Source organism: Oncorhynchus clarkii, chromosome 3 (genome assembly GCF_045791955.1).
Source record: "Oncorhynchus clarkii lewisi isolate Uvic-CL-2024 chromosome 3, UVic_Ocla_1.0, whole genome shotgun sequence".
NCBI classification, from domain to species: Eukaryota; Metazoa; Chordata; class Actinopteri; order Salmoniformes; family Salmonidae; genus Oncorhynchus; species Oncorhynchus clarkii.
The window spans coordinates 20,193,865-20,265,591 of record NC_092149.1 but is presented as its reverse complement, the minus strand read 5'-3'; the positions used below and the strand labels follow the sequence as shown (position 1 = coordinate 20,265,591).

Below are 71,727 nucleotides of genomic sequence, written 5' to 3'. Positions count from 1 at the left end.
GCATGTACCTATAACGTAAAATAAAATCTAGCTATGTTTGACTTACCACCAGCACCTCTGCCTCTGAATCCTCCTCGTCCGCCTCTATCTCCAAAACCCCCCCGTCCACCACCTCTGTCTCCAAAGCTTCCTCTTCCCCGGAAGCCTCCTCTGCCTCCTCGATCACCACCCCGGGGACTGAATCCTTAAAGAATATGATTTTTTTTTAGATTAACCTTCAAATGTATGGCACATGACATGGTGCAAACAAATGAATGAGATGCTTCAGATTGATGGTACATGTTATAGTATAGATTACTTATAGAATCATAGATGCCAACAACTAATGCATGGTGGAATTGATACCCTAATAGCGGTTCAAAGGGCTACAAAGAACTTGGAAATGGAATAGGATATTCAATATTTTTGAATGTCTAGGTGTTAAGTTTGCCAGCAAACTAGAAGACTGCATTTGAGCTTGAGTGGTAAACCAAAGATAATGGGTAACCAGCATGACACGGCCGGCAATGAATATAGATAATGCAATGGGCTAGTTAGTGACCTGGTTACCAATGCTAGCATGTTGCGGGCACGTGTGCCAATAACGTTTGACCGATATTTGGCTAGGCACTCAAATCAAAATCACGTTTTCAGGCAAAATAACAAGAATAGGTGTGTTGGGTGTGAACCATAACTACATAGATTGCTTGAAAGCTAATTAGCTAACGTTAGTGCGTATGAACACGTGTTTAGTTTGTGCCATGCGGGCTGTACCATTGCGAAAAATGTGCATTAAATCACAGAAGCAGCAAAGACAGTCCAAACACTTTAATATTAATGATCAATAATGAAATTGAACACAAACACGTCGTACGTGTAACTGTATAGTTAGCTACATGCACTATTTACTTGTCCCAAGTTGTGTGAGAGAAGTCATGGCTAACGTTACTGCTCGCAACACCAGGCCGGAAGATGAAACTTCACAATAAAATGTGGCCTTCATAATAGTAAGACTTACGGGCATTTACATTATGTATCCCCGTCTACTCAATTGGTCAAATAAACTTACCTGGTGTCATATTTGGTAAATTGCTGTGCTCTCAATCTAAAACTGCTCGAAATTGTTTTGCTCGGTCTTCTCTATCTTCCTCTTCTGAACACGCAGCACACACTACCTAGCAATGTGGCCATGCGTCATCAGACTCCTCCTTCCCATGATACACCACGGTCTGGGCGCTCATCTTTTTCAAGGGTGTCAGTAATTTCGGACTTTCTAGTCTTGAGCCCAAGACCACAGAGTTAAAAAAAATACTGCCTGCAGTCCTGACGGATCATAAAGTCAAATGGCTGACTAATAATGTGCAGTAATGATGATACGAAATACTCTATTGGGAACTGCTTAAATTAAAAATCTGCTCAGCCTGTACTACTACTAAACGGCTTGGTTTAAGAAAATGTGAGGTAGCTGAGCTCTCTAAGAAGCTTGATCTTAATTAGAAAGCTAAATTGAATGATTTACAGAATCAACTAGATTTTATGAGGAAAAAGCTAGAGGAGCCTCTATAAGATCCAGAAAATAATGGCTTGAAAAGAACAGCAGATACTTTCATTTGGAAAAGAGGAGAGGGAACTCAACACACTCCGGAAATGTAAGATTACTGGGGATAGAGTTATCAGACTTTACCACTAAATTAAGATAATCTTTACTCCTTCGATAACAGTTTGAGTGACTAAGGATCTCCTTGATTTTATAGAGAATGTTAACTCAGTGAAGAATCCAATCGGTCTTGATGTCAAGATTTATCCATTATGGACATCCAATATGGGGTTGCTCAATTAAAAAATCTCTGGGTTGAGATGGATTAACCTCTGAATTTTACAAAACTTTCTCTGACAAAATAGCACCATTTTTACTTGAACAATGAGGTTATAAACCTGCCTCTCTGAAGCAATGGGTTATTACTCTTATACCTAAACCACACAAGGATTTTTTTTATTATTGGTGTCCAATCACACTCCTAGATAACGAATACAAAATTATAGCCTCAATCTTTGCGAAAAGGTTAAAATCGTGTTTGAATGATCTGATTGCTGAATGTCAATCAGGGTTTCTGAAAGGGCACCATATATCTAATCATCTGAGGCTGGTGATAGATTTGGTTGAGGACTGTGATCTAGTGGATGACTTCCCTGTTGGATTGTCAGAAAGCATTTGATACCGTAAGTCACAATTTTATCTTTGATTATCTTAAGCATCAAGTTTGGTCATTTTTTTGTTGATGCTATTATAACTTTATAATGGTGGCAATAGCTGTATCAAACTGTCATGGAACATCATCAAGGTAAACCTTCAGGATTGGTGGGTCCCCTGCCGGACGGTTGAGCTAACGTAGGCTAATGCGATTAGCATGAGGTGTAAGTAACAAGAACATTTCCCAGGACAGACATATCTGATATTGGCAGAAAGCTTAATTTCTTGTTAATCTAACGGCACTATCCAATTTAAAGTAACTATTACAGTGAAAGTATACCATGCTATTGTTTGAGGAGAGTGCACAGTTTTGAACACAAAGTTATTAATAAACAAATTAGGCACATTTGGGCAGTCTTGATACAAAATTGTAAACAGAATGGCAATGGTTCATTGGATCAGTCTAAAACGTTGCACATACACTGCTGCCATATAGTGGCCAAAATCTACATTTAACCTGGGCTGGATTAATACATTATGGCCTTTCTCTTGTATTTCAAAGATGGTACAAAAAAAAGTTGGTTCTTTCTTTGTATTATCTTTTACCAGATCTAATGTGTTATATTCTCCTACATTCCTTTCACATTTCCACAAACTGCAAAGTGTTTCCTTTCAAATGGTACCAAGAATATGCATATCCTTGCTTCAGGGCCTGAGCTACAGGCAGCTAGATTTGTGCATGTCATTTTAGGTGAAAATTGTGTGGAATACAAAGTTGTGTGGAATACAAAGTTGTCCAATCTCACATTTTTTGTTAGTATCTCAAACATTATGCTCTTTAGTTTATCAAAGTCAATTTAAAGGCATGACATTCTAGGCCAGAGATCAATATATTCCCAACTGGCACATGACGCATGTCATGGATATTGTGAAGCAGTTCTCTAAAATGTAAATAGTCCGGGTGGCCATTTGATTAGTTGTTCAGCAGTTTTGTGGCATGGGGGAAGAAGCTGTTACGGAGCCTTTTGTCTTGGACTTGGCGCTCTGGTTCCACTTGCCGTGTGGTAGCAGAGAGAACAGTCTATGACTTGGGTGACTGGAGTCTGACAATTTTATTTGTCACATACACATGGTTAGCAGATGTTAATCCGAGTGTAGCGAAATGCTTGTGCTTCTAGTTCCGACAATTTTTTGTGCCTTTGTAACAGTATAACTTTAGACCGTCCCCTCGCCCATACCCGGGCGCGAACCAGGGACCCTCTGCACACATCAACAACAGTCACCCTTGAAGCATCGTTACCCATCGCTCCACAAAAGCCGCGGCCCTTGCAGAGCAAGGGGAACCACTACTTCAAGGTCTCAGAGCAAGTGACGTCACCGATTAAAACGCTATTTAGCACGCACCACCGCTGACTAACTAGCTGTTTCACATCCGTTACACCTTCCTCTGACACCACCTCGTATATAGGTATATAGGATATCAGGAAGCTTGGCCCCAGTGATGTGCTGGGCCGTACACACTACCCTCTGTAGCGCCTTATGGTCAGATGCCGAGCAGTTGCCATACCAGGCGGGGATGCAACCGGTCAGGATGCTCTCGATGGTGCATCTGTAAAACATTTTGTGGATCTGGGGACCCATGCCAAATCTTTTCAGTCTCCTGAGGTGGAAAAAGTGTTGCCGTGCCCTCTTCACAACTGTCTTGGTGTGTTTGGAGCATGATAGTTTGATGGTGATGTGGACGCCAAGGAACATTCGACCCGCTCCACTTCAGTCCCGTCGATATTAAAGGCGGCCTGTTTGGCCCTCCTTTTCCTATCGTCCACAATCAGCTCATTTGTCTTGCTCACAGAGAGAGAGGTTGTTTGGTATTATATCTTTCCAAATGTGAGATGTTTGTTCTGAAAGGAGCTGTCAATCCAGCAGATTAACATCTCTGAAAAATAAACTATAACCTACCTCAGTGTAATGATCACCAAAAGTCTTAAGGCTGTGAATGATCTTAATATCAGGCAAAATGACAGGTCAAGGGGAGGCAGAGGTCAGTAATCCAGATCAGAGTCCATGAGGTACAGAAAGGTAGGCAGTCTTGGGTCAGGGCAGGCAGAGGTCAATAATCCAGAGTGGTGTGACAAGGTACAGAACAGCAGGTAAAATAGGGGAAAACAGGAACTAGAAAAAGACAGGTGCAAGGGGAAAAAACTGGTAGACATAAAGAACAAAACAAACTAGCAACAGAGAACACAGGTATATATATACACTGGGGGAAATGGAGAAGATGGGCGACACCTGGAGGGGGGTGGAGAGGTGAAACAGATCAGAAACACTTAATTTGAATCCTGTAACTGAATCTATCAGAAATAAATTCTCCTCATGGTTAGGGAGGGATTTAAATCTTTGGGGGAGAGTGCTTCTACCCAAAGCTGAGGGGCTATCTTTTTTCCCAAATCCACCTTAGATAGGCTATTGTACAACTTCATATGGAAAAGTGGGATAAAATCTTTACTTCAGAATAATGCATATTTTGGAACATCTATTGTAAGTGATATCCAGGTAAATGGCATAGGTTTACTAGATAAGAAATTCAGCAATCATTTATTAAGGGATATTTTCTACAGGAATTCTATTCCTTCTGCTATATTTTGTTGGGCTTCATTGTTTGATGTAAACTGGCGCCGTGCTTGGCTCACTCCACACAAATTGGTTTCAAATGAAATGGGTCTTCCGCATTTAACCCAACCCCTCCGAATCGACATCCACAACGCCCGGGGAACAGTGGGTTAACTGCCTTGCTCAGGGGCAGAACAACAGATTTTTTATCTTGTCAGCTCGGGGATTCCATCCAGCAACCTTCCGATTACTGGCCAAGCGCTCTAACCACTAGGCTACCTGCGCCCCTCAAAAGGAAATCTTCTTTAAGATTGTCCGTAGATTCTGCCTGTGTAATAACTAAATACACTGCTCAAAAAAATAAAGGGAACACTAAAATAACACATCCTAGATCTGAATGAATGAAATATTCTTATTAAATACTTTTTTCTTTACATAATTGAATGTGCTGACAACAAAATCACACAAAAATTATCAATGGAAATCAAATTTATCAACCCATGGAGGTCTGGATTTGGAGTCACACTCAAAATTAAAGTGGAAAACCACACTACACTGGGCATGCTCCTATTGAGATGGTCTCCTGAGGGATCTCCTCCCAGACCTGGACTAAAGCATCCGCCAACTCCTGGACAGTCTGTGGTGCAACGTGGCGTTGGTGGATGGAGCGAGACATGATGTCCCAGATGTGCTCAATTGGATTCAGGTCTGGGGAATGGGCGGGCCAGTCCATAGCATCAATGCCTTCCTCTTGCAGGAACTGCTGCAGGAACTGCTGACACACTCCACATGAGGTCTAGCATTGTCTTGCATTAGGAGGAACCCAGGGCCAACCGCACCAGCATATGTTCTCACAAGGGGTCTGAGGATCTCATCTCGATACCTAATGACAGTCAGGCTACCTCTGGCGAGAAACATGGAGGGCTGTGCGGCCCCCCAAAGAAATGCCACCCCACACCATGACTGACCCACCGCCAAACCGGTCATGCTGGAGGATGTTGCAGGCAGCAGAACGTTCTCCACGGCGTCTCCAGACTCTGTCACGTCTGTCACGTGCTCAGTGTGAACCTGCTTTCATCTGTGAAGAGCACAGGGCGCCAGTGACGAATTTGCCAATCTTGGTGTTCTCTGGCAAATGCCAAACGTCCTGCACGGTGTTGGGCTGTAAGCACAACCCCCACCTGTGGACGTCGGGCCCTCATAACACCCTCATGGAGTCAGTTTCTGACCGTTTGAGCAGACACATGCACATTTGTGGCCTGCTGGAGGTCATTTTGCAGGGCTCTGGCAGTGCTCCTCCTGCTCCTCCTTGCACAAAGGAGGAGGTAGCGGTCCTGCTGCTGGGTTGTTGCCCTCCTACGGCCTCCTCCACGTCTCCTGATGTACTGGCCTGTCTCCTGGTAGCGCCTCCATGCTCTGGACACTACGCTGACAGACACAGCAAACCTTCTTGCCACATCTCGCATTGATGTGCCATCCTGGATGAGCTGCACTACCTGAGCCACTTGTGTGGGTTGTAGACTCCGTCTCATGCTACCACTAGAGTGAAAGCACCGCCAGCATTCAAAAGTGACCAAAACATCAGCCAGGAAGCATAGGAACTGAGAAGTGGTCTGTGGTTACCACCTGCAGAACCACTCCTTTATTGAGGGTGTCTTGCTAATTGCCTATAATTTCCACCTGTTGTCTATTCCATTTGCACAACAGCATGTGAAATGTATTGTCAATCAGTGTTGCTTCCTAAGTGGACAGTTTGATTTCACAGAAGTGGGATTGACTTGGAGTTACATTGTGTTGTTTAAGTGTTCCCTTTATTTTTTTGAGCAGTGTATATACATGATGTTACCAGTGAATGCAGTTTTTGTGAACTAGAAACTGAATCTATTGAACACTTATTTTGTAATTGTTTACATAGTGAGGTGTTCTGGACTGATGTGAAACTATATCTTGGCAACAAAATGCATACAACCATTGAAATATCTAAGTTTGACATTATTTTACAACACAGACCCCAGAATTGAACGTCAGTATTTCATAAATCTCTTTATTTTACTAGGAACATTTTTCATACACAAATCAAAATGTATTAAGAAAAATGGCCTTTTTCATTTAAAAAAATCTGATTTGCAAATCTATCCGGAATCATTAAAACGAATGCAAAACAAAATGTCTAAATAAATATATTCGCTACATGTCTATTTCATTTGGTATAATGTGGATTTGTATTATTATTATTTATATTTTTTCCTTTTCCTTATTTCTTTGTGTAATCCCTCTGGCTCTTCTGTTTTTTTGTGTTTTGCATGTTACTGTTTAATAATTTAAAAAAAATGAATATATACAAATTTGAACCCCACTCTATAGGTGTGTTCACCCATTCATTGGTACCAAGAGAAGCCAGGCTTCCCAAAAAATTTGACCAAGAAAAAAAACAAGAACACATAAAGTAATATATCTTTCGTCTCTCTGTGTTTCAGAATTTTCCTTCAATTCGCAAGAGGCTGGCTGAATGTATCTCATCGGAGAAAGCATCTGAGTGAGCGAAACAGTGCCCCTCTGTCTCTCTACGTGTAGCCCACCTATCTGATGCTGTCTGGTCCAAACGAGTATGACATTGTTGCTGAATTAAATGCAAGGGAAGCCAGCAAGCATTTGACCTCCCTTGATAAATAAAGTTGAACAAATTAGCTAATCAGTGTTGAGCTAAACTGTGAGCTCAACTGTGAATGGTCCTGGTGCACCTAAAAAAAAGTGTCAAGGGAAGCCAGCTTGGATTTTGCTGTCACCTATCAAATCACATTTATTCATTTTTTATTTAACCAGGTAGGCTAGTTGAAAACAAGTTCTCATTTACAACTGCAACCTGGCCAAGATAAAGCAAAGCAGTGCGATAAAAACAACACAGAGTTACACATGGGATCAACAAACGTACAGTCAATAACACAATAGAAAAATCTATTTATAGTGTGTGCAAATGTAGAAGATTAGGGAGGTAAGGCAATAAATAGGCCATAGAGGTGAAATAATTACAATTTAGCATTAACACTGGAGTGATAGATGTGCAGATGATGATGTGCAAGTAGAGATACTGGGGTGTAATAGAGCAAAAAAGATAAATAACAATATGGGGATGAGGTAGTTGGGTGTGCTATTTACACATTGGCTGTGTACAGGTGCAATTCTCAGTTTGCTGCTCTGACAGCTGATGCTGAAAGTCGGAGAGGGAGATATAAGACTCCAGCTTCAGTGATTTTTGCATTTCGTTCCAGTCATTGACAGCAGAGAACTGGAAGGAAAGGCCTCCAAAGGAGGTGTTGGCTTTGGGGATGACCAGTGAGATACACCTGCTGGAGCGCGTGCTATGGGTGGGTGTTGCTATGGTGACCAGTGATCTGAGATAAGGCAGAGTTTTACCTAGCAAAGACTTATAGATGACCTGGATCCAGTGGGTTTGGCATTGAATATGTAGCGAGGGCCAGCCAACGAGAGAATACAGGTCGCAGTGGTGGGTAGTATATGGGGCTTTGGTGACAAAACGGATGGCACTGTGAAAGACTACATCCAGTTTGCTGAGTAGAGTGTTGGAGGATATTTTGTAAATGACATCGCCAAAGTCAAGGATCGGTAGGATAGTCAGTTTTACGAGGGTATGTTTGGCAACATGAGTGAAGGAGGCTTTGTTGCGAAATAGGAAGTCAATTCTAGATTTAATTTTGGATTGGAGATGCTTACTGTGAGTCTGGAAGGAGAGTTTACAGTCTAACCAGACACCTACGTATTTGTAGTTGTCCACATATTCCAAGTCAGAACCATCCAGAGTAGTGATGCTAGTCGGGCGGATGCGGGTAGCAATCGGTTGAAGAGCATACATTTAGTATTACTTGCATTTAATAGCAATTGGAGGCCACAGAAGGAGTGTTGTATGGCATTGAAGCTCGTTTGGAGGTTTGTTAACAGTGTCCAAAGAAGGGACAGATGTATACAGAAATGCATACAGTGCATTCGGAAAGTATTCAGACCTTTTGACTTTTTCCACATTTGGTTACGTTACAGCCTTATTCTAAAATTGACAAAATATTTTTTTCCTCATCAATCTACACACAATACCCCATAATGACAAAGCAAAAACATGTTTTTAGGAATACAGTAGAGTACAGTAGAGCACAAACTCTACTGTGCTGTACTCTAGTGTGCTCTACTTTGCTGTACTGTAATGTCCAAACTTGCAAAGCATAGAAATCTATGATTGTTTCAGATTTGGTCTGGTCAGGACAAAACATATGTGGCCTTGTTTAGGGGCGGAACTCATTACAATAATATGCAAAAGTGGGATATTGCATATTTCTACCTTTGTGTACCTATTCAGGATACATCCCATGCAGGGGTCGCGTTAACGCTGAAAAAAATACAAAACGCATAAGAAATATTTTTCTGCGTTTTGTAAACACAAATCTAATATGCTTTTATTGTAATTTTTGCTCAGCATCAGACTAATTTGTTGCTTCAGTTGCACTTCTCCACTTGGATGAGAATTCATGAGGGCATTCTATCAGCTCTAACTGGTGTGTAGCAACTTTTTTCCAGTACTTTTCTCGGTGTAGCCTACTTTTCTACAGTAAAATGCTAGATTAACTTCAAACAAACATTCTAAGCTCATGTTAGCCAAATAGAGTTGCGCTTCTGTTGTCATCTGATGAAAATTAAGCTATTTTCTGCAGAATGTGTTGCACTGATGTATTTTCTGTAAAGGAAAATGATAGCTGCACGCCCCTGATCTTTCTATTGAAGCAAAAAAAACACTGACTTTCAATATAAAATGTAGGTGAAATGTTTTAAAATGCAGATTTTTTTTATGGTCTGCATTTTGAAAATACAGATTTCTGAACTCTAACTTGACCCCTGCCATGAATAAAATGATATTCATATTTATAATTTTCTGAATATTACATAATGCAAATCCACTCAAAAACCAATATATATATATATTTTAAACTCTGGTGTGATTTCATAGCTGACACCCCATTCTTAATGCAGACATCTTTGAATCTTAATTCTGCGTTTTTGGAAAACATGGTCGCATAAAAAACAAACAACATTTTTTTTATTCTGTTACCAAACTTTGCATCTGCACAGTTCTTCCATTAAATGTGTTTTTGTGAAATTGTATTTTATTTCTTCAAAGTAGTTCTTGTGCATAGTTGTATGGTTTTTGTTTGGCATACATTTAAAGTGAAAAATCTGAGTCAAAGCGTAATTCCGTTACCGTGGAAATTCCCATCTACAAAAAAAGCGAATGTGTCTACAAAAAGCTAATGTGTAGGCTAAATACACTATTGCAGATTTGTTTGAATTGAGCCACAACCTATTTACTTTGAAGGTTAACTTGGAATGCATTGCTGCTGTGGATGACTTGCCACTTGTGGAATACACTGTATTGTATTAGTTAATGATAGGTTGGTGTATGAAGGACAGAATTGTGGCCTCTTATCCCCGCAGGTTCACATATTGCTTTCGGAAAGTATTCAGACCCCTTCACCTTTCCCAAATGTTGTTACGTCACAACCTTGTTTTAAAATGGATTACATAAAAATGTTCCTCATCAATCTACATACCCCATAATGACAAAACAAAACAGGTGTTTATAAATTATTATTATTATTTTTTTTTTTAATTATAAAAAATATATAAAAATACGGATACCTTATTTACATAAGTTTTCAGGCCCTTTGCTATGAGACTCGAAATTGAGCTCAGGTGCATCCTTTTTCCATTGATCATCCTTGAGATGTTTCCACAACTTCATTGGAGACCACCTGTGGTAAATTTAATTGATTTGGAAAGGCACACACCTGTCTATATAAGGTCCCACAGTTGACAGTGCATATCAGAGCAAAAACCAAGCCATGAGGTTGATGGAATTGTCTGTAGAGGCTTGTGTCGAGGCACAGATCTGGGGAAGGGTATCAAAAACTTTCTGCAGCATTGAAGGTCCCCAAGAACACAGTGGTCTCCACCATTCTTAAATGGAAGAAGTATGGAACCACAAAGACTCTTCCTAGAGCTGGCCGCCCGGCCAAACTGAGCAATTGGGGGAGAAGGGCCTTGGTCAGGGAGGTGACCAAGAACCCGATGGTCACTCTGACAGAGCCCCAGAGTTCCTCTGTGGAGATGGGAGAACCTTCCAGAAGGACAACCATCTCTGCAGCACTCCACCAATCAGACCTTTATGGTAGAGTGGCCAGACGGAAGCCACTCCTAAGAAAAAGGCACATGACAGCCCGCTTGGAGTTTGCTAAAAGGCACCTAAAGGACTCTCAGACCATGATTATCTGATCTGATGAAACCAAGATTGAACTCTTTGTCCTGAATGCCAAGCATCACTTCTGGAGGAAACCTGGCACCATTGCTACAGTGAAGAATGGTGGTGGCAGCATTATGCTGTAGGAAGGTTCTTCAGGGATTGGGAGACTAGTCAGGATTGAGGGAAAGATGAACGGAGCAAAGTACAGATAGATCCTTGATGAAAACCTGCTCCAGAGCGCTCAGGACCTCAGACTGGGGAGAAGGTTCACCTTTCAACAGGACAACGAGCCTAAGGACACAGCCAAGACAATGCAGGTGTGGCTTCGGGACAAGTTTCTGAATGTCCTTGAGTGCCCAGCCAGAGCCCGGAATTGAACCCGATTTAACATCTGTGGAGAGACCTGAAAATAGCTGTGCAGCGACGCTCCCCATCCAACCTGACAGAGCTTGAGAGGAACTGCAGAGAATGGGATTAACTCCCCAAATACAGGTGTACTAAGCTTGTAGTGTCATACCCAAGAAGACTTGAGGTGTAGTCTCTGCAAAAAGGTACTCCACAAAGTACTGAGTAAAGGGTCTGAATACTTATGTAAATGTGATTTTTCTGTTATTTTGATACATTTGCAAAAATGTCTAAAAAGCTGTTTTTGCTTTGTCATTATAGGGTATTGTGTGTAGATTGATGAGGGGGAAAAAACAATTTAATCCATTTCAGAATAAGGCTGCAACATAATGTGGAAAAAGTCAAAGTGTCCGATGCACTGTACAGAAAGAACTTGAATTGTTGCAGCTGTTTGTATTGTTGTCCTTCGGTGGCTAGCTAGCTACCTAAAATTGTCCCTTTCCTAAATTAGCCATGGATAGAGATAGGGATTTGTATTTGTGGTTTTACTTAATTCTCCCTACTGGCCAATGATTATAACAGTGTTTCTGATTCAACCATTAATACATACATTGTTGTGCCCCTGGCCTGAGAGGATGGAAGTTCAATGTGTAGCTAGATGTAAAAGGCTAATGTTAACTAGCTAACGTTGCCCATGAATGAAAGTTAGGCTTGCGAGCAAACATTTTAGCTCGGTAGTTTAGGACAACAAAAAATGAAAGCTTGTACTGTATGACAGAAAGATAGACCGTTTGGTCAACATGAAAGCGAAGAGGATGGCATTGGTGTTTCTCTACAAGTAGGGTCAACATGATTTTTATACTTGCACACATACCTACACACGCACACAGAAATCAGAACCATTGACAGCCAATTCATATGTAGCTTGTGTTGATTTGGATTCAATTGTTTTTTGGTATCTTTTAGTTGTCACTTTATTAGACTAAGCAGAGTTGATTTTATGATTTTGAAATGTTTAAGTTTAAATGGTGCTGGTATAGTGGAGGCAGCTCCTGTTTTCTTTGCGACTTGCAGTAACCCTCTTTGGTTCTGAATCAATAGTTGTTTAGTGGTCCAAAAATGTTGTAAACATTAACTTGCATGACAATACTGACTGTTATGTGCTTTGTGGACTTCACCGGGCAGAGGTTGCTCTCCGGTTTTGTAATAAAACAAATGTGTGGTTTAATTTATTCTGCCACTGTGCCTTCTTATTGTCTCTGCCTTTAGGCCTATATATACTGGTCACAAGGCATATGAATTAGCTGGTTATGGAGCAAACAATGCAATTATCACAACACATGTAATATGCCTTTTTTTGTGGGGCTTCCCCAGGGATTTTACCTATACACCACTAATGATTTTATCCCAATGTAATGAAGGTTTGGAAATGGAATCACGGAGATGCCAGAGATAGCCAGACTAGTAATTTGGGCTAAGGAACAGAAGTTGGGCTTTGGAGAAATGCCACCAGTGTATGCTCTGCAAGCAATGAAAGCGTGGCAAGAGTGTGCGTGGTGAAAATATAGACAGGGTTATGTACAGCGAGGAAGAAGAAGAGCCGAGTGTAGTGGGAAGATGTGTGTTTATTAAGAATTGGGCCAAGTACAAACCCTATTTGACTGACTCTGATGGCTCAGAAATTGAACCTGAGGAGTGTGAGGATGAATTACCTGTGGTGGCAGGTGTGATGAAGACCTCAGAGTCTCGCCCCAATGGTCATCCAAATTATGATTCGGGCCCAGAAGGAGAGACATTTTTGGAGAAAGTGGATCCCTGCCTTTTGGCTGATAGTTGTCTCAGGCTGGGTAGAAAATAGGTTGGGTACTGTTAAATTGGTGAAGGTAGCTCGAAGTGGACTTGTGATTATTTTCTGTATTTCTTCTATCCAGAGGAAGCATCACGTGACTAGGGACAAGATCTGTGACTTGCTTTGCTCTCCGGAGCAGTGCGCCTTTGAAAAGAGTGATTACTGGGGTGATGTTAAGTGTTGTGGAGCAACTGAAATTGAAAATTCCCTGTGCCAGTGACGCCTGCCGTTTTGTGTGACGCAGACCCGGTGGCAAGTGTGGTGAAACTGAGAAGACACTGTCTGTCCTTTTGAGTTTTGAAGCAGAGTCTTCACCTGACAAAGTCATGTTAGGATATATCGGTTAACATTGAGGGCTTTTGTGCCAAATCCACTAAGGTGTTTCAGATGCCAAGCTTATGGTCATATTGTAGCAGTGTGTAGGAGGGAGATTCAGAGATGTGAGAAGTGTGAAGAGGGCATGGGACAAAGTAATGTGTAGTATTGGTGGAAAAAACTGTGTCAATTATGGGGGTGCCCATGTTGCTGGGGATCAGAAGTGACCGGTGTGAGAGAGACAGGTTGAGATTGCCAGGGTCAGAGTAGAACAGAAGGTGTCATATACTGAGGCGGTGAAGAGAGTAGAGGATGATTCGTCAAGGGTAGGCTACAGAGTGATACAAATTTGTGCTTCAGTAAAGTTAACTTCTTAGCATTCATTGCCATGGCTATCAATTGTACCTCAGAAATGGAACATAAATCACAGAAACATTATTTTGTGGTGGCAGTTGCGGAGAAGTACTTGGGTGTACAATGTTATACTTCAGAAGAGTTACAAGGTGTTTTGAATGAAAGAGTCCCGTCCGCCCAAGCCATCGGCCTGATGTAGGATCAGTTAGGGTCAAAGTAGTGGAATGGGGTGGTGATTTGTATGCATTTATGAAATAGTGGTATATGTAGGTGGAGGGTTAGTTGGTTGCAATTCTTTCCTTTTTCCCCTCCTTTTACATTTCTCTATCACAAAATGTAACGGGATTGAACACACACTACTGCACAGTAGGCGGCAGCATGCAAACAAAATGTGCAAACTCCATGATACCAAAGAATAAGTCATCAAGATTTTAAATTATGTTTTTGTCAAATACTATAATTGTTTGAACTTCTTGCGGTCAATTTGCAGCATACAAATGATTTATAATAATGTTCCAGCCCCCCGACCATCCACTCAAATCATCCCGCGGCTGAATGTAGTTGATGACCCCTGCCATAGGGACTATGGTGACGACATACAAGATATCGAAAAGTTGCTCTCCATGGATATTCAATTGCATTTAGTGTCAATTCTAACGATCCAACTGAATTTTTTCTTTAAGATTATATGCATTTTTAGACACTACACGTAGGCCATTGGCTTCCGATTTAGCTCTGTGTGAAGGAGCCTATCCTTGGCTTTACCCTTCTGACTACAATGCATTAGAGTTATTGAATCGTTCTTTTGATTTAGCTGAGGGGAACTGATCAAAGTGTGAAACGCTCTACCTTAAACAACTGATCCTTGATTCTGATACGGTTTTGGAAACCTTGAACACTCAACTTAATTATCACCCTAAAAAACTTTACAAATGGACTGGAAAAGATACACTGGCTACTGTTCGATGTTTTACCACAGATTTCCACCAAGGTTTTTTGTGTAGCACAGCTTCAAGCCAAGGTTTTTTGTTCCCTCCCAAGTTACCATTGTAGTTCAGGTCAATGTGCAACGCAAAATACCTCTGTGGGATTCTGTGTTAAAACAGCCGACGGTAAGTGTATCTGTCACTCCTGCTCCTGCTCCCTCCGGCTCTCAACGGCGCCTGTCTACTAACCACTGGTCCTGACAACCCACATTGTGCACACCTGGCAATCATTGCACACACCTGCTCCCCATCGTTAAGCACACCTGGACTTCATCACCACCCTGATTACGCTCATATAACCCTTACCAACCTCAGTCATCAGGCAGCATTGGTTCTGGTTTCATGTTTAGACCCTTCTCTTGATTTGTCACACACCATGACCACCATCATTATTAAACTCACCATCTGCTTCCTGACTCCCAGCAGTCACATTAGAGTTCAGAAATCTGCATTTTCAAAACGCAGACCATCAATAAATCTGCATTCCCCCCCCCCCCCCCTGATCATAGAGTGATCAGAGGTGTGCAACTATAGTTCTCCTTCACAGAAAATGCGTTAGTGCAACACATTCGGCAGAAAATAACTTCATTTTCATCAGATGACAACACAAATTAAATGCTATTTGGCTAGCAGCGACAAGTAAATGAACTTACAATTAAAAGGCAAGGTTTCTTTCGTTGCAAAAACAATGCATTATATTTATAATGTTAATCATAGAAAGAATGTAGCCAGCTACATTTCCTAATGTTTTGTTTGAAGTTAATCTTGCATTTCACCAGAGGAAAGTAGGCAACAACGAGGAAATATACCAGAGGTACACGTTGGTGAATTCTCATCCGACTGGAGAAATGCAAGTCAATCACAGTATTTGTTTGGTGCCAAGCAGAAATTACAATAAGCATTGTAGCAAGATATTTCTTGCTGAAAAAAGGCAGAATTCCGCACTAAATGTGACACCTGAAAACTATTTGTGTGCTATGAAAGTATAGTTTCGGAAGTTTCCAAATGCATATTTCATGCAAGGATTACGAGGGCGTGTGGTATATGGCAAAAATACCATGGCTAAGGGCTGTTCTTATGCATGACACAATGCGGAGTGCCTGGATACAGCCCTTTGGTAAAACACCACAAACCCCAGAGGTGCCTTATTGCTATTATAAACTGGCTACCAATGTAATTAGAGCAGTAAAAATAAATATTTGGTCATACCCGTGGTATACCACAGCTGTCTGTAATGGGTGCATGTCAGTGGAAGGGAAGTCAGGAAAACGAACTTGGTATAAACAGAGTCGTTTAATAGGTGCTCATAAAACTCCCAAAACCAAAATATACACAAAAATATATATATAAGTGGGTACAAAACCCGTCGCACACCGACACATGACCTGCATATAACCAAAATATACACAAAAATATATATATAAGTGGGTACAAAACCCGTCGCACACCGACACATGACCTGCATATAACCAAAATATACACAAAAATATATATATAAGTGGGTACAAAACCCGTCGCACACCGACACATGACCTGCATATAACATACAATTTAAACAATCTCCGACAAGGACATGAGGGGAAACAGAGGGTTAAATACACAACATGTAATTGATGGGATTGGAACCAGGTGTGAAGGAAGACAAGACAAAACCAATGGAAACTGAAAAATGGATCAGTTATGACTAGAAGGCCTGAGGACGTCGAGCACCGCCCGAACAAGGAGAGGGACCGACTTCGGCGGAAGTCGTGACACTGTCAGACCGTGGTATACCACAGGGATCGAATCACTTAGTTTATAATAAAGGTTATACAACAGGTGGGTCTAATACTGAATGCTGATTGGTTAAAACCTCATTCCAGCCGGTGTCTATTCCACAAATACCACCAGCTAAATCTATGACTTTAAAATGGCTATTTACTCCGTTCCTCTCTCTAACTACGCAATCCACTGTCTCATCAACCTAGCCAGGCAATTTATAAACTCTCCACTATAAAAAGCATCTAGACATTATCTCACATTTATTTTAGACTAACATTTAGTTTTCAACAGCAGAGATTTGTATTAACATTGCTGTCTGACATTTGCAACATTGTTTCAATATTCCCATTCAATGTAGCATGCACAGTAATGAACATGTTGGGATGAGACAGACAGGCAGGCAGCTTTTCTCAGCCAGTCGAAATCATGAATCAGCATAATGTTTTATGGATGTATACAAATAAATATCAATAGAAAACAGGTCAAACTAACTGAAGTGCAGCTCGGTTGCAGTCTGTCCAGCTTCAGTTTGAAGAGATTGTGTTAGCTGTGTTGTTGGCTAGCTCCTCTGAACAACAGTGTCCTGACGAGAGAGCACATTTTCTATGTCAGGTGAAATCGCACACCATTAGCTCATTGTTATGGATGTATCCAAATAAATAGCATTATCATGGCTGTGGTGGTCTACGCCACTCGGCTTCGCCTCGTACACATTGACCGCAATGTGGTCAATGGTTCAAATGAGAACCCAAGAGGGCTGGGTATGGTCCCTTGGGCTTTCTAGAGCTACCTCTGCCCTGGACTACATGACAACAATTTGTATAACATTTAGTATGCCTGTCACCTTAGCGATCACATGTAGGACTTTGATTGTGTATGATTTGATAATAATTTGATTTCTATGTGATTTGACGGTATTATGTCATTTTGCTTTCAGTGGCAGTGCAGTATTCCTTGTTTACAATTAGAATGGGTGCAGTTTTAACGGACCCCTGCTGCTTCATTATGATAAACACACCTTTCACCATACTTGACAATATCACAATTTGCTTGTGTTTGGGGGTTTTACGCCTTGTCTGATGATTAATGACTGACATATATGATTACATAACAATTTAGACTGATTATTCCTTCCCTTCATATTTTTCTTATCAGGCTTGGAAGAAGTTGGAGAGAGACCCGAGAGGACCAGGTTGTGCTTGTCATGACGTTCTACAGCCAGTAGAGGGAAATCTTCACCAAGGTAAGACTCAATATGGCAGAACTTCCTCTAAACACCTATCAACCTCTAAAAACCTATCTGTGTCGATGTAACATTAAAAAATTTACAAAAAAGGCTTCAATCATTTCAATTTCCATGATAAGCGCTCAATTATTTATTAGGTTGTTGGCAATGCCCACTAATAGCAAACATTTCCAAAATGCCTTGAACAGAACCATTTGTGAAGCCAACAAAATGGTGCAAGAAATCCAAACCATAACTTTAAACAATTCATTCAAAGGCAAAGGCCTTTCATACTTAGTGATTTAAGAATTGAATACAAGGTAAATATTAATTCACGAAAATGTACACATGTAAGAAAAATGTGTGTATCAAAATACTTGAAATGGATGGGCATTTGGCCAGGCCTCCTTTAATTCATCCTCTTTTAGTCATTCTTACACACATCTAGTCTAGTACAAAGTATTCAATCATTTACATCCCATTACTTGAAACGTTTAAAATCATATTCACCCAGTTATCCAAGTTGTTTTAGATCAGAATATTGGCACTAAATGCCGTATTAAAGAAATTATGAGTCAGAGTGAAGACTTACTTTTGGTCCCTCTAATAGCAGTCAAAAACTATAGGATATCATAGTTTATGTTCGACACTTCATCAGTTGATGAAGTTTGATATCAAAGCCATTTGAGACATTGAGTCACTTGCACAAGTACTTCTTGCCTATCTTCATGATGTTGAGGTTTTGAAATCTTGCCTCTTGTAGCCTCTGTTCCATGTATGAGCTTGTTTTAAACCAGTGAGCAGCATCATCCGATGACACGGTCTGTGTTTTCACCAATGCACACTCATTCATGCCCATCATCCATCCTGTTAGCATCCCCATTGCTAACGTTATCCCCCTCTCCATGCCCTATCGCCTCCACCTCTTCCTCCCCACTGTCTTCTTCCTTCTCTGGATGTGGTGGGGGCGGCTCCAGGACTGGAGGTGGGGACTGGGGAGGTAGGGGGATAGCCTCTCCCTTCTTGGCCAGCTCGACTAGCTCTCGGGCAGAGGAGGTGGGGGTCGGGGTAGGGTAGGTGTGGTGGAAGGATTCATAGTCCACCTCGTAGAAGCCCTCCTCTAGGGAGAGCACAGGGGTGAAGCGCTCCCCCCACATGACCTCTGAGTCTAGGTAGGAGCTGCGCGCCTGGCATGTCATTCCTGGCGGGAGAGAGAAGGGGGAGGGAGACAGACATTACTGACATGAAATAGAGGATAGGAACTATAAATGACTGTGTGATTGGGTATGATCTAAATGTTTATTTTAAAGCCCTTGTCATGGAACTATACTAAGACCTGGACTCAAGCTGCGTCGTTGTGATTTGTGGATCTAATTAAGATTCACTATGCTTTGTCTCCTCTACTTTAAATGAGCTGTACTCCTTTCATTGAACAAACATTTTTGGAAATAGGCTGAAGAGTGGTTCTAATACAGAGATGTGCATCTTCTCTTTCAATCACACACATGTACACACATCAAACACACAGATGCAGAAACACATACAGATAGATAGATAAACACACACAAACACACACACACACACACACACACACCTTTCTGAATATATATATGTGGATTGCCTATAAAAAGCTTATGAGCATTTTCATCTGATGCTCAAGTGAACCTTGAAGAGCCACATCAATTACAGTACATATTATCCACAGGAATGCTGAAACAAACCAACTGACTATGCACAGCCAGCACCAGGGGTATATCAAAGCAGACAGACCAATGTACAAACACACACACACACACACACACACACACACACACACTAAGAGAAGTAAGGGGTTCCGGGTTGGATGATTCATAACCTTGTGATGTATCAACAGTTCTTTTTTTCAGCAGCCATAATGTAAATACAGTGCCTTGCGAAAGTATTCAGCCCCTTTGAACTTTGCGACCTTTTGCCACATTTCAGGCTTCAAACATGAAGATATAAAACTGTATTTTTTTGTGAAGAATCAACAACAAGTGGGACACAATCATGAAGTGGAACGACATTTATTGGATATTTCAAACTTTTTTAACAAATCAAAAACAGAAAAATTGGGCGTGCAAAATTATTCAGCCCCTTTACTTTCAGTGCAGCAAACTCTCTCCAGAAGTTCAGTGAGGATCTCTGAATGATCCAATGTTGACTTAAATGACTAATGATGATAAATACAATCCACCTGTGTGTAACCAAGTCTCCGTATAAATGCACCTGCACTGTGATAGTCTCAGAGGTCCGTTAAAAGCGCAGAGAGCATCATGAAGAACAAGGAACACACCAGGCAGGTCCGAGATACTGTTGTGAAGAAGTTTAAAGCCGGATTTGGATGCAAAAGGATTTCCCAAGCTTTAAACATCCCAAGGAGCACTGTGCAAGCGATAATATTGAAATGGAAGGAGTATCAGACCACTGCAAATCTACCAAGACCTGGCCGTCCCTCTAAACTTTCAGCTCATACAAGGAGAAGACTGATCAGAGATGCAGCCAAGAGGCCCATGATCACTCTGGATGAACTGCAGAGATCTACAGCTGAGGTGGGAGACTCTGTCCATAGGACAACAATCAGTCGTATATTGCACAAATCTGGCCTTTATGGAAGAGTGGCAAGAAGAAAGCCATTTCTTAAAGATATCCATAAAAAGTGTCGTTTAAAGTTTGCCACAAGCCACCTGGGAGACACACCAAACATGTGGAAGAAGGTGCTCTGGTCAGATGAAACCAAAATTGAACTTTTTGGCAACAATGCAAAACGTTATGTTTGGCGTAAAAGCAACACAGCTCATCACCCTGAACACACCATCCCCACTGTCATACATGGTGGTGGCAGCATCATGGTTTGGGCCTGCTTTTCTTCAGCAGGGACAGGGAAGATGGTTAAAATTGATGGGAAGATGGATGGAGCCAAATACAGGACCATTCTGTAAGAAAACCTGATGGAGTCTGCAAAAGACCGGAGACTGGGACGGAGATTTGTCTTCCAACAAGACAATGATCCAAAACATAAAGCAAAATCTACAATCGAATGGTTCAAAAATAAACATATCCAGGTGTTAGAATGGCCAAGTCAAAGTCCAGACCTGAATCCAATCGAGAATCTGTGGAAAGAACTGAAAACTGCTGTTCACAAATGCTCTCCATCCAACCTCACTGAGCTCGAGCTGTTTTGCAAGGAGGAATGGGAAAAAATGTCATTCTCTCGATGTGCAAAACTGATAGACATACCCCAAGCGACTTACATACCTAATCGCAGCAAAAGGTGGCGCTACAAAGTATTAACTTAAGGGGGCTGAATAATTTTGCACGCCCAATTTTTCAGTTTTTGATTTGTTAAAAAAGTTTGAAATAACCAATAAATGTCGTTCCACTTCATGATTGTGTCCCACTTGTTGTTGATTCTTCACAAAAAAATACAGTTTTATATCTTTATGTTTGAAGCCTGAAATGTGGCAAAAGGTCGCAAAGTTCAAGGGGGCCGAATACTTTCGCAAGGCACTGTATATTTCCTTATCCTCTTGAGATGGGAAAACAAGTTTTTATTCAATTGAAAATGTGCTCTTTATGACAGAATTAGGTAAAATCAAACATTTCTTTTGACCAAGTTACACTTCACAAAGGGCACCAAATTGGTAGAACGACCCAATTCAATCCCCATTCCAACCTGAATTCCCTCAACGTCTTCTACTCGTTTAATTTCCCAGAGGCTGTACTATTGACAGGTCTGGGATTCTCTCACAAACACACAGACGGGCTTTCCTGGAGTCCCTCCTGCTTCTCACAGCAGCCAGAAGACCCTAATAGAGGATATTAGCATACAGGACAATGCTGTGGCCATTTAGGACAGTGTAATTGCAGTCCTTGTCAAGTGCATTCACAGCCAACATTAATTGGTGATACCCTGCAAGTCTCAAGTGATTCCTGTCGACTGCATCCTCTTTATCCAACCAAGTGAATGAATGCTTATAAACAGGGTCACACAAACCTGCATTAGATTCTCATATTATATGTTAAAGTACCTGTAATTATAGTGTTATTAATGTTATTTTAATAATCATTTTCTACATCATTATGATTACAATAAAAATCTCTCCAGGTAGAAGTTTGTCAGCACAGATCTAGGATCAGCTTACCCTCCACCAGAATGAATCTTCATCATTAGGCAGGAAATGCAAATCTGACCTTAAATTAGAAGAACCCACCTGTGGCTTCCACCATGCCCTCCAGGATGACCACTACCTCAAACTCCTCTCTCTCCAGCTGTTCCTGTGAGATTTCCCAGAAGGGACTGCCCTCGTTGAACTCGTGACAGATGATGAGTGGAGACACCAGGAAGAGCCTGTCGTCCCCCGTATCGAAGCCCACATTGATATCCGTCTGATTGAGAGGGATAAACTCCCCTTCCTTGGTCTGCTTGGAGTGGATCAGCTTGGCCCGGATGGAGGCCTCCACAATGTGTGAGTTCCTCAGGTCTCCTACCCTGAACATCAAACACAGCTTGCTGTCCCTCACAGAGATCACCGCCTTGTGGGAGAACATGAGAGTCTCGGCTCGCTGCTTGGGCTGGGAGATCTTGACGAACATGCATCCCACCATGAAGGCATTGACGATGGAGCCCAGGATGGCCTGGACTAAAAGCAGGAGAATCCCCTCTGGGCATTTATCAGTGATGACCCGGTAGCCGTAGCCGATGGTGGTCTCCGTCTCGATGGAGAAGAGAAAGGCGGAGACGAAGCCATTGAGGTTGTTGACGCAGGGGATCCAGTCTCCATCGTCGGTGTGGTCCAGGTCTCCGCGGATGTAGGCGATGAGCCACCAGATGAGACCGAAGAACACCCAGGTGGTTGTGTAGACCAGGGTGAACACCAGCAGGTTAAAGCGCCACTTCAGGTCCACCAGGGTAGTGAAGATGTCTGTCATGTAGCGGTATTTCTCGCGCACGTTGCCGTGATGCACGTTGCACTTGCCGTCCTTCTCCACGTAGCGCTGGCGCCGTTTTCTCAGGGTACCTCCTGAACGGTTGGAACCTTTACCGCCCACACCTTGCCTGCCGCCCACCACCATGGTCCGGTCTGTGGGCACCTGTGTGTTGTTCGTGTGAGAGAAAGAAAGAAAAAGAAAGAAAGAAAGAAAGAAAGAAAGAAAGAAAGAAAGAAGAGGGTTAATGTGTGAAAGTAAGTTATTGCTAAATTGATCACTTCCATCAACTTCCGTCACCTTGTTTTTGGGTGTATCCCATCTTGGTTTTGACAGCTTTTGGTCCTGTTTCTCCACATCCTGTCCAAAACGCCCTTTGAAGCAATTCATGGCCTCGAAGCGTTGGGCCACAGTCGCTGTTTCTGGCCCCAAACAGTACGCCTTCTAGCTGGAAAACATAAAAGCATATTTACATGAAAGATTATTCAAAGTCCACTGTGTAGCGGACTAGCGACAAACCTGTGACATTTCACGTCAAACTGAAATGAGGAGTGGTGGTTTTTTAGTAACATCAGAAATCCATCATAAAATATAAAAGAGCCAACGCAAGCTTTTATGAACAGCTCTCCATATCAACTCATTATTGCTGTTCACCTCTGTCAGCCTGGACAGGCAAGGTTCAGAGACATGGTTCATTTCTGCCATTGATCGGCAAAAGCAGACACCCTCAAGCCAAACAGAGAACACGCCAGTAATTCATTATGCTCAGAACCACTTCACAGTTTTAAATCCCATCTTCCCACATACACACTGGGGCACAAACACTGGCACGCACACAAGCACACACACACACACCACATGACCCTCTCTTTTTCACAGCTAACTACGTGACTCCTGGCTCACTGTAGAAAGGATCAAGTGAAACCCTTTTAAGTGAATCTGCCTCATTATGCCTTTTGTCATCCTCCCAAATCGCTCCAGTCATTCCAGATCTATCCACCACCGCGGTGTGTGACTTGCAAGATTCTAAAGATGAGATCGACTGAACTTCAGATGGGTTGTAGCCTACTGGAGATGTAGATTGCATGATCAGCAACCTAAGACTTATCTCAGTTAGTTGCACTGCGACTTGCAATGTCTGCCACCAGCAAAACAAAACAACTCAGCTTCCTCATTTGTCATTATGTAGATTTGAGGGAGTATAACAGATGTAATGTGAGAGGGAGTGAGCTTCAGGGTTACTCAGATAGTCCAAGGATACTGCTCCATGGCCATGTGCTCCTTTGTATTGACAGGAGTTCAAAGCTCCTAGTTCTAGTCTCCTGTGGTCAGTGTGGGGGGCAGGGGAGGGGACAGGGCAGAAAGCCACACTCTCTTTCCCTCAGCAACACTCTCACAATCTCACTGACCTCATGTCAGCTCGTTGCACTGCTGTTGTTATAAAGGTCTACAAGCAGCGTTTAAGATAAACTAATGACAAGAGTGAGTATGCGTGTCCGTGTGTGTACGTATGTGTGTGCCAGTGTAGGCTCCTCAGAGGAGGAAGGGGAGGACCATCTTACTCAGTGAATTTCAGAAAAATTTAAAATAATGAAACATTAAAAAAGGTATCCTTTTAGACAAAACTATACTAAATATATTCACGTCATCAAATACCTGATTAAAACACACTGTTTTGCAATGAAGGGCTACAGTTGTCTCAACAACACACTTTAGGCTATTACTATGGTGTAGCCAGAGGACAGCTATTCCCCATCTTCCTCTGGCAACATTGACTTCAATACAAAACCTAGGAGGCTCGAAGGCCTCACCCCCCTTCCATAGACCTACATGGTAATTATGACCACTTCCGGAGGACATCCTCCAACCAATCAACACTTTTGCAATATGAACAGACATGTTGTCCATCAAATCATAGGATTAGGATCAGAGAATGAACCTAGTGTGTTGTATCGGGGTTGTGCCACAGAGCATTATGGGGGTTCTATGTGTTGAGAATCTTGGTGAGTTGGTGACATATTGGATAGAGATTGACAGTGAAGAGTAATAGTTGAGCATTGTTAGAATATTATTCCATTCAAATTCGTTTTTTCAAACTACAGGAGATAGAGGAGGTAGATTATATGTTGTTTTCTTGGTTTTAGAACTTTATTTTTGTGTGGAGTTAGTGCAATTGATTTAAATTTGCCTTGCTAACTTTAGTAGCAAGTACTAACATCGCTCCCGAGTGGTGCAGTGGTCTAAGGCATCTCAGTGCTAGAGGCGTCCCTACAGACCCTGGTTTGATACTGGGCTGTATCACAACCGGCCGTGATTCAGGGGGCCCATATGGCAGCGCACAATTGTCCCAGCGTTGTCTGGGTTAGATTTGGCCGGGGTAGACCGTCATTGTGTTGGGCCAGGGATTGAAAGGTTGCTGGATCAAATCCCGAGCTGACAAGAAAAAAATCTGCCCCTGAACAAGGCAGTTAAACTTCTGTTCCCCGGTAGGCCGTCATTGTAAATATGAACTGTTCTTAATTAACTTGCCTAGTTAAAAAAAGGTGAAATAAAAATGTTTTAAAAATGAAAATAATCTGATCCGGTATTTAGGCTATTTATCAAAGAATACTATTAATCACTCCGGACAGGCACAAGCAAAAACTCATTACATAAATGTTTCAGCAGCCTAGGCTACACCTAAACATTAGAGATTTGACATGCTGTATGGGATGAAAATTAGATTTTTTTTCAGTCTGATCAACTGTAGGCTACTAATAATAGCAGGTGCATACAGCCTATGCGCCCTGTCCATCTGGTCAGGGTAAACAAATTGGTAATGTTATGTATATATAGCCCATTTGTTTGTCAGAAGAAAATGTGAATGTGATCAAATTTGATTTATATTCAAACTTGGGCTGGCTATGCTGCCTATACCTTTTCAATCCAAAATGATTAACTGGAATTAATCAATCAACATAATAGTGATGACATAGACCTGTGAGTTAATTTTTAATGAGGCCTACAGTTGCAAACATGCATAAAGAAAAGCTCAGCTGTCACGTCCTGACCTTAGTTCCTTTTTTTATGTCTCTATTTTAGGTTGGTCAGGGCGTGAGTTGGTGTGGGCATTCTATGTTTTGTTCTATGTTTGTATTTCTATGTGTTTGGCCTGGTATGGTTCCCAATCAGGGGCAGCTGTCAATCATTGTCTTTGATTGAGAACCATACTTAGCCGGCCTTTTGTCGCCCTTGGGTTGTGGGTAGTTGTTTTCTGTCTCTGTACCAGTACCAGACAGGACTGTTTCGTTTGTTCGTTTGTTCGTTTGTTCGTTTGTTCGTTTGTTCGTTTGTTCGTTTGTTCGTTTGTTCGTTTGTTCGTTTGTTCGTTTGTTCGTTTGTTCGTTTGTTCGTTTGTTCGTTTGTTCGTTTGTTCGTTTGTTCGTTTGTTCGTTTGTTCGTTTGTTCGTTCGTTCCTGTTTGTTCTAGTGTAATTAAAAGATCATGAACACGTACCACGCTGCACCCTGGTCCTCTCCTTCTTCCACCAACGACAACCGTTACATCAGCCCTGTGAGTTCTATTGTCTATCAGTTGTTGTCTCTGTGTCTGGGTAGAGGAAACTCCCCTGTTAGTCTAGTCTAAGTATAATTTAATATGAACAAGTATAAGGTTGCTGCAGTTTGACAGGGTTTTCTTCATGAGTTAAAAAAAACAAACATGTGACCTGATTAGAAAAACTGGTCCCATCATAGCCCATATAAAACCTTTTTACAATAGTCCTGTAGCTCAGCCTGGTCTCATAGACCAGATGTAATCACTGCCATACCCTATAGGGTCCAGGCCCCAGGCAGAACCATTTTTCCAAGGGCTTTATTCAGGAATGTTTCTTGGGCTACTTTGTGTCAAATGGGCGAGATGCACAGTCTGTGTTTGACTTTGTGATATAATGGAGAAACCTGTTGTCCAAACCTACGATGGAGCAGCTGTAATGGAATGTATCTGCTATTTACAGCTAAGTCCCCTCCTGTACCCTGATTTAAGAGGTGAGGACCACTCCACTAACATTGCCAACTCTTTCCTGACATGAACTGAAGCCATGTCTCATGTGCCCACTCATCCACTGGCACACTGAATGTTTCCTCTCCAAGCACTGAGTAGCCCTGTCAATTTTCTCTCATTACTGTATGTAGAGTCAATCACATACACAATCACATACACAAAAACAATCACATTATTAAACATCAATGATTTTACTCATTGCATGGACTAACTCATTCTTAACTATTTTGTCTAACTGTGTTGTGTATTGTGTGTGTGTTTTTTTTTTAAACTTCCCAGTCAAATCCTGTCCTGCCCTCAGTGGAAGAGTTGAGCTCTTCTCCAACACCATCCATCCATGATGAGCCTGTCCTGCACTGAAGGCTATGAAAACCTCAACCCCTGTCCTGCACTGAAGGCTATGAAAACCTCAACCCCTGTCCTGCACTGAAGGCTGTGAACACCTCAACCCCTGTCCTGCACTGAAGGCTATGAACACCTCAACCCCTGTCCTGCACTGAAGGCTATGAACACCTCAACCCCTGTCCTGCACTGAAGGCTATGAACACCTCAACCCCTGTCCTGCACTGAAGGCTATGAACACCTCAACCCCTGTCCTGCACTGAAGGCTATGAACACCTCAACCCCTGTCCTGCACTGAAGGCTATGAACACCTCAACCCCTGTCCTGCACTGAAGGCTATGAACACCTCAACCCCTGTCCTGCACTGAAGGCTGTGAACACCTCAACCCCTGTCCTGCACTGAAGGCTATGAACACCTCAACCCCTGTCCTGCACTGAAGTCAAGCCTCTGATCAACTCATGCCTCATACCCTCATTCAATCACTGCTGTGATCCCTTTCCAACAGAGTGGAGTAGCCCTCTCATTCCCACCTTTTTCAATTGTTCTCTCTCAGTTCAGCAGTGTCATAGCTTAAAACATTTTACAGGGCACAGAGCTTCTGGAACAAAACACCCAACACTTGAAATAAATAGATCTTAATTATAGAGTAGAGTAGAGGGGCACATTGAAGGTGAATGCTCAAGTCATCTTTCTTTTGAGCCAGACTGCCTCTGTTCTATAAACTACCAGCCAGCATTTATAATTCATCATTACCAACACCACCTACTCTCAGTATATTCCCCCTGTGACCCCTATTAGACAGCAGAGATTCATTAAGTCCCTGAGTTTAGATGTTGAGATGAAAACATTCTCTGCCACACACACACTCCCGATTAAACCTCTTTGAAGTTATACGCTTAAAAGGATCAGCCTCCATTCCCCATGCTCTGTCCAGTGGTAGAACACTGGCAGTAGGTGTGGGTGTGATGAGTTGCCTGTTAGTCAGCAGCAAATGTGTGAAAGCCATATTAATGGTGCAGGTCTCTGTGGGGTACGTGGGGGGAGGACAGGCAGAGACAGACGGAACACGCTGGGAGGCCACAAATCAGCCACTGATCCATCTAGAGGTGGGCCCGCCTGACGAGAAGATTAAAGAGACATGGGGACAACATGCTCCCTACATGTATGACTGGGAGGAGAGACATTAATGAGGTAGAAAAACAAATTAGTGAAAATTATAAGGAAAGTGAGTAAGGAGTAGTGTTGGACAGGGCAAAAGGCAAGGATGATAGTGTTGATTGGCGAGCAGATCGGTCGAGTAGAGGGTTTCAGGAAGGGAGATAATGAGAGAGACAGTAAAGAATAGTTTAATAGGGCCAGAAAGAGAGAAGGGGTTAATGGTTTGAAAGGAAATGACAGGTGTGGTTGGAAAGGTCAAAGAAGAGAGGCTAGAGGGAAGATGATGACTGGTTGTAGAGGCTGGAGCAGCCAGGTGTGAAGTGAATCGGTGAGTGCTAGGCCTAGTGTTGACACCAGTACCACTACTGCTAGTAGCAGTGTGTGTGTTTTTACAGGCTTCTCTCCAAGTTTGCTTTCTGATCACAGTAGCTTCCCCAGAGGCTCAGTCAACCAACATGGCTTAATCCTAAAGACAGGACTGACCTCAGTTCAGAGTAGCCAGGCAGCATCTGCTTCCTCAGCACAGCTCCACTGGCACAGCATGTTACAGCACTAATGCCACCCAGAATAAAGAATAGTTCTGTCAGGGATAAGGGATGGAGGCCAGCCTTCTGGGATGAAATGTCATGTCACCAGTATGAGGAAAAGATGAAGTCTCATTCTCTGTGTCGCCTATGTGAGAATCTTGTCGTGAGCACCAGTGATTCTCTACTTTTTTCTTATTATTTTCGCACTCCATTTATCACTCTCCCCTGCTCCTCAGTCTCTTTCCCTAGTCACTTTTCTCATTTCATCTGGGTTCCCATTTTGGCTCAGGATGATGAGGGTATAATGGCCTCATTGAAGACTAATGCTTTATAATGATGAAATGACCTGTCCAGCACAAACTGAGAGCCACAGACAGACAGAGAGACCGACAGACTTGCCAGGACAGAGAGAGGATGCTTGAGCTCACTCCCCTCAGCCATTAAATTACACAGCCAAAGAGAACAGTAGTTGGGAGAGAGAATGAGTAGACGGGAATTAAAGAATACTACCAGAAATAAGAGGTGAAAAGAAAGAGAATGGAGTGGAGATAATTAGGAAGTGGTGAGGCTGAAACGAGAGCCAGGCAGACTCACTGCATTCCCACTTCACACTGTAGTCTACACGCCATCTTTAAAGGCTTTGTACCACACTTAAACACTCTGCCCTTCAGAGAACTTCCTCTTAGGAGGGCAGAAAATTAGTTGTAATGGCTATTTTTATTTTAAAACAGCTTGTGTAGGTAGCATCATTAGATATGAGCATAATCATTTACATGGCTAGACATGATCTTAAATGTACCTATTTTGTTTTCTATTGCTCCTCTATTATTCCTCAAGCAAGAGGGGAGGCCGATGACATCACAGATTCCCATTAGACCAACTCCTTGAATGCCCTACTCCTTGAAGTTTGCAGTTTTGTCTAAAAAACACTATATTGCTAAAAACAGTTTTTTTTAGCCCTTAGTGTGTGTACTTTACAGTATTTATACTTTTCAACAGTTAAAGTTAGCTGGAGGACGTCTTTAACTAATTTAAAATCAAATCCAATTAGATTTGTCACATGCGCCGACTACAACAGGTGTCCCTACCATGAAATGCTTACTTACAAGCGATTAACCAACAATACAGTTTTAAGAAAATAGAGTTAAGAAAATATTTACTAAATAAACTAAAGTTAAAAAAATATATAGGGCCTCCCGGGTGGCGCAGTGGTTAAGGGCGCTGTACTGCAGCGCCAGCTGTGCCATCAGAGTTCCTGAGTTCCTGAGCCCAGGCTCTGTCGTAACCGGCCGCGACCGGGAGGTCCGTGGGGCGACGCACAATTGGCCTAGCGTCGCCCGGGTTAGGGAGGGCTTGGTCGGTAGGGGTGTCCTTGTCTCATCGCGCACTAGCGACTCCTGTGGCGGGCTGGGCGCAGTGTGCGCTAGCCAAGGTGGCCAGGTGCACGGTGTTTCCTCCGGCGCATTGGTGCGGCTGGCTTCCGGGTTGGATGCGTGCTGTGTTAAGAAGCAGTGCGGCTTGGTTGGGTTGTGTATCGGAGGACGCATGACTTTCAACCTTCGTCTCTCCCGAGCCCGTACGGGAGTTGTAGCGATGAGACAAGATAGTAGCTACTACAACAATTGGATACCACGAAATTGGGGAGAAAAAAGGGTAAAAATTCAAAATAAAATATATATATAACAATAACGAGGCTATATACAGGTGGTACCGGTGCCGAGTCAATGTGCAGGTTAGTCGAGGTAATTTGTACATGTAGGTACAGTAGGGGTAAAGTGACCATGAATAGATAATAAACCGCGAGTAGCAGTAGCGTAAAAACAAAGGGGGGTCAAAGCAAACAGTCTGCTGTTCTCTCTGCTGTGCGGTAGAAGAGAGAACAGCCTATGTTTTTTTTATAGGTATATATTTAAAAATATTTACCAGGCAAGACAGTTAAGAACAAATTCTTGTTTACAATGACGGCTACCGGCAAAACCTGGACGACGCTGGGCCAATTGTGCTGCCCTATGGGACTCCCAATCATAGCCGGATGTGATGCAGCCTGGATTCGAACCAGGGACTGCAGTGACCCCTCTTGCACTGAGATTCAGCGCCTTAGACCGCTGCGCCACTCTATGACTTGGGTGACTGGAGTCTTTGACAATTTTTTGGGCCTTCCTCTGACACCGCCTAGTTTATAGGTCCTGGATTGCAGGAAGTTTGGCCCCAGTGATGTACTGAGCTGTACGCACTACCCTCTGCAGCTCCTTACGGACCGATGCCGAGCAGTTGCCATACAAGGCGGTGATGCAACCAGTCAGGATGCTCTCGATGGTGCAGCTTTCAAACCTTTTGTGGATCTGGGGACCCATGCCAAAGTTTAAGTCTCATGAGGGTGAAAAGTTGTTGTCGTGCCCTCTTCACAACTTTGTTGGTATGTTTGGACCATGATAGTTTGTTGGTGATGTGGACACCAAGGAATTTGAAACTCTCGACCCACTCCACTACAGCCCTGTCGATGTGAATGGGGGCATGCTAGGCCCTCCTTTTCTTGTAGTCCACAATCATCTCCTTTGTCTTGCTCACGTTGAGGGAGAGGTTGTTGTCCTGGCACCACACTGCCAGGTCTCTGACCTTCTCCCTATAGGCTGTCTCATCGTTGTCGGTAATCAGGCCTACCACCGTTGTGTCGTCAGCAAACATAATGACGGTGTTGGAGTCATGCTTGGCCACGCAGTCGTGGGTGAACAGGGAGTACAAGAGGGGACTAAGCACGCACCCCTGAGGGGCCCCCGTGTTGAGGATCAGCGTGGCAGATGTGTTGTTGCCTACTCTTACCACCTGGAGGGTGGGTCATCAGGAAGTCCAGGATCCAGTTGCAGAGGGAGGTGTTTAGTACCAGGGTCCTTAGCTGAGTGATGAGCTTTGTGGGCACTATGGTGTTGAACAATTATCTGTAGTCAATGAATAGTATTCTCACATAGGTGAACATTTTGTCCAGGTGGGAAAGGGCAGTGTGTAGTGTGACTCTATTGGATCTATTGGGGCGGTATGCGATTTGGAGTCGGTCTACGGTTTTCAGGATGATGGTGTTGATGTGAGCCATGACCAGCCTTTCAAAGCACTTTATGGCTATAGACGTGTGTGCTACGGGGTGGTAGTCATTTAGGCAGATTACCTTCGCTTTCTTGGGCACAGCAACTATGGTGGTCGACTTAAAACATGTAGATATTACTGACTCGGTCAGAGAGAGGTTAAAAATGTCAGTGAAGACACTTGCCAGTTGATCCGTGCATGCTCTGAGTACACATCCTGGTAATCAGTCTGGCACGGTGGCCTTGTGAATGTTGACCTGTTTAAAGGTCTTGGTCACATCAGCTACGGAGATCTTGATCACAAAGTCACCCGGAACAGCTGGTGCTCTCATGGGTGCTTCAGTGTTGCTTTCCTCGAAGCGAGCATAAAAGGCATTTAGCCCGTCTGGTAGGCTCCCCTCACTGGGCAGTTCGCGGCTGGGTTTCCCTTGTAGTCCTGCCACATCCTACGAGCGTCAGAGCCGGTGTCATAGGAGTCAATCTTAGTCCTGTATTGATGCTTTGCCTGTTTGATGGTTCGCCTGAGGGCATAGCGGGATTTCTTTAAGCGTTCGGATTAGTGTCCCGCTCCTTGAAAGTGTCAGCTTTAGCCTTTAGCTTGGTGCGGATGTTGCCTGTAAACCATAGCTGCTGATTGGGATATGTACATGCGGTCACTGTAGGGACGACGTTGTCGATGCACTTATTGATGAAGCCGGTGACTGAGGTGGTATACTCCTCAATGCCGTTGGATGAATCCCGGAACATATTTCAATCTGTGCTAGCAAAACAGTCCTGTACAATAGCATCCGCGTCATCTGATCACTTCCGTATTGAGCGAGTCACTGGTACTTCTTGCTTTAGGTTTTGCTTGTAAGCAGGAATCAGGAGGATAGAATTATGGTCAGATTTTCCAAATGGAGGGCGAGGGAGAGCTTTGAACTCTGTGTGGAGTAAAGCTGGTCTACAGTTTTTTCCCTATGTTTGCACATGTGACATGTTGGTAGAAATGAGGTGAAATGGATTTAAGCTTGCCTGCATTTAAATCATCAGCCACTAGGAGCGCCTCTTCTGGATGAGCATTTTCTTGTTTGCTATTGGCCTTACAGCTCATTGAGTGCCAAAGCCGGTTTGTGGTGGTAAATAGACAGCTACGAAAAATATAGATGAAAACTCTCTTGGTAGATGGTGTGATCTACAGCTTATCATGAGGTACTATACCTCAGGCGAGCAACACCTCGAGACTACCTTAATATTAGACATCGCGCACCAGCTGTTATTGACTGCCTGGTGATGCCACCAGGCTGACATTTCAGGCTGTCTATTCAAACAGCTGTTAAGCTGAATGTGCATGATCCTTATTTTCACAATTTCAGTATTATTCCAACCTCTTAGTGTGGAAATATATATAAAAACACAGGAAAGTACAGTTTTGACTGCACTGGGCCTTTAATGATACTTCCTGGCTATGATTTAAGCATGTATCACAGTAAGCCTTTGTCTCATATACAGTACCAGTCAAAAGTTTGGACACCTACTCACTCAAGGGTTTTTCTTTATTTTTTACTATTTTCTACATTGTAGAATAATAGTGAAGACATCAAAACTATGAAATAACACATGGAATCATGTAGTAACCAAAAAAAGTGTTAAAGAAATCTAAATATATTTTAGAATCTTAAAGGAGCCACCCTTTGCCTTAATGACAGCTTTTCACACTCTTGGCATTCTCTCAACCAGCTTCACTTGGAATGCTTTTCCAACAGTCTTGAAGGAGTTCCCACATATGCTGAGCACTTGTTAGCTGCTTTTCCTTCACTCTGTGGTCCAACTCATTCCAAACCATCTCAATTGGGTTGAGGTCAGGTGATTGTGGAGGCCAGGTCATCTGATGCAGCCCTCCATTACTTTGCTTGATCAAATAGTCCTTACACAGTCTGGAGGTGTGTTTTCAGTCATTGTCCTGTTGAAAAACAAATTGCTAAGCGCAAACTAGATGGGATGGCGTATCGCTGCAGAATGCTGTAGTAGCAATGCTGGTTAAGTGTGACTTGAATTCTAAATAAATCACAAATTGTGTCACCAGCAAAGCACCCTCACACCTCCTCCTCCATGCTTCATGGTGGGAACCACACATGCGGAGCTCATCCGTTTACCTACTCTGCGTCTCACAAAGAGACAGCAGTTGGAACCAAAAATCACAAATTTGGACTCATCAGAACAAAGGACAGATTTCCACAGGTCTAATGTCCATTGCACATGTTTCTTGGACAAGCAAGTCTCTTCTTACTATTGCTGTCCTTTAGTAGTAGTGGTTTATTTGCAGCAATTCGACCATGAAGGCCTGATTCAAGCAGTCTCCTCGGCACAGTTGATGTTGAGATGTGTCTGTTACTTGAACTCTGAAGCATTTATTTGGACTGCAATCTGAGATGCAGTTAACTCTAATGAACTTAGCAGAGGTAACTTTGGGTCTTCCTTTTCTGTGGCGTTCCTCACAAGTTCTTTAAATTGTCCTGACTTTTTTGGTTACTACATGATTCCATGTGTTATTTCATAGTTTTGATGTCTTCACTATTATTCTACAATGTAGAAAATAAAGAAAAACCCTGGAATAAGTATGTGTGTCCAAACTTTTAACTGGTGCTGTAATGGTTTTCTTCCATGGAAGGAGAGGACCAAAGCGCAGCGTGGTAAGTGTCCATGGTATTTATTTAAACACATAAACTGAACACTCCATACAAAAACAATAAACGTAACGTGAATAACCAAAACCGAAAACAGTACCGTGCGGTGCAAAACACGGAAACAATCACCCACAAAAACACAGTGAAACCCAGGCTACCTAAGTATGATTCTCAATCAGAGACAACTAACGACACCTGCATCTGATTGAGAACCATACTAGGCCGAACACAGAAAAACAACCTAGACACACAAAACATAGAATGCCCACCCAGCTCACGTCCTGACCAACACTAAAACAAGGAAAACACAAAAGAACTATGGTCAGAATGTGACAGGTGCTGTACATCATTACTGATGAATACTGACAGTAAAGCCCCCCCGGATGTTACATATTTCAAATATACATACTGCAACATACATTTGCTTCTCCATAAAAGGCCAACAGACCATGATTCAACCTGCTCCATACATCTGCCATTGACAGAAGTGCGTGACACACTGACTAATTTAGGGTTACAAAAGTCCTGGAACTTTCAATACATTTCCTGGTTTTCCCGAAATCCTGGTCGGAGGATTCCCGGAATCAGGAAAGAATAAGCAGGAAATCCAAAATCCTCCAACATGGATTTCGGGAAAACCAGGGAATTTATTGAAAGTTCCCAGAATGTTGCAACCCTAGTCACAGTCACATCATGGTAGATTGGCTTTAGTTTGGGCAGAGGGAGTCAGGTTCCGTGCAGCGGGTCTCCAGGGGCTTTGCTCAACATCTTTGGCCTCCTCAAATATACCGCACGCCCCCTTGTTATTGTCCCAGGGCATGGGATGTAATGGTCAGCTACAAATGCACTGCAGAGAATACTAATGAGGGTTCAGAAGGGATGTTTTTTTTTGTTCAGGAAGATGGTTGATACCTGAGAGTGATTTACTGCTCTAGAATTGGCACTTGTTTCAAACCCACTACAGGAGCTTCTTTTACAATAAACAATCCTGGTGTTCCCTTGGGTAAATAAGCACGGTACCGTGGGAGGTCCTGCCGCTTCCCGCGTTTAGTATCTTTAATTAAAGCCTCAGGTTAGGTTCTGTCCTGTTTTAGTCTACACTTCCTCCGCACACAGAATACAAATTGACAGAATTAAATGGTATAAACGTATTTGCTCTTCACAGCGATTGTGTCGTAAACCACTTCTGACATTCATTTGAGGGCAATTTGAAAGTGAAAAGGACAACTCAATACGTGATCCTCTCCTCCGCCAACGCACGGTACTCTGCTGAGTGCGGCTGATAATGGGCTGTGGTGGCTGAGCATGAGCAGTAAGCTAGAGCAGCACCTCTGTATTCTTAATCAAATCACTGTCATTGCCAACACCTATAGCCCCTAATATTCTCCCCCTCTTTCTCCCTCACTGCCTCGTTTCCACCCCAATGAACTCCAATTGACAAGTTCAGGCAGATGAGGGATACAAGCAAACCCTTTAATTTATGTTAGGGAAATAGAAAGCCAGCCAGCGATAGGTTGAATGATGATGGGATAAGGAGGTGGGAGAGAGAGAATGTTTAAACCTTGAATGGAACACATGTTCTCTCTGTGAACCATATAGATTAAGTTTAGAATCACAAAAAATGTGTAGTTAACAGCATTAATGGAAAGTAAATATGAAAAATATATTATGAGGTTATGGCTGTTGGTGAACTGAACAATGTCCAAAGCCAAACCTGGCAGGCTGACATGGTTAGAGTCAGATGCTTCATGCCTCTGACATGGTAATAGTCAGAGGAGTCATGCCCATAGGGGACACAGTGGCACGTGGCCCTCGGATCACATTCCTTTCAATCTTTTACCCAGATTTTAGCAGAGACGCAGAGAAGCATATTTTGTTTCTTTAAAAAAAAAACCCCAGACAGGAAGATACAGTTTAAGACGTATGCTTAGAATATGCAGGAACATTTATTTAAAATAGAATTAAGCATAATGATTATGACTCTAGATTGCAGGGAAAAGCTGGTTTAGGTGTGAAAAATGAAAAATTCTCCAACTGGTGTTAACATAATATTATAAACCGGATAATTTGGCTCCTGGATGCTGATTGGCTGAAAGTGGTATGACAAAAAATGTATTTTTACTGTTCTAATAACGTTGGTAACCAGCTTCTAATAGTAATAAGGCACCTCAGGGGTTTGTGGTATATGGCAACTCCGCATTGCGTCATGCGTAAGAACAGCCCTTAGCCATGGTATATTGGCCATATACCACACATCCCCATGCCTTATTGCTTAATTATACCATGGCATTGTTGAATACTTGTTTCTGATTGGCTTGAAGGGCATTCTAGAGCGTGCATTATTTCCCTATAACGCACAGTACATTTGCACGGTAGAATTCAATGGCTATAGTTAATTCTTACACATTCTATGTTTGAGCTGCTTTGAAAGCAAAGGTTGAAACGAAAACATTATTGACATTGTTGACTTGGATTTTCATAACGGCAAGCTAGGGTTAGCTAAACTAGCAAGTCTGTTTGTTTGGTCACCATGGCAACTACTGTAGCTATCTAGTCAACTTGCTAGCTACTTCAGTGGATGGTGAAGGGATAATAAACTCGGGGCGCTATATGTTCTCTGGAAAAGAATTCAACTCCACAGAAGGTCAGTTCCACTTTCCACATGCTTCATTATTTTCCATAGAACGCATAGCCCCTCAATTGATTACCCCTTAGGTGTAGGCATGCATGCCAAGTAATATAATTAAATTAGCAATAGAATACAAATCACAATGCTGTAAAACAAAGACACAAAACAAATTGATTGGAAAGGTATACATCCCTAGAATAAAACAGAGGCTATTTCTGCACTGGCCAGAAAATATTATGACTGAAATGGCCTTGAAAAACAACAGAAACGTAACATTTTCAGAGCACACATATACTGCTTGGGAGTTTCCTAATGCATTTTATCTGAAAGTTCTTGATAGAATTATTAAACACACATTCACTTTTGGAATATCATATCTTATGAACTAAAACAGATATTAAACGTAGTTAAAACATACTGAAAATAAGTTCTCGCAATATGTTCAAGGTTAATTTCATCAAGGCTTTAAATTCAACCCATTACAAAGCCTTGGTAGATGAACACCCCACTGACCTTGGGGTCATCTTCAGAGCCATGAATAGTGGTTAAGCTGGGTAGGTAGTGTAACCATCTAGCAATTCCCAGTCATATTTATTATTCAAGAACAAATCTAAACCATTCCATCTGATGCCCATATGCTTCTCCAATGGTTCCATGATATCCAATTCGCTGTCATCAAATCTGAAGCATGTCAATTGCTCTTGAGCAGCCATGCCCTCCTTTTAGAATTTCTAGAATACTTTATGTAAAAAAATATAACCAATTTGACAACGTGTGAATAGTTATAGAAAATATATTCTAAACATATTTGACATGGATAACAGGATGTGTTGAACACACAGGGCGCCCAGGGCATAGTCGCAGTTGACTGTTAGTTCTGGAATGATTATTTATTCAGAACGTGAATCGTTGATGACGAACAGCAGCAAGGCGCGTTAATAATGGGGTAAGAAATAATGCACGAATACTTCACGCTGTGCAGTTGGGAAGAGTGGGGCTGTTTAAAATTGTAGCTTACAAGTGGGTACTGGGTAGGCTAAAGAATTGGACTAGCTGTCAACATTCTAGTCGAGCGTGAAACGCGTTGGAGCATAAGAGGAACATATGGGCACGTTTTCACTCACTTGCTGAAAAACAACATGAAAACAGGGCGATAACGCAACACACCAAAAGCCGCCGAGAGAATAAAAACGGGAGGGGAGACCGGAGACGAGAGAGAGAGCGGTGAAGAGAGTGAAAGAAAGAGCGTAGACAAATTGGGGATGGATGAATGAGGATATGAAAATAGATACACTATAAATGAACAATGTATTACAATGTTTTACATTGTTCATTGGCGTCAACATTGTATCTGTAATTAGTCAAATTTTATACTCAAATTTAAGATTTAAGATTTCTTTCGCAATCATTTGTTAAAATGTTTTATGCTTCTAGTTGCCTACTAGTTACTGTTCAAATGTATTCATTTTAAGAGCCTAACTGATTGACATGGTTAGGTTAACTCACATTACCCGCTGATTTGAATTAAAACCACAAAAAATGGAAACCTCAATAAACGAAGTTGTCCGCATGTTGACTTTATCTAGTTTAATAGACACATAGCCTAACAACCCGGCGTCATAAAGGCTACGCAAAACTGAAGCAAATAAAGTTTGCAACCCCTAACAGACCCGAGCATACATGAACCCAGTTTGGTTGCCTAATAGCCTTGTCTATTCAGTCATATAGGCTACTACGGACATGTATACAGCGTTGGCAGGGTTACTACTGTATTAAGCATTTAATAATTATGTAGTTAATAAAATACCTCACCTTGGTTCTACAACGGTGCTTGGTTCGACTGCACGAGCTCTGACCAGTACCTGTTAAAGGTAGTTTACATCAAACACGACCACCGAGCGCGCCGCCAGTGCGTGTCCACATATCAACACATCTTATTCCTGTAAATTGACAGAAAACGGAATTGATACAAATAATAAGTTGCATTTACTATCGCTATAGTAGTTTGGAATTAACACGTCTGGTTATTTTGGCTCGGTGGTTATCCATGAGTGGCAAGGCATCCTCTGTTTGCGCTGTGCTTACCTTCTTTCCGAACTGGATTTGAGAGTCCCATGATCGCTGCCATAGCAGATCAGGTGGCGGTTTTAAAACAGTAGGTAAGACCACTACAGTAAACTGCCACTTTTTTTGTTCCTCCTGTCTGGTCTCATAGACTAGACGTAACAGCCAGCTGTAGCCTACAGTTCATTGTGCGCGAAGGAACGGACTAGACTTGCCACTCCTACGCGTAATGCAAAACTCCCCTCCCCCTCATCCTCCCCCAGTACTTTACAGACTACTAAGCTTTTCTCATTATGTACGATCTAATATATGTGCTTCCGTGCTGTGTTCAGTGCTCAGTATGATAACATTACTATTCGGCTTTGACTGCTCTCTGCAGTGGCATCAGTAGTCCCATTTGATTCCGTGCAAATCATTCCCTCTGATCTACTTTCATTAATAAGAGTAATCATTTTTTCTCAGCGGGAATGCTAAGATTACCTTCTGAAAAATGGTAGACAATAAGAAATGCAGAGGTAGGTGACTGCATGACCTATCTATGAGTCATTCATTATAAGATACATTACATTGTTTCAGCCATAAATGCAGAGGTGTGAGGCACTCCGAGTGTGAGGCACTCTTGCATGATGAAAAACCTTGGCTGAGACCAAAAACTTGCTTTTAACTCCCCAAGCTAATGTCTATCCACTGGGCACAGCACAGACCTCAGTTCAACCTCTAGTTTTGATTTACATTTGGTTTAGCTGTCAACTAACCTGAATTCAACTTTAAGTCAACAAAACAAGGTCACCATGTCATTAGATTTATGTTAAACGTTGGGTGAAAAAATGAAGAAATTCCCTTACTTTGATGACTTTTTTCAAATCCATTCAGTTTTCCACATTGATTCAACGTCATCACATAGGATTTGTCTGTTGAAATGAAGTGGAAACAATGTTGATTCAACCAGTTTTTGCCCAGTGGGTACAGCTATAGTTCAGTGGGCTAACCCATCTTCTGACATACAGATGGCCTGGGATGACTGTGGAGAGGAGGTGGTGTAGGAAGTTTGCTTGACTACATTGTCACGTAACTATATCTAAAGTCTCAAGGTTAATGTTAAGCTCCCTGAGCGGATGCCTTGGGCTTTAGTTAACTGAGGTCAAATAGTCTCTGAAGTTGCACAGACACCCTGGGTCAATACTGTCAGATTCACCTGTCTATCATGTAAAACATGGAATATACTGTATTTCAACTTATGTAAAAAAATGAGTAAGTGGCTGGGGAAAGAAAGAAAATGATGACAGTGTCTTCTTGTGTAGCCTAATGATTTAGAGAGAAAGAAAGAGATGCCAGTGTCTTCTTGTGTAGCCTAATGATTTAGAGAGAAAGAAAATGATGCCAGTGTCTTCTTGTGTAGCCTAATGATTTAGAGAGAAAGAAAATGATGCCAGTGTCTTCTTGTGTAGCCTAATGATTTAGAGAGAAAGAAAATGATGCCAGTGTCTTCTTGTGTATCCTAATGATTTAGAGAGAAAGAAAGAGATGCCAGTGTCTTCTTGTGTAGCCTAATGATTTAGAGAGAAAGAAAGAGATGCCAGTGTCTTCTTGTGTAGCCTAATGATTTAGAGAGAAAGAAAGAGATGCCAGTGTCTTCTTGTGTAGCCTAATGATTTAGAGAGAAGGAAAGAGATGCCAGTGTCTTCTTGTGTAGCCTAATGATTTAGAGAGAAAGAAAGAGATGCCAGTGTCTTCTTGTGTAGCCTAATGATTTAGAGAGAAAGAAAGAGATGCCAGTGTCTTCTTGTGTAGCCTAATGATTTAGAGAGAAAGAAAATGATGCCAGTGTCTTCTTGTGTAGCCTAATGATTTAGAGAGAAAGAAAATTATGCCAGTGTCTTCTTGTGTAGCCTAATGATTTAGAGAAAGAACATGATGCCAGTGTCTTCTTGTGTAGCCTAATGATTTAGAGAGAAAGAAAATGATTCCAGTGTCTTCTTGTGTAGCCTAATGATTTAGAGAGAAAGAAAATTATGCCAGTGTCTTCTTGTGTAGCCTAATGATTTAGAGAGAAAGAAAGAGATGCCAGTGTCTTCTTGTGTAGCCTAATGATTTAGAGAGAAAGAAAGTGATGCCAGTGTCTTCTTGTGTAGCCTAATGATTTAGAGAGAGAGAAAGAGATGCCAGTGTCTTCTTGTGTAGCCTAATGATTTAGAGAGAAAGAAAATGATGCCAGTGTCTTCTTGTGTAGCCTAATGATTTAGAGAGAAAGAAAATGATGCCAGTGTCTTCTTGTGTAGCCTAATGATTTAGAGAGAAATAAAATGATGCCAGTGTCTTCTTGTGTAGCCTAATGATTTAGAGAGAAAGAAAATGATGCCAGTGTCTTCTTGTGTAGCCAAATGATTTAGAGAGAAAGAAAATTATGCCAGTGTCTTCTTGTGTAGCCTAATGATTTAGAGAGAAAGAAAGAGATGCCAGTGTCTTATTGTGTAGCCTAATGATTTAGAGAGAAAGAAAATGATGCCAGTGTCTTCTTGTGTAGCCTAATGATTTAGAGAGAAAGAGAGATGCCAGTGTCTTCTTGTGTAGCCTAATGATTTAGAGAAAAAGAAAATGATGCCAGTGTCTTCTTGTGTAGCCTAATGATTTAGAGAGAGAGAAAGAGAGATGCCAGTGTCTTCTTGTGTAGCCTAATGATTTAGAGAGAAAGAAAGAGAGATGCCACTTTCCAATCCCATCTTGAATCACAGGTGCAAACAAGTAACTATTGACAATGAATCAAGGTTGGAACATAATTTTATTTTCTGGAAATTACACTTCTCTCTGTATATGAATGCCCCCAACCCCTCCCACACATTTCTCTGTGAGCAATCGACCCACTCTCCTGTTCAAACTACCGTTGCTAATTGGCTCGTGGGGCTTTCACTGAAATCACATCTATTTTTTATGACTGCTGTGTAGTAGTGACTGAATTATTATTTTTCCCCAGTAAAAAAAACATTACATCTTCAAATCTACATGCACCTTATTTGTGAATATACTTCAGAACCAAATTATAGCGCCAGAATATAGATTTCATGATAATTCTATGGAAGAGATATATGCCTGCTGCAGATATGGAATATGGAATTAGACTCTCACAGAGGATTCAGAGGGCTTTAATGCTTATTCAGCCTCGCAATGCTGTACACAGACAGTATTACGCCTATCTATCCAATTGTACACTCCCAAACAAGTGTTCAAGTTGAATACCATCAGTCCTCCTAATACCCACAAGAGTAAATCTACTGTTCACTACTGTTCACAGTAGTAGATACACAGTATAGACCATGTCCTCAGTAGGGAACAGAGTGGGGCTTGGGTGTAGAGAAGTACGCTGAACTGATCTTCTAAAGGTCAAAGAGGTTACGGGGGGCGAGGAGACTTAATGATACATTTCTCCCATTGGTCGGTATTGATCCATGGCTTTAATTATACATCACCTGGCTGAGGGGAGAGAGGGCGAGAGTGACAGCCAGGGGAGGAGAGGAGGACGGTAAATCCTGTGGCGCTCCGGGAAAAGGTAGTGTAGTGTGGTGTGGCCATTATCACTCCCTTCAGCACAAGCACATCCTCAGGAGACCAGAGATGAGCAGCTAGTAGAACTCATATAGTTGGTAAATGATAACCTCACTGAATCAAGCCAGAGAGAGATGAAGAAAGAGATGGCAAGGGGGTCGAAGAGAGAGCTATGGGGGCAGTGGTGGAAAAAGTACTCAATTGTCATACTTGAGTAAAAGTAAAGATACTTTAATAGAAAATGATTCAAGTAAAAGTGAAAGTCACCAGTAAAATACTACTTGAGTAAAAGTCTAAAAGTATTTGGTCTACTCTAAATATACTTAAGTATCAAAAGTAAATGGAATTGCTAAAATGTTATAAATAATTTCAAATTCCTTATATAATAAGCAAACCAGACAGCACAATTGTATTTATTTTATTTATGGCCTGATAGCTAGGGGCACACTCCAACACTCAGACATAATTTACAAATGAAGCATTTGTGTTTAGTGAGTTCGCCAGATAAGAGGCAGTAGGGATGACCAGGGCTGTTCTCTTGATAAATATGTGTATCGGACCATTTTCCTGTCAAAATGTAACGAGTACTTTTGGGTGTCAGGGAAAATGTACATTCTTTACTTTAGGAATGTGGTGAAGTAATAGTTGGCAAAAATATAAATAGTAGAGTTCAGTACAGATACCCTAAAAAACAAACTTGAATAGTATTTTTACATCACTGACGGGGGAGGGGGGGGGGGGGGGGAGCATAGGATGGAGAGGGAGGAGGGGAGAGAAGGAGAAAGAGGGAGAGAAGAGGAGTGGCGAGAGTGTGTGAGTGAGAACAGAGTGATGGAGAGAGACTGCTCATGAGAGGTAATGAATGTGATACATGACCAAACAATTGTGGAGTCAATTCTAGACTAAGGAATATCAATTAGCATATGTGGTATGTTTTTTTTTTTTAATCTTTTGATTCAAGCATATTTCCTCATGGTTAAGGAATAGATATTTGAGTGATAGACTGAATGACAGGGTAATCAAGCATGTGTCATATTTTATTCATCTCTAGTGCATAATGTACCCAGATTAGTAATTGACAATGTCAGACATTTTACTCATGTCCTAAATTTCACATTGTTCAAACCTCCCTCATACCTCCCTCCAATTTACCGCATCCACAATGACCTTAACGGTGAGGACAGTGCTCTCTGTGTGTGTCCGTAATTTGTAGCTTGAGTAATGTTAAGTAGTTTATGTGGGAATAAACCCTGTTTTTAAAGAGAAAAACTGTTAAGGTCCAGAGATATCTGCCGTCTCTTACCATGAGCATTATTTAGCCAAATGATTTTCTAACACTCAATAGTGCAACAGACATTTATGTCATTGTACATAACAAACAAGTGGTCCTTTTCATATACAGTGGGGCAAAAATGTATTTAGTCAGCCACCAATTGTGCAAGTTCTCCCACTTAAAAAGATGAAAGAGGCCTGTAATGTTCATCATAGGTACACTTCAACTATGACAGACACAATGAGAAAAAAAAATCCAGAAAATCACATTGCAGGATTTTTAATGAATTTATTTACAAATTATGGTGGAAAATAAGTATTTGGTCACCTACAAACAAGCAAGATTTCTGGCTCTCACAGACCTGTAACTTCTTCTTTAAGAGGCTCCTCTGTCCTCCACTCGTTACCTGTATTAACGGCACCTGTTTGAACTTGTTATCAGTATAAAAGACACCTGTCCACAACCTCAAACAGTCACACTCCAAACTCCACTATGGCCAAGACCAAAGAGCTGTCAAAGGACACCAGAAACACAATTGTAGACCTGCACCAGGCTGGGAAGACTGAATCTGTAATAGGTAAGCAGCTTGGTTTGAAGAAATCAACTGTGGGAGCAATTATTAGGAAATGGAAGACATACAAGACCACTGATAATCTCCCTCGATCTGGGGCTCCACGCAAGATCTCACCCCGTGGGGTCAAAATTATCACAAGAACGGTGAGCCTACCATCAGTAACACACTACGTCGCCAGGGACTCAAATCCTGCAGTGCCAGACGTGCCCCCCTGCTTAAGCCAGTACATGTCCAGGCCCGTCTGAAGTTTGCTAGAGAGCATTTGGATGATCCAAAAGAAGATTGGGAGAATGTCATATGGTCAGATGAAACCAAAATAGAACTTTTTGGTAAAAACTCAACTCGTCGTGTTTGGAGGACAAAGAATGCTGAGTTGCATCCAAAGAACACCATACCTACTGTGAAGCATGGGGGTGGAAACATCATGCTTTGGGGCTGTTTTTCTGCAGAGGGACCAGGACGACTGATCTGTGTAAAGGAAAGAATGAATGGGGCCATGTATCGTGAGATTTTGAGTGAAAACCGCCTTCCATCAGCAAGGGCATTGAAGATGAAACGCGGCTGGGTCTTTCAGCATGACAATGATCCCAAACACACCGCCCGGGCAACGAAGGAGTGGCTTCGTAAGAAGCATTTCAAGGTCCTGGAGTGGCCTAGCCAGTCTCCAGATCTCAACCCCAAAGAAAATTTTTGGAGGGAGTTAAAAGTCTGTGTTGCCCAGCAACAGCCCCAAAACATCACTGCTCTAGAGGAGATCTGCATGGAGGAATGGGCCAAAATACCAGCAACAGTGTGTGAAAACCTTGTGAAGACTTACAGAAAACGTTTGACCTCTGTCATTGCCAACAAAGGGTATATAACAAAGTATTGAGATAAACTTTTGTTATTGACCAAATACTTATTTTACACCATAATTTGCAAATAAATTCATAAAAAATCCTACAATGTGATTTTCTGGATTTTTTTTCCTAATTTTGTCTGTCATAGTTGAAGTGTACCTATGATGAACATTACAGGCCTCTCTCATCTTTTTAAGTGGGAGAACTTGCACAATTGGTGGCTGACTAAATACTTTCTTGCCCCACTGTCTCTCTCTCTCTCTCCCTCCCTCTCTCTCCCTCTCTCCCTCTCTCTCTAAAAGGTTCTTGGGGTCTGAGGCCGTCCCCCTTTAGGAGCTTGTGGTTCTGTTTCTTCTTCTCAGCGCGTCTTCAAATGTCTCCCCTAATTATGAGCGACGAGGGCCTTTTGAAGAGCACTAAGAGGGCCCTCTGCCCGCTCCGTCTCCACACAACATTACACTAAGAGGGCCCTCTGCCCACTCTGGCTCCACACAACATTACACTAAGAGGGCCCTCTGCCCGCTCCGTCTCCACACAACATTACACTAAGAGGGCCCTCTGCCCGCTCCGTCTCCACACAACATTACACTAAGAGGGCCCTCTGCCCACTCTGGCTCCACACAACATTACACTAAGAGGGCCCTCTGCCCGCTCCGTCTCCACACAACATTACACTAAGAGGGCCCTCTGCCCACTCTGGCTCCACACAACATTACACTAAGAGGGCCCTCTGCCCACTCCGTCTCTACACAACATTACACTAAGAGGGCCCTCTGCCCGCTCTGTCTCCACACAACATTACACTAAGAGGGCCCTCTGCCCGCTCCGTCTCCACACAACATTACATGTAACTGCACCCAACCTGAGAATAATTATGAAAATGGCATCTTAACGTGGTTTACAGAATACACACCTGCTTCTGCCTCCCTGTTACTGAGCCAAACACTCAACTCACAGTCAATGATGTGGCCATTAGCTACCATTCTCCATGGATGTCATTATTAGAGACCAGCTCCACACACAGAGGAACTATAATACCAGCAGGCTCACTTAGCTAGGATGCCTGTCTGCAGGGTATGATCCATGACCACAATCCATTCTTAATATCTCCATCTGATGGACTGAGACAGTTGTGCTGAGAATGTCCTCCAGAGTTACACACTAACGCTACATATAGTACTGTAGGTATAACCCTCTGCTCTACTTTGTTTTCAAGGCCAGTGGAAAAGCCTTAGCTACTGCCAATTATCCCTGATAAAATGCAAGTGGGGGGGGTAGCCCATTCTGCGGCTCAGCGAGGCACACAGTCATCCTGGAGACAGTCTTCATCACTGTGAAATGTGATTCCTTCAGGGGCCACAGCCCAGCGTAAATTACCACCAAATTGCCCATCACAATGACTGTACAATGCCGAAATGGTGGAAATGAGGCTATTACAGTGCCTGCCTCCAGGAGGTTCCTGTGAAGGATATGCAGTGGTTGAAGCTCCATAGTGTGAGGAGACATCATGAGGATGAGAGAGACAGAGAAATTGGGAGAGGGAGAGATGGGGAGAGGGAGAGAGTGAAGAAAGATGGCAATCAATGAAGAAGTTTGAGGGATGAATTTGTCTTTATGAAGCCGTCGTTTTATTGGATGATGGCCTTTGATGCAGCCTCAGAAGTTCTGGCACCATGTCACAGTGACATCACCGCTTTGATCCGAAATTATTAATTGCAGAATCTCAAGCACATCGATGCATTCATGCAAGTTCATTGAGGATGAAGTCTGGTAGTTTTCTCCAAAATTATTGTGTTCTATTTCACAGAGGAGCCGGTGTTTCTGGGAACTTGAAGTGCAGTCAGGCAGTTTTTTTCCCTGCCCAATCTTCTTCTTCTTCTTTTTTTGTTGAATTTTACCCCGTTTTCTCCCCAATTTCGTGGTATCCAATTGTTTTTAGTAGCTACTATCTTGTCTCATCGCTACAACTCTCGTACGGGCTCGGGAGAGACTAAGGTTGAAAGTCTTGCGTCCTCCGATACACAACCAAACCAAGCCGCACTGCTTCTTAACACAGCGCGCATCCAACCCGGAAGCCAGCCGCACCAATGTGTCGGAGGAAACACCGTGCACCTGGCAACCTTCGTTAGCGCACACTGTGCCCGGCCCGCCACAGGAGTCGCTGGTGCGCAATGAGACAAGGATATCCCTACCGGCCAACCCCTTCCTAACCCGGACGACACTAGGCCAATTGTGCGTCGCCCACGGACCTCCCGGTCGCGGCCGGTTACAACAGAGCCTGGGCGCGAACCCAGAGTCTGGTGGCACAGCTGGCCAATCTTCTTCTTCTTGTTGTGACATGCTACACATTTTTGTTTTTGTTTGACTTAAGACCTACACTTTCAGAGTTCCATGTTGAGAATACCCTTGGTCTCATTTCATCCATCTCCTTCCACTAAGCATTAGCATCTGTTCCTTTTCCTAAAGGGATGATGAGTGTTGAAAGAACTTGTCTTGAGGTAGTTCATGCATTATCTAATCTGCAAAGTTGCGTTGTGAGGGGAGAACACTTTGGTCAGTAATGAATGGGAAGAAATCTTGCCAGCGCTGGTGTGTGTGTGGAATTGCACCTTTAAAATTACAGAGTGAAAGGGGGAAGAGGAGGGGAGGAAAAGACAAGATGAACAGAAGACAGGCGGGGCAGGACAGAGCAGTGCAATAGAGATGAGAGGGAGAGAGAAAGAGAGAAAGAGAAGGGGGGAGGGAGCGAGAGAGAGAGTCAGAGTGTTTGAATTAAATAACTAATGTCAACAGTGCCGCACAAAATTAACTATGGCAGTGACAACATCAAATACCAAAAACTTTAGAGCCATGTATAGAGAAACACAGTATATTGCTCTGCAAAAAAGTATTGGTACTAGCAACACAGACAAACTTCCCTTGGAACACGAATGTCCCAGACACAAATAGTCTTACAATAGGCTCTAGTATACCATTGATTTACCTTCCATGACAACCTTGTAGTGATATGTTATCACTACAGCACTGACCTCAAACTGAGTTCCACTGTCCCATCCTCCCACCCCCTCTCCTCTCTCTGTTCTCCTGCTCACTCTGCAGCTGTTATTTGTATCATTTCAAGCTAGAATCCTTTTTTATTTATTTTTTATTTTACCTTTATTTAACCAGGCAAGTCAGTTAAGAACAAATTCTTATTTTCAATGACGGCCTGGGAACAGTGGGTTAACTGCCTGTTCAGGGGCAGAACGACAGATTTGTACCTTGCCAGCTCGGGGGTTTGAACTCGCAACCTTCCGGTTACTAGTCCAACGCTCTAACCACTAGGCTACCCTGCCGCCCCTTAATTGCTACATCCATTTTTTGACTTCTAAATTAATTATATACTGAATACCCATTGATTCTTCAAGAATATAACTTGTACATGCCTCATGAGCTTAGTTCAACTGTCGAACCCCATCAGAACCTACAATATAATTTTGTTTTTACTCCAATGTTTGTAAATAACTAACACTGTATAGCCTCAAACATGGTTAAAACTATGATTTGTATACCATGGTTAATCAGTCCTTGCATCCATAGCTCCGTCTATGAATTTGAGAGTGGTTACACTTCTCCAAGACCATCCTTCAATTTTTACCAAAACCAAGGTGCGGTGGTAGCTTTGTTACTGTTTCAACTGCAGATTCTAGGTTTAAAGCACCTTCAACTCTTCCAGGAAGCCAGAGAGCTAGTTTTACACTGCAAATACAGTAGATATGTACAGTAGATGTACAGCTCAATTATCCTCCCCTCTCCTATTCTTTAGGCTTGTCACCTAAAACCCTGACAAACTTTTACAGTTGCACAATGAGAGCATTCTGTCAGGCTGTATCATCGCCTGGTACGGCAACTGCACTGCCCTCAACTGCAAGGCTCTTCAGAGGGTGGTGCGGTCTGCACAACGCATCACCAGGGGCAAACTGCCAGCCCTCCAGGACACCTAGAACACCTGATGTCAGAGGAAGGCCAAAAAGATCATCAAGGACAACAAACCACCTGAACCACTGCATGTTCACCCCGCTACCATCCAGAAGGCAAGGTCAATACAGGTTCATCAAAGCTGGGACCGAGAGACTGAAAAACAACTTCTATCTCAAGGTCATCAGACTGCTAAACAGAAATCACTAACTCAGAGGCTGATGCCTACATAGACTCAAATCATTGGCCACTTGAATAAATGGATCACTAGTCACTTTAAATAATGCCAGTTTAATAATGTTTACATATCTTACATTACTCATCTCATATGTATATACTGTATCTTATACCATCTATTGCATCTTGCCTATGCCACTCGGTCATCGCTCATCCATATATTTATATGTATATATTCTTATTCCTTCCCTTTAGATTTGTGTGTATTAGGTAGTTGTTGTGGAATTGTTAGATTACTTGTTAGATATTACTGCACTGTTGGAACTAGAAGCATAAGCATTTCGTTACACTCGCATTAACATCTGGTAACCATGTGTATGTGACCAATAAAATTTGATTTGATTTTCACCACTACCTCCCAACTCTCTCCACCCCTCATTCTCCTACCCTCTGGTCTGTCTCACTTGGTCCTTCTAAATGCCTGAAAACCAGCCATGTTAAAAGCACTCCATAAATTCCCAGTGCATGATTGGTCTCCATTTGTGCTGTGTTTTTCAGATTTAGGAGAGTATTTTCAGAAATATCTTCAAAGACTTGAAAGCAAGTCACTGCTTCAACTCACAGAGGCTGTTTGATGTAGATTAGTCATGTTTGGGATGGTCCAGTTTGAGGAAAATACAAAACAGCATTTAAATTGGACCTTTTCTGACTTTTGAGTTAACATTGCAAGAAAACGTAATAAATGTTTAATCCCATAGTAATATAATGCAGTGCTCAAGTGGGTGACTTGAAACAATTCTGCTGTAGTTCAAAATGAAAAGAATGAAATCTACAGCATTTGGTGGATCCAACAGGGAATTAAGCATACCATGTGTGTGTCTGCATAGTGTCTGTGCGTACACCTTTGTGTGTCTGTATACCTGTGTGTGTGTGTGTGTGTGTGTGTGCGTGCGTATGCCTAAATCCATTTCCCACAGTCATATGCACCGAGTGTACAAAACATTTAGGAACACCTCTTTTCATGACAGACTGACCAGGTGAATCAAGGTGAAAGCTATGATCCCTTATTGATGTCACTTGTTAAATCCACTTCAAATCAGTGTAGATGAAGGGAAAGAGACAGGTTAACAAAATATTTTTAAGCCCTGAGACATGGATTGTGTATGTGTGCCATTCAGAGGGTGAATGGGCAAGACAAAAGATTGAAGTGCCTTTGAACGGCGTATGATAGTAGGTGCCGGGCGCACCAGTTAGATTATGTCAAGAACTGTAACGCTGCTGGGTTTTTCACGCTCAACAGTTTCCTGTGTGTGTATCAAGAATGTTCCACCACCCAAAGGACATCCAGCCAACTTGACACAACTGTGGGAAGCATTGGAGTAAACATGGGCCAGCTTCCCTGTGGAACTCGTGACACCTTGTAGAGTCCATGCCCTGACAAATTGAGGCTGTTCTGAGGGCAAAATGGGGTGCAACTCAATATTAGGACGGTGTTCCTAATATTTTGTACACTCAGTACAGTATCCATTTGGTACGGTGTGGAGCAAGATTACCACAGCAGCATTACGTAGGATACTCAGGGTCTCAGGATTCATTTAAAGTGAGAAACATACACCATTCATTAACTATAATGCCTGCTATTGATGTCCTAGCTGCTCCTATATTCCAACCACACGGCTGGAGTTATTATATGGCTGTTAAAAGCACTACTCTACAGTCCATGGAGTCTTACATGAAGACCATTACAGCCATGCTCAACAGGTGGACTGCGGACACTTTTGTCTTTTTTTGGGGAACTCAGTTGAGCTTCGACTCCTGGTATATGAACACACATAAGGAATGGCAAAATGTGTAGAATTGCAGGAAATGTGCTTTTAAACGGCAACATTTTCTCTATGCCAACAAGTGGGTGTGAACAATTTGAGGTTGCATGGGTTGTGAGGTGGGGGCTTGTTACTATGCTGATAAATTACTATCCATTCGGATCTTTGCCACTTAGGACATTTGTGTGACCCGACCTTCTCAAATAGTACTTGAGTACCGCTGCCACACACACACACAATAGACCCTCTTACAGGCAGAATCCTGATTCAAAGGACATACAGGAGAGATAGTGAGTTAGTAATGTATGGTATCACGGTCTTCACCTCCACACCAGTGTTAAACTCCATGAGTCCTAATGGGGGCTGTTGGCTAGGGTGAGTGGTAGGCCGTCTCATTGAAACTGTCCATATCTTTTCCCCATATTCCCCTCTGAATACCCAGGGAAACATCCCGAATGTCTATCCCTTCAATTAGTCTCCCTTTCCATCAGTCACTTACGGCCTCTAAAAGATAGATAAGGTGAGTGGAGAAGATGAGTGGAGGAGGAGGGAAAAAGGAGTAATGATTCAGGACCATTAGTAATGCGTGGTGGGAGGGGCGCTGGATGAGCGGGTGAAGGGTGATGATAATACATTCATTAACAGGATGTAAAACCACGCTTTAAAGATGAGGGCAATCCATTATTATTTCAGATCTACCAGAGTGAGTGTAGGCAGCTTGGGTAAAAAGCAGAAAGATTGTCACACATGAATGGCACCTCTCTCTCTGACAGAGATAGTGCAATTAGCTGATTAATTAGACTCCTGTGGATCATGTTTATGAAGAGGTTGGCTGCAAACTCGACAGCTGTGTTTTTTTTATGTTCCTCGCAGACGGCCGGGTAATTGCATGCAGTGGTAATAAGTGTGTTAATATGATCCCTAACATGAAAGGAAACAGGGAGAGTGATATACACTGCTCAAAAAAATAAAGGGAACACTAAAATAACACATCCTATAACACATCCTAGATCTGAATGAATGAAATATTCTTATTAAATACTTTTTTCTTTACATAGTTGAATGTGCTGACATTCAACAAAATCACACAAAAATTATCAATGGAAATCAAATTTATCAACCCATGGAGGTCTGGATTTGGAGTCACACTCAAAATTAAAGTGGAAAACCACACTACAGGCTGATCCAACTTTGATGTAATGTCCTTAAAACAAGTCAAAATGAGGCTCAGTAGTGTGTGTGGCCTCCACGTGCCTGTATGACCTCCCTACCATGCCTGGGCATACTCCTGATGAGGTGGCGGATGGTCTCTTGAGGGATCTCCTCCCAGACCTCGACTAAAGCATCCGCCAACTCCTGGACAGTCTGTGGTGCAACGTGGCGTTGGTGGATAGAGCGAGACATGATGTCCCAGATGTGCTCAATTGGGTTCAGGTCTGGGGAACGGGTGGGCCAGTCCATAGCATCAATGCCTTCCTCTTGCAGGAACTGCTGACACACTCCAGCCACATGAGGTCTAGCATTGTCTTGCATTAGGAGGAACCCAGGGCCAACCACACCAGCATATGGTCTCACAAGGGGTCTGAGTATCTCATCTCGGTACCTAATGGCAGTCAGGCTACCTCTGGCGAGCACATGGAGGGCTGTGCGGCCCCCCAAAGAAATGCCACCCCACACCATGACTGACTGACCCGCCGCCAAACCGGTCATGCTGGAGGATGTTGCAGGCAGCAGAACGTTCTCCACGGCGTCTCCAGACTGTCACGTCTGTCACATGTGCTCAGTGTGAACCTGCTTTCATCTGTGAAGAGCACAGGGCGCCAGTGGCGAACTTGCCAATCTTGGTGTTCTCTGGCAAATGCCAAACGTCCTGCACGGTGTTGGGCTGTAAGCACAACCCCCACCTGTGGACGTCGGGCCCTCATACCACCCTCATGGAGTCTGTTTCTGACCGTTTGAGCAGACACATGCACATTTGTGGCCTGCTGGAAGTCATTTTGCAGGGCTCTGGCAGTGCTCCTCCTGCTCCTCCTTGCACAAAGGCGGAGGTAGCGGTCCTGCTGCTGGATTGTTGCCCTCCTACGGCCTCCTCCACATCTCCTGATGTACTAGCCTGTCTCCTGGTAGCGCCTCCATGCTCTGGACACTATGCTGACAGACACAGCAAACCTTCTTGCCACAGCTCGCATTGATGTGACATCCTGGATGAGCTGCACTACCTGAGCCACTTGTGTGGGTTGTAGACTCCGTCTCATGTTACCACTAGAGTGAAAGCACCGTCAGCATTCAAAAGTGACCAAAACATCAGCCAGGAAGCATAGGAACTGAGAAGTGGTCTGTGGTTATCACCTGCAGAACCACTCCTTTATTGGGGGTGTCTTGCTAATTGCCTATAATTTCCACCTGTTGTCTATTTTATTTGCACAACAGCATGTGAAATTTATTGTCAATCAGTGTTGCTTCCTAAGTGGACAGTTTGATTTCACAGAAGTGTGATTGACTTGGAGTTACATTGTGTTGTTTAAGTGTTCCCTTTATTTTTTGAGCAGTGTATAACCCCACTAAACACACAGCCCAACAGCACTCAACAGCGGTTTGAGGGTGATGTTGATGAGCCTAGCGCCTAGATACATTTACAACCGTCACAACCCACTGAGCACAAACGTCAATTCAATTGCTTGCTGTTTGGGGTTTTAGGCTGGGTTTCTGTATAGCACTTTATGACATCAGCTGATGTAAGAAGGGATTTATAAATACATTTGTTTAAAATTTGATTGATATTGAAACAACCAGTGTGGGCCGAGTGGGAATGCTCCATCTACTTACCTCTGTCTTGATTGCATGTTAAACATTTTTTTTAATTTATTTTACCTTTATTTAACTAGGCAAGTCAGTTAAGAACAAATTCTTATTTTCAATTACGGCCTAGGAACTGTGGGTTAACTGCCTTGTTCAGGGGCAGAACGACAGATTTTTACCTTGTTAGCTCGGGGATTCGATCTTGCAACCTTTCGGTTCCAAATCCAATGCTCTAATCACTAGGCTACTTGCCATCGCAACATAGATAAGATGGTAAGGAAATGTGGAAAAGGTAACCTCTTAGCCGCATTTCAAAGGAGTGGGACATTGTCTTTGGTTTTAATTGCTGAGAAACTTCATCTCATGTGCTGCACTGCAGACCATATCCACTCTAGTACTGCTGGGGCCCTTTTCTTCTTCCAGCAATCAGGCTCGGCTGCAGTGAAGCAGTTAGCTCCCCTGTATTTTACATAATCTAGCCCTAATGAGGCTCAGAGGGAGAGTTCTCTCTCTCTCTCCTCTCCTGTCCATGGTGTGGCCTGACAGACTCGGTGTACTGCAGCAGAGCAGAGATCATTGTATAGTGTTGGTCCGACTGAAATAGAAAGGGTGGGTTATGAGGGGAAGCCCAGATAAACTGGCTGTCCAGGGCACTGACAAACTAGTCCAACTGAATCGTCCTAGGAGACCTGCAGAGAGAGTTGGCTCAGCTGAAAACAAGGCTCCACACAAATGGCCATTTACAGTTTACAGCACTGATGTGTCTCTTAGACAGTTCTGATTGAATGGGAAATACAATACAACCTCGAGCTAACAGAAAAGCAGCAGCCAAAATGGAAATCAAACCACTCAGAAAGCTAAACCATCTGGATTATCAGCTTTACAAAAATGTGTTATGGTTCACACCACCATATTATATAATGCAATACATCTCCCCTTTCCAGTGTGGCAGCTGCAAATATTTTTGCAGCCATAATTACTGTAGTACTCAGATAATCTTAAGTACACAACACCTGAGGACCGTTTTATGACCTTTGACTTTCATAGGATCACAGTGCAAATACACCAGCTATCAATCACCTACGAAGACTTCACAACGATATTAATACCAACTCGAGTGCAATAACCAGGAGGTCGACAACATTGGCCATCTGCTATCAATATTTGTATTCTAAATAAAAGGGAAGGAAAACTCATTTTGGATAAAGGCAGTACATTTCAAATGTTCACCTTCACGTGGGGAGTCAGAATTAACAGCGTGATGACAATCTTAATTTGTTTTCCACTCCCACAGAAAGTCAATGATTCTCTCATAATGCAGAATGTGTTACAACAGGCTTTAGTAAAGAAATCGTAAATATACAGTATAAATCTCTCTCATTGAGATACAGTAAGGGAATATAGTCAGTAAAAGTGAAAGGATACATATTTGATTGACAGTCACAGAGGAGAGAGAGTAGACCATTACATTTTGCTCATTTAGCCAACGCCTCAGAAGATAGAGGGTTAGCGCCTAATTAATGAAAACATTAATTAACATTAACATCTCCCTTTGGGAGAAGGAGAAATGGGGAAGGATTGGGCGAGTTGCTGTGGGGGGGTGCAGTGCTGTTGACCGGGGTAGGGGTAGCCAGGTGGAAAGCATGGCCAGCCGTAGAAAAATGCTTATTGAAATTCTCAATTATAGTGGATTTATTGGTGGTGACAGAGTTTCCTATCCTCAGTGCAGTGTGCAGCTGGGAGGAGGTGCTCTTATTCTCCATGGACTTTACAGTGTCCCAGAACTTTTTTGAGTTTGTGTTGCAGGAAGCAAATTTCAGCTTGAAAAAGCTAGCCTTGGCTTTTCTAATTGCCTGTGTATATTGGTTTCTAACTTCCCTAAAAAGTTGCATTTCACGGGGGCTGTTCGATGCTAATGCAGAACGCCACAGGATTTTTTTGTGTTGGGAAAGGGCAGTCAGGTCTGTAGAGAACCAAGGGCTATATTGGTTCCTGGTTTTAAATGTTTTGAATGAGGCATGATTATTTAAGATGGTGAGGAAGGCACTTTTAAAGAATAACCAGGCATCCTCTACTGACGGGATGAGGTCAATATCCTTCCAGGATACCCAGGCCAGGTCGATTAGAAAGGCCTGCTCGCTGAAGTGTTTCAGGGAGCGTTTGATAGTGATTAGAGTGGAGGTCGTTTGACCGCTGACCCATTACGGATGCAGGCAATGATCACTGAGATTTTGGTTGAAAACAGCAGAGGTGTATTTAGAGGGCAAGTTGGTTAGGATGATATCTATGAGGGTGCCCGTGTTTACGGCTTTGGGGTTGTACGTGGTAGGTTCATTGATAATTTGTGTGAGATTGAGGGCATCAAGCTTAGATTGTAGGATGGCCGGGGTGTTAAGCATGTCACAGTTCAGGTCACCTAGCAGCACGAGCTCTGAAGATAGATGCGCCGCCATGTCACATTCCAACAGTGAATCGTCTGTGGCAATATGCTTGTCTGTTTTCATTCAGAAGCCAGCGCCCCGGGGATGATAAACAAGCAGGAATTATTGAACTGGAAAATTGTGTCACTGACCTGTTTACATACACTTAGGTTGGAGTCATTAAAACTTGTTTTGTTTTTCAACCACTCCACAAATTTCTTGTTAACAAACTAAAGTTTTGGCAAGTCAGGTAGGACATCTACTTTGTGCATGACACAAGTAAGCTTTCCAACAGTTGTTTACAGACAGATTATTTCACTTATAATTCACTGTATCACAATTCCAGTGGGTCAAAAGTTTAAACACACGAAGTTGACTGCCTTTAAAAAGCTTGGAAAATTCCAGAAAATGATGTCATGGATTTAGAAGCTTCTGATAGGTTAATTAACATAATCTGAGTCAATTTGAGGTGTACCTGTGGATGTATTTCAAGGCCTACCTTCAAACTCAGTGCCTATTTGCTTGACATCATAGGAACATCAAAAGAATTCAGCCAAGACCTCAGAATTTTTTTTGTAGATCTCTGGTTCATCCTTAGGAGCAATTTCCAAATGCCTGAAGGTACCACGTTCATCTGTACAAACAATAGCACGCAAGTATAAACACCATGGGACCACACAGCCGCCATACCGCTCAGGAAGGAGACACGTTCTGTCTCCTCGAGATGAATGTACTTTGGTGCGAAAACTGCAAATCAATCCCCGAACAACAACAAAGGACCCTGTGAAGATGCTGGAGGAAAAAGGTACAAAAGTATCTATAGCCACAGTAAAACGAGTCCTATATCGACATAACCTGAAAGGCCGCTCAGCAAGGAAGAAGCCACTGTTCCAAAACCGCCATAAAAAAAAACAGACTATGGTTTGCAACTGCACATGGGGACAAAGATCGTACTTTTTGGAGAAAAGTCCTCTGGTCTGATGAAACAAAAATAGAACTGTTTGGCCATAATGACCATCGTTATGTTTGGAGGAAAAAGGGAGAGGCTTGCAAGTCGAAGAACATCATCCCAACCGTGAAGCACGGAGGTTTCAGCATCATGTTATGGGTGTGCTTTTCTGCTGGAGGGACTGGTGCACTTTACAAAATAGATGGCATCATGAGGGAGGAAAATTATATGGATATATTGAAGCAACATCTCAAGACATCAGTCAGGAAGTTAAAGTTTAGTCGCAAATGGGTCTTCCAAATGGACAATGACCCCAAGCATACTTCCAAAGTTGTGGCAAAATGGCTTAAGGACAACAAAGTCAAGGTATTGGAGTGGACATCACAAAGCCCTGACCTCAATCCTATAGAAAATATGTGGGCAGAACTGAAAAAGTGTGTGCAAGCAAGAAGGCCTCAAACCTGACTCAGTTACACTAGCTCTGTCAGGAGGAATGGGACAAATTTCACACAACTTATTGTGGGAAGCTTGTGGAAGGCTACCAGAAACGTTTCACCTAAGTTAAACAATTTAAAGGCAATGCTACAAAATACTAATTGAGTGTATGTAAACTTCTGATCCACTGGGAATGTGTTGAAAGAAATAAAAGCTGAAATAAATAATTCTCTACTATTATTCTGACATTTCACATTCTTAAAATAAAGTGGTGATCCTAATTGACCTAAGACAGGGAATTTGTACTAGGTTTAAATGTCAGGAATTGTGAAAAAATGAGTTTAAATCTATTTGGCAACGGTGTATGTAAACTTCTGACTTCAACTGTATATATATATACACACACACACACACACACACACACACACACGTATGTGGACACCCCTTCAAATTAGTAAATTTGGGTATGACAGGTGCATAAAATTGAGCACACAGCCATGCGATCTCCATAGACAAACACTGGCAGAAGAATGACCTTACAGAAGAGCTCAGTGACTTTCAACGTGGCACCGTCATACAACAGGATGCCACCTTTCCAACAAGTCAGTTCATCAAATTTCTGCCCTACTAGAGCTGCCCCGGTAAACTGTAAATGCTGTTCTTGTGAAGTGGAAACGTCTAGGTGCAACGTCGTCTCAGCTGCAAAGTGGTAAGCTACACAAGCTCACAGAACGGGACTCCCGAGTACTGAAGCTCGTAAAAATCGTCTGTCCTTTGTTGCAACACTCACTATCGAGTTTCAAACTGCCTCTGGAAGCTACCTTCCCCAATGCAGTGCCAACTGTAAAGTTTGGTGGAGGAGGAATAATGGTCTAGGGCTAGCATACAATGACATTCTAGACGATTCTGTGGTTCCAATTTTGTTGCATGACAATGCCCTCATGCCCAGAGCGAGGTCCAAATGGAAATGGTTTGTCATGATCGGTGAGGAAGAACTTGACTGACCTGCACAGAGCCCTGACCTAAACTCCATCGAACACCTTTGGGATGAATTGGAACGCCAACTGCGAGCCAAGCCTAATCGCCCAACAGCAGTACCCGACCTCACTAATGCTCTTGTGGATGAATGGAATCAAGTCCCCGCAGCAATGTTTCAACATCTAGTGGAAAGCCTTCCCAGAAGAGTTTGGCAGTTATAGCAGCAAAGGCCTTCCATCACCCAATTATCAATAATCATCAAATACAATAATTTAAATGGCATTATTAAAATGCATTATTACTGCTACAAGAAGAACACTCATATATCATTGTTGTTCAACAAAGTAGAATTGGAAGAATAATGACTTGAGTACAATAAATACTGATTCATTGGGGCATCAGCCTAGACACACCAATAGCTTTGCTGGCCGAGAGTACTTAGCACCTCAGAATGTAATTTGAGCACCGATTTTTATACATAGAATCGCGTGAAAAATGTCAGCATTCAGACGTCTACAGCGTGCTGAACGATCGGCAGACGAACGCTAGATCCACATTCGGTGCGATGTGATTGGCCTTGGTGAGAAAGATCGAAAGGTGAGAACTCAATTTAAAAAACGAGGTCAAATCATGACGTTAGTGATCTTCGGGTCGAAATGTCGGGAGTTCTATAAAGACGCCAGAGTTTCCGAAATGATTTTCGAAGTCGGAGCCCGTTTTTTTGGGGAGGGGGGTTCACAATTGTCTTGAACGCACTCAAGTCGGAAGTCAGAGATTTCCGACTTCCCAATAGTTTAGAACCACACCCACAACGGGAAAAAATAATGGTATTGGATTCGCAGGTGCGGCGGCAGGGTAGCCTAGTGGTTAGAGCGTCGGACTAGTAACCGGAAGGTTGTGAGTTCAAACCCCCGAGCTGACAAGGTACAAATCTGTCGTTCTGCCCCTGAACAGGCAGTTAACCCACTGTTCCCAGGCCGTCATTGAAAATAAGAATTTGTTCTTAACTGACTTGCCTGGTTAAATAAAGGTAAAAAAAAAAAAAAAAAAAAAAAAAAAAAAGGTGGAGGACTTCTGTGAGAGGCCACAGTTATGCCTGAATTCTACCCCAAACTAACGAGGAAGTCTGCTCCAGTGTTGAGAGCGGTTGTATAAAACCAATTAGTATGTCAAGCAAAGCTCTTCACCGTGCCAGGCCGCTCTTAATTTCTATTCAGTTCGACTCGCCATAAATTTGGTATCTAAACTGTCCGTAAGATAGCTTTAAGGAGAGGCAGCAGTGACAAAAGCTCTCTCTCTCTCTCCTGCTTGCTCTCTCGTTTATGCGACTGACTTTCAAGGCCTCAAGTTGCTTTCTTATTTCATTCTGTGAAGTAGATCACAGAGGGAAGTGACTTGTGGCCTAAATCTGTCATCAGCTCAGTGTTGTAAAGCTGTTTCTCTGCAGGATCATTCCTCTGACTCTGGCTATGGGCAGTAAAATATATTGGTATTCAATGTCAGTTGAAAAGGACCTAAAGCAAGTCAAAAAATATCTTCTTTTTTTTTAAACAAACACTTTGACCTTCACTAAGACAGTCCATGACATAGACAAAAAGATGATAAAGCATCATATTTATTGCTCTGCAACATTCTCCAAATAATAAAGTTTCATTTAACAAATGTGTATAAAAATACATTATCAAGCCATCCACTTGCCACTGTACGTGCACTCTATAAATTAAAAGTTTCCTTTATGGTAATTAGATTCCAAATACATGATAGATCACCATATCGAGATCATCACATCAGTGTGTGTGGTTCTGTTACCACGGTGATGAAACATCAGCGCACACACTTTACCATAATATTAATAATAGATTTTTGTCTGCTATATTCAGAGAGGATAGGGTAAAAAATAGATGGCTGCAAAGTACAGTTAGAGTAGGGATATACACACCACTGATTATCACATCATTTACATGTCTCCCACATCAAATATGCCTGTACATTCATGAAGGGGTGGTGATTTCTGTTAGCAAAAAGGCACCATAACTAAAAGATGAAATCTCATCCTGAATTTAAAATGTTACATCTACATTCTGAAAATGAAATCCTTGAAGTAAGTTTATGGGGACAGATCACCCTAAAACAGTTCAGATTGTGGTTCCCTTTTACGTAGTGACTACATATGACTTCATTCAGCCCTTTATTTCAAAAACAATATTTTATAAGAACGAGAACTGTTCTGTGGGTTACCTGTGATTTCCAGGCTAGTGGTGATGTCTCAGACAGAGTTTTGTTTCTGATAGAATCATCTCGAGGTTCAAGCTGTACTTTGTCGAAATGAGATAGAAATGGAAAACTTCGTAAATATGCTGCTTATAAATCAAGGATATTGCGTGAAAATGACATCCCTTTGCAGAGGGCTTAAATGCAGAGGGTGACTAGTAAGTTGTATGTACATTTTATTAGTATTTTTATTTAACCTTTATTTAACTAGGCAAGTCAGTTAAGAACAAATTCTTATTTACAATGACGGCCAAACCCGGACGACGCTGGGCCAATTGTGCGCCGCCCTATGGGACTCCCAATCATGGCCGGTGATACAGTTGTGTAAAACCAAAACTAAATGTAGAACGCAATGCGATTGGGGGAAAAAAAACAAGATCTCTTAACAATATAAGCTTATATCCATGGTTGGAACCTGAACGTCTGGTTAGACTTTTCCCACAAGGCCCTCTGCTGCCATCCGTCCACTGAAGATGACATCATTGACCGAGACGCCATCATAAGAGGACCCAGCCAAACTAAGGGGTAGATTGTGGTCTCTGATGTACTGTCTCATATTTTCTGTTGATAGAAAAACCAAGCCCAAATCAACAGATATTCACAGTAGGTAGGTATATAAAAAAAACTAACCCTATTTTTCGATACAGGGCACAGAGATCAGAGATACCCAGCACAAAAGCAAAAGTCTAATCTATTAAATGAAGACTGTCCTCATCTTACCAAGTCGTTTCCAGTGTCCAAGGTAATATTGAGGAATGCAGTCCTAGAGAAGATAAATTACATATTAAGACAACAATTATATTAGCTGTCCTGATCCCAGACCTGTATGAGCTAAAGCCGTCGCTTAACTATCATCGTAATGCCAAGGAGTTGGCTAAGCACATACAGACCTGGAACCAGACGACAAATGGTGGAGGACGTTAAAACTAAGAGTGACTGGACAGGAAAGCAGGCCCTCAGATCACATTTATGGAAGATAGCAGTGAAAGATGAATCCATCCTGTCAACAAATTTAAAAAATAGGACATTTGTTCCTCTACAATGTCAGTTCGGAAGTGATTATCGCGTCGTCTATCTATACAGACCATACCATTCAAATTCAACTCTTTGTCTTGCTCAAAACTTCCTGCTATCTCTGCTGCCTGGTTGTTGGTTGACATGGGAGCGCAGAGAGATAACACAAATGGAAAAGGATTTGTTGGTGCTGATGAAATAAATGACAAGACCATCTGAGCATACAACAGGGGTAATGACTTGGTGCAAGGGAAACATCAGGATTTGAGCTAGAATCAGGGAGACGCAGCACTATGAATACTGATGTAGCTGACTTGGGGTAGTGCGTGTCTGTGAAGATGTGTGTGTAGGAGTAGGGGAAGAGGATCTAACATCCCAGTGCCTCTCTCCATCCTGCCTATCTAGTTCCATAGAAGGAAAGATGGAGAAAGACCAATACAGAAACAGAGAAGAGCCATCTATCTGGTGAGATAGTGATCATCAACAGGCTTGTTGATCTGTTTGCTCCAGTCTTGCTCCCCTGGCACAGGGCTAAGTTATGATAGTGGAGCTCAACTGAATAGATTGTTTATACATGGTAGGTTGGTTCGAATACTAATTGAATCCAGGGCCCAATGAGGACCTCTTGTGATATATAGTGGTTAATGAATGAAATTGAACAAGAGGCCTTTGATTCAAGTCTCTTGAAACAAACACACACACACACACACACACACACACACACACACACACACACCTTACCTTGAGTAATGCAACAATGCTCCAGATAGGTGGTGTGGTAACGCCCAGGTGTGATGTCACGGCCTGGGTAGCCCTATCCAGGAGGAGCTGCTCAGTCACTTTCTCTGGATTCCCAAACACTTCCTGGAACCAGGCCCCGCCCATCATCACCTAGGGAACACAGACAGTACACACACAGCGGATTAAAATCATCAAAGCTTGATGATGAGTTGGTTATTTTAATCAGCTGTGTACTGCTAGGGCAAAAACCAAAGCGTACACCCAGGGGAGGCCCCAGGACTGGGTTTGGGAACCCCTGATTTAGAAAACTGTCTGTCTGCCTGCCTGCCAGCCATCTTAATAATAAATGAATCATCAAACATCCTTTGTCCTAAAGGACCTATAAGACCATCAGTGAAGAAATGGAACTACATTCCAACAACAGCCTTGTTCAGGGCTACTGAGTTGAAGTCCCACGGATGGCTGCACCATATTTGCCTTGGCCAGCAGCTTGTCTGTTTGCATAAACTGACGTGTCTAGAGAAACAGGCATCTGCCCAGTAAACAAATAATGTCTTAAGAAGGTGAGGAGGAACATCAATAATGGAGTGACATATGTTGTAGAAGTCAAGTTACATGCCACCAGAGGCTATTTGCAGTTAGTTTACAGTATGTCTTCCACACCAGGGTATTCCAAACAGAAACTCCCTGCACAACCTCCCTGTGACATGACCCAATAAGCCTAAATGAGGATGGGGCTGGACTGTGTAAGGGCAATGGGGATCTGTCATCATCACGTCTAAAGCATGAATCATTTACACTGAGCGTAATCCTGTATATCTTGATGGGTTCCACTTTGGTTTATACATGGTAGGTTGGTCCCTGCCATGCTGTGCATTATTAACATAGGAAAGTATTCTTGCAAGGCCTATAACACACACATTATGTAATTGTTTGTGTATGAGAGAGAATATAGTACATATATATTGTGTGTCTCTTACTGTTAGTCTGGTGGTGTGTCCTCCAGTGCGGTTGTGCTGGGGGAAGGGCACAGAGTCATAGACCACCCCTAGGAGACCTCTGTCTTCTGAGGATGGCACCAGGTGGCCAAAGCCCTGAGGCCACACAAGACAACACTCAGATACACACACGCATTCCCATACAAAATAACAGAGAATCTTCTAAAACAAATTGCTTCATTCTCATTGAGTGTTCTCACAGTGACAGGCAGGACGGAACCCTCGTACTCCAGGTTTACCACGGCAACGGTCACTGTGGCGATCTCCAGTAGCTGCTGTGACAGGGGCTGTGCAGCAGAGGGCAGTGCTGAGGCCAGAGCTAAAACAAAACACACTCACAACTGAAGACCAACACCACACAGGCTTCCAGGTCCACAGGCAGAACGGCAGGGACTGAATTTAGAATCACTGTTTGAAGTTAAAAGGTTCAGAGGTCAAGTTTAGTAAAAGTTAATTTACCTTTTGCGGGTAGAGCAGAAATGATATGATCAGCTTTGATGGTGCCGACCTCCAGTTGAATCTTTGTTAAAAAAATAAATTCCACAGACATCAGTTGATTCATTTACTCAATTTAATAAACAACTTAAAAATGCATATACAGTGGGGCAAAAAATTATTTAGTCAGCCACCAATTGTGCAAGTTCTCCCACTTAAAAAGATGAGAGAGGCCTGTAATTTTCATCATAGGTACACTTCAACTATGACAGACAAAATGAGGAAAAAAAATCCAGAAAATCACATTGTAGGATTTTTTATTAATTTATTTGCAAATTATGGTGGAAAATAAGTATTTGGTCACCTACAAACAAGCAAGATTTCTGGCTCTCACAGACCTGTAACTTCTTCTTTAAGAGGCTCCTGTGTCCTCCACTCGGTACCTGTATTAATGGCACCTGTTTGAACTTGTTATCAGTATGAAAGACACCTGTTCCTCATTTTGTCTGTCATAGTTGAAGTGTACCTATGATGAAAATTACAGGCCTCTCTCATCTTTTTAAGTGGGAGAACTTGCACAATTGGTGGCTGACTAAATACTTTTTTGCCCCACTGTACCGCCACAACTCCAGTGCAATGGCAGTACACACACATGTGTCCCAACCCCCAGGTCTCCAGCAGTCTCACCTCCCAGCCAGTCCCATTAGTACTTAGCCCCATCACAGGGGTGTCTTTGTGCACCTCTACACGTCCCCCATTCCTCATCCTCTCCTCCAGGGCTTCTGGAAGGTTCTGTAAGCCCCTCTTCAGTGACCACTGGGCCCAGTTCTCCTGAGCGGCCCTCTTGGCCAGGGTAGAGGGGGGTACGTCTGGTTCAGGGCCTGGGGTGACAGTCACACTTGTTATTCATCTACTCATTTAGACAGGTCAGCAATATGACTGTTATGGGGACCTTTTAGACTCTCAGAATTCCTATGTAGCTTCGGTGTGGTGGCGGACTCTCTCTCACCTGAGCCCAGCAACATCCCCAGGACGATGGAACCTCTGGCCTTCTCTGCGTTGTAGAGTGGTGGGAGACAAGAGCGCACACTCAGCTTCCTGCAGTCCCCTGCAAACACTCCCCTGCACAGGCTGTCGATGGCAATGTCTGCAAGCTGCAGAGAGAAGAGGAGCATACTGTCACTCTGAACTGATGTGGAAGTTGTGTGGACATCATTTAGTTTTTTTTTTTAACACCATCACACCTCAGTGCCCAGCCTTCTCGACACGAAGGAATGAACAGACTCATCCTCCTCCTTTCCTCTGCTGATCAGTATCTCCTTCAGTACGCTCTGGACCAGAGGACGAGAGAACGGAGGGACTGTACGCACTACTCCACTGGATGGAGGGAGAGAGAGGGACAGAGGGTGACGGACTACCTACAGTTGATTCATTTCACCATGTTGTGAATGCATGAACATAGCTGTTTGTGTCTAACATGGTACTATTTTATCACTCATCCTTACCCCCCCTTACCCTAAGCCAGAAGGCATCTTGTGTAGCTGGCCTCCCACGTAGAGGTAACGGTTCTTAGAGGCCACGTGATCATAGGTGACTGGGAGGACCTCGCTCTCCAGCCCCAACTCTTCCACCTGTAGAAAACAGACTTCGATTTTTACCTACTCTCTCACACACACACACACACACACACACACACACACACACACACACACACACACACACACACACACACACACCACAGTGCCTACCATGTTGAGTGTGTTTCGTCCCACGGCTCCTGCAGGTCGAATCCCTCTGGGTCCATGTTCAAACACAGCTCCATCCTCCCTACGAGTTGAGCTTAGCCAGCCTCCGAACCGTCCAGCCCTCTCCAGCAGGACTATCTACACAGACAGACAATGTTGTACCTGTGCAGGGCCTAGTAGGCATCTCACAATAGTGTAATAACAGCTAAATTACAGTATGTTTGGCCTTACAGTACAGATGTAGTCTACCTGCATGCAGCATATGTGGAGATAGTTGTGGTAATGATATTTACCTTGGAGACCTGGGGGCTCTTGCTGAGGTGGAAGCAGGCTGACAAGCCCCCGATCCCCCCTCCCAGGACAGCCACTGTCTTCTGCATTTAACCCTACGATGCCCAGCTCTGTGCAATGGGACAGAACAGGGCTGTAGTGTCTATTCTGTACCAGACAAATGGCATTAAGAGCAACTGAGCAAGCCAAGTCATGTTAGTAGAAACTTCAGTGAAGGGACCAAGCTTGGCTTTGGTTAACGAAGGGGGAAACAAGGACAGCTGCACACTATTAGACCGGTAACTGTCAAGTGGCCTGGCCAAGCCTACTTGACCCCATGAGGAAGTGTTTTTGAAGATGAGCTTCCCCACAGGGTGATGCAGTGACAAGGGTTTGTGGAATTCAGCTATGACTACATCGATTCGCTCAAGGTCAATACTTCTAAAAAGTGTAATTGTTAAACACATACCGTGTACCTATGTTTGTCCTCTGTAACCACCAACCGTTTCCTATTTTCTGTTGCTCTAAAATGGTATGTCATGTGCCAATTGAATCTCAGATTAAGCAGGATAATGTACGTTTTAGAGCAATCTTTGAACAATAGAAAATGTGGAAATGGTCAGTGGTTGTATTTGACAAACGTTTTGGTAAAAAGTATGGACAAAGGCACCCAACTACAGAGGACAAACATAGGTACAAGGTAAGTGTTTCATAATTTAAATTTTTGGCCGAATCGATGTAGTCAGTGACTGACTTCCACAAAGCCTGGTCCCTGCTCAACTCCATTGGTGGAGATAATCAGAAACTTCCTTCACCACGGAGTTGAGTTTAGTTAGCTACAAGGGCCCGTTACTAAAACAATATGACGGTGTCTCTCACTCATCAAACAGATGACTGACAGAGAGTTGTAGCCTATGTCTCCCACTAATCTGAGTGGAGAAGGAGGGTTGGGTCTGGGTGGTGGCCCCTGATAAGATGACATAATGACAGTCCCTTTTAATCTGCTGTCTGGAGACTCAGAGAGACAAGAGAAATGTACTATTGAAATAAATACTTTCTTGTACAGTCAGTGACAGTTTTCACTCGGGAAACAGTTGAGCATATGTCTAGCAGTAGCTGGATACAGCAATAGCCTAAATACAGCTAGCTTGAAGATTATCTTTTTTATTGTGAACACTTTTTAAAATAATGTTTTACTTTAGTTTATTTGGTAAATATTTTTTTTAAACTCTTTTTGAACTGCACTGTTGGTTAAGGGCTTGTAAGTAAGCATTTCACGGTAAGGTCTACACTTGTATTCGGCGTATGTGACAAAGGTTGATTTTCTAGCTATTTCTCTAGTTGGTAAGTAAGGCCAGTGAACGTGCAAAGGCATGATGCCAAATTCCACTAGGGGCCAAAAGCAGTCATTCGGTTGTGTGCAGTTTTACTGTAAATGACAATACACCGGCAACATATCTAATTCAACAAAGTAACGTTAGTTGTTTTGAAGGAGTCTTCGCTCACAACACCTGTTGTCAGGTGTTATCCAATGCATTCAAAATAACAGTAAACGTTGTTAGCCGGTTAGCAAGCAACACAACTGGGGAAAAAGTGTAGCATACGTTGCAAAGGAAGGCACAACTTCACGAGAGGTAAACAGACATATCGATATGCTTATTGGAATAAATGTAGAAATGTCTAGAATTTACCTTTTGCGGTCTAAAGTTGGAGTCACGACTCATATGAACCTCCGTGACATAACGTTGATGACAGAGGACTTCGTCGCTGCTTTGAACAACCAATTACAATCACCGATTTCGTCTTTTTTGCTGGAAATCCTTTGCTTGTTCTTTCTGTTTTCTGTATGGCTGCCATCTAGTGTATGGGAAAGCACTTACAACATGGCTGCTTTCTTGTATTGCTATGTGGAGTTCATAACCGTTCATAAATACAATGACTCATTTGAATACCGGTAATTGTATTTAATGTATTTATTTTTATTTGCTTAAAACCACAATGACCCATAACTTCATAAACTGGATACAACTTTACCATACAATGATTATTTGTACATTTGTATTGTATTTGTGAGAAATTCTACTGCACTGTTGGAGATATAAGTGTTTTGCTGCTCCTGCCATAACACCTGCAAATCTTGTAAGTAAGCATTTCACTGTAAGGTTGTATTTGGCATATGTGATAAATACAATTTGATTCCATTTTAAATTCATGTACACTACCAATAAACTTAGATTTGATTTAGATTTTAAAGAACATGGACCCAGTCATTCAGATTATCCAGAGCCTCTGACGTCTCACATCATGGCTTTGATACAACAGGAGACAGATAAAAAAAACAATGTACCTAGCTATATAGCTAGTTAAAACAAATACAGTTTGTTGAAATTACATGTCACTGAAGCTTACAAGGGTCTGCCTGGTCCTTTCCCCCCCACACCTCTGATTCCAAAAGTTCTACAACATAATGAACAAGGGCAGCCTTTCTGTGGGAAGTCAGTGCACTACACAACAGCTCCTGCAGCCTGGGGAAGTCCAACTCCCCTGGGTGGAGAGCTGACACCAGGAAAGTGGTATGTTTGAGGCCTAGTCGACCTAGGGCCTCCTCACTCCACCTTCTAACCTCTTCAACAGCTCCTTCCCCCATTAGGTCAGCCTTGGAGAGGACCAGGTAGCACATCCTCCCCTGAGCTGACAGACTCTGCAGCAGCTGGACACAGACCTGGCTAAGCCTGAGAGGCGAGACCAGGATGTAGACATCACATAGTGGGTGCAGAGGAGTCAGCGACATCGGAGGGAATGGAGATGGAGGTTGCGGAGAAGATGAAAGAGCCTTCTGATCTGTCTTGGTCGATGAGGGAGCCAGTTCCCCCACCCTGCCCATGCCTGGTAGATCCCACAGCCAGACATTAGGCAGCTCAGGGTGTGGGAACCCCAGAGCCTCCATGGTGGTTTCAGTGACTCCAGTGGGAGACGCCCTCTCGTCCTGGTTCTTCAAGCCCAGGAGGGAGTTGACTAGGCTGGAGCTTCCGCAACCCGTCTGCCCCAGGACCCCCAGGTCCAGTCGGAGGTGCTCCAAGGCCGTGAGGGCGGAGAGAAGTCTGGATGGAGGGTTGGTCAGATCTCTGGACTGGAACAGGTGTCCATTCTGATCAATGTCCCCCGGACGCAGCTTGTCCATTCTCAGTCCAGCTGACAGCAGAGACCTGCAGGGAAGGATACGAGCAAAAGGATGCAATGATACAGAGAAGTGTGATTTGGGTAAAAAATAATAATTATGGTTTGTTTTACAGTATCTCCTCAAGGTACAAACTTGATTATTTACTCTGAATCTGGAAAATTGCCATGTAGCTTCCTTAATATGAATGATCTGTACACACTGTTTGCACAATTAACCATAACATGAGACTAAACACACACTCACTGTTCGTCATTCCTCAGCAGTTTTGGAACTCTGTTTTCTCTGAAAACATCCACCATGAACTGACAGAAGGCTTTCTTTCTCAGCTCAGGCAGAGCTGTAGTCATGGTCGCTCCAATTTCCCTTAACTCTAGTAACGTTTGCTTCACATCCTCTGGGACTTCAGCATCTCCAGCTGTGACTGCCAGCCTCTTCCTCTCAATCTCCATCTGACGGGCTCTCATTCTCTCCCAGGCACAGGTCTTACAGGGTCCTGTGAGCTTCTCCTGGACCAGGTCCCACTCCTGTTCAGCTCTGACTAAGAACAGCGGTTGGTCCCTGTCGCGGAGCTCCATGATAGGCCCTGAGAGGTTGTCCTGGTGCTGCACTGAGGTGAGGACCACCAACACATCGAAGTGTTCAATAGGGTGGTTTTGGCCATCGAGGCTTGGAATTGTCCAAATCCGAATGTTGGGGATTTTAGGGTGCAGGACCATTGGTGATTTGGGGTGCAGGACGATCGGTTGGTTCTCAGTGGGAGGGTCATCTCTCTTGTTGTCGTCCTGCTCACTTTCCTTAACCTGTCCTTTTCCTTCTCTCTCAAACACTTTAGTCAGAGTCCCCGAAATCTCAATTTCATCATCATCACTAGCTTCCTCATCCTCACTTTTCTCCTCCTCCTCCTCCTCTTCCTCCTCCTCCTCCTCTTCCTCCTCCTCCTCATTTCCTAACCCACACAGTGCTCTGGCCAGTTGAGTGTTGGCCTCCTGGGTTCCCCCAGTAACAGCCACATCTAAAGGGAAGTGGTCATACAGTTCCAACGCCGCCACCAGCTTGCCCTCCAGTCCCGTCGCCCGTGGAGACGATCGCCATGGTGCAAGCAGCAGCTCCACCATTTCTTCACTCAGTTTCCCAGTCATCATGAGCTCAGTTCATCTCCCTGAGAAAAAACAAATGAGTATAAAGGTATTTGTCACAATTATGTGTTCCTAAGACTTGATATTGTACAAGATGCTCTTGTTACAAAACCAATAACTAGCCTACGAATATTGTTGCACTCTCTTTGTCTAGAGGTCCTAGGCTCTTGACCTCTTGGTCAGCCAGTCCAAGCGTATTATATATTTTTTCAGTTGGTGACTAAACATAAAATGTACCAAAAGGAAAAATACCAAAAGGCATGCCCAAACTAAAGGCTAAAAACAAACAAAAGGCCTCATGGCCACCAAACAAAACCCACAGCCTTTATGGCTTGCTAGCTGGGATACTGACTGACGATCACCTTCTTCATATTCTTCTTCTTCTTCAATGAGGTTTAACGGCGGTTGCAATACCACCAACATAAACTATCAAAATAAAGAAAGTCGCACACTCCATACATAAACTCCCAGTAATTTAATGGGTATTTGCACACTCCATACATAAACTCCCAGTAATTTAATGGGTATTTGCACACTCCATATATAAACTCCCAGTAATTTAATGGGTATTTGCACACTCCATATATAAACTCCCACTAATTTAATGGGTATTTGCACACTCCATACATAAACTCCCAGTAATTTAATGGGTATTTGCACACTCCATATATAAACTCCCACTAATTTAATGGGTATTTGCACACTCCATACATAAACTCCCACTAATTTAATGGGTATTTGCACACTCCATATATAAACTCCCACTAATTTAATGGGTATTTGCACACTCCATATATAAACTCC

General features: G+C 42.8%; 4 protein-coding genes across 5 annotated transcripts in view; all 4 read right to left on the bottom strand.

Annotated features, from left to right (window-relative positions):
* Positions 1-1,233, bottom strand: part of LOC139390664 (rRNA 2'-O-methyltransferase fibrillarin-like) — a 3,960-nt gene extending 2,727 nt beyond the window's left edge. Inside the window, exons 1-2 of the mRNA XM_071137940.1 lie at positions 1,049-1,233; positions 47-184 (exon numbers count right to left, since the gene is read on the bottom strand). Of these exons, the coding sequence (XP_070994041.1) occupies positions 47-184; positions 1,049-1,058 (148 nt within the window). The 5' untranslated portion in view covers positions 1,059-1,233. The remainder of the gene's footprint in view (positions 1-46; positions 185-1,048) is intronic.
* A 16,816-nt stretch (positions 1,234-18,049) lies between these two features.
* On the bottom strand, positions 18,050-39,556 carry LOC139405811 (G protein-activated inward rectifier potassium channel 4-like). The gene is made up of 5 exons (XM_071148243.1): positions 39,390-39,556; positions 39,117-39,244; positions 23,164-23,311; positions 22,149-23,028; positions 18,050-19,117 (listed from the first exon to the last, which is right to left on the bottom strand). The coding sequence occupies exons 3-5, from the start codon at positions 23,251-23,253 to the stop codon at positions 18,762-18,764; spliced, it is 1,326 nt and encodes a 441-aa protein (XP_071004344.1). The 5' UTR covers positions 23,254-23,311; positions 39,117-39,244; positions 39,390-39,556; the 3' UTR covers positions 18,050-18,761.
* Positions 39,557-60,729: 21,173 nt separating this feature from the next.
* LOC139390650 (protoporphyrinogen oxidase) lies at positions 60,730-68,406 on the bottom strand. 2 transcript variants are annotated; one of them, XM_071137921.1, is made up of 13 exons: positions 68,298-68,406; positions 66,630-66,737; positions 66,340-66,474; positions 66,107-66,222; positions 65,836-65,968; positions 65,601-65,745; positions 65,279-65,472; positions 64,616-64,676; positions 64,357-64,475; positions 64,139-64,252; positions 63,159-63,308; positions 62,124-62,166; positions 60,730-61,964 (listed from the first exon to the last, which is right to left on the bottom strand). In XM_071137921.1, the coding sequence occupies exons 2-13, from the start codon at positions 66,714-66,716 to the stop codon at positions 61,831-61,833; spliced, it is 1,431 nt and encodes a 476-aa protein (XP_070994022.1). In that variant the 5' UTR covers positions 66,717-66,737; positions 68,298-68,406; the 3' UTR covers positions 60,730-61,830. The 2 variants fall into 2 exon arrangements, with proteins under 2 accessions (XP_070994022.1, XP_070994029.1); XM_071137928.1 differs by lacking the exon at positions 60,730-61,964 and having other exon boundaries at positions 62,124-62,403.
* A 592-nt stretch (positions 68,407-68,998) lies between these two features.
* LOC139405810 (interferon-inducible GTPase 5) lies at positions 68,999-70,647 on the bottom strand. Its single transcript, XM_071148242.1, has 2 exons — positions 70,031-70,647; positions 68,999-69,812 (listed from the first exon to the last, which is right to left on the bottom strand). The coding sequence occupies exons 1-2, from the start codon at positions 70,501-70,503 to the stop codon at positions 69,002-69,004; spliced, it is 1,284 nt and encodes a 427-aa protein (XP_071004343.1). The 5' UTR covers positions 70,504-70,647; the 3' UTR covers positions 68,999-69,001.
* Positions 70,648-71,727: the final 1,080 nt, after the last annotated feature.

What these genes read in the sequence shown, in the direction of transcription:
- LOC139390650 (XM_071137921.1), bottom strand. Translation starts at nt 66,716, where the DNA reads ATGCAGAAGACAGTGGCTGTCCTGGGAGGGGGGATCGGGGGCTTGTCA. An exon ending in TTCTGCTCTACCCGCAAAAG is followed by an intron (nt 64,476 to 64,615) that starts GTAAATTAACTT and finishes GTTTTGTTTTAG; the next exon opens with CTCTGGCCTCAGCACTGCCC. An exon ending in TGGACACTGGAAACGACTTG is followed by an intron (nt 61,965 to 62,123) that starts GTAAGATGAGGA and finishes TTCTATCAACAG; the next exon opens with AAAATATGAGACAGTACATC.
- LOC139405810 (XM_071148242.1), bottom strand. Translation starts at nt 70,503, where the DNA reads ATGGTCCTGCACCCTAAAATCCCCAACATTCGGATTTGGACAATTCCA. An exon ending in CTGCTGAGGAATGACGAACA is followed by an intron (nt 69,813 to 70,030) that starts GTGAGTGTGTGT and finishes CCTTCCCTGCAG; the next exon opens with GTCTCTGCTGTCAGCTGGAC.
- LOC139405811 (XM_071148243.1), bottom strand. Translation starts at nt 23,253, where the DNA reads ATGAATTGCTTCAAAGGGCGTTTTGGACAGGATGTGGAGAAACAGGAC. An exon ending in GGGATACACCCAAAAACAAG is followed by an intron (nt 23,029 to 23,163) that starts GTGACGGAAGTT and finishes AACAACACACAG; the next exon opens with GTGCCCACAGACCGGACCAT. An exon ending in GGGCATGGTGGAAGCCACAG is followed by an intron (nt 19,118 to 22,148) that starts GTGGGTTCTTCT and finishes CTCTCCCGCCAG; the next exon opens with GAATGACATGCCAGGCGCGC.